This window comes from Anopheles merus, chromosome X (assembly GCF_017562075.2).
Source record: "Anopheles merus strain MAF chromosome X, AmerM5.1, whole genome shotgun sequence".
Classification (NCBI taxonomy): Eukaryota; Metazoa; Arthropoda; class Insecta; order Diptera; family Culicidae; genus Anopheles; species Anopheles merus.
Window position 1 is genome coordinate 3413609 of NC_054081.1, and position 71480 is coordinate 3485088.

Below are 71480 nucleotides of genomic sequence, written 5' to 3' on the forward strand. Positions count from 1 at the left end.
TAATTGCTCGAGCACAGTTTGAAGGCGGTACCGGCCGAGCGGCAATAAACGGTAGATAAGATGCACTTATTAATTAATAACACATTTATCAGGTCCCAGGCACCGAATGCGTGGTGCTGTGTGGTGCAAATAAAATAGAAGAGACGAGCCGAAACGAAGTCAAAAGGATTGAGGCGAACCAATAAGCCTTGAAATTGGGCAGCAGGAGCAGGATGGTTAGGACGTGTCCGGTTTGTTTGGCATGGCGCTGGATGGCTGGCCTTAAAGTTGGCGAATATTGCGCAGCAGCATTATCAGGCAGACGGTGCTGTGGATCGATGTCAAGAGCTGCGGAAAAATGGTAGCTTATCATTTTCAAAAATGGCGTCGCAAAGCTGCCCGATTAGTTGCAGGTTAATCGTCGGGAATGGAACAATCAGTGTTGTTTATTTTTCTACACAAGCCCATTGATAGTGGAACTAAATCACGTCATTGCAAGGACATCGTCACATCATCAAATATATTTTTAATTATTCTGTATTTTTTATATACCAAAACCTTCTGTAGTACCAAAGAAAAATAAAAATAAAGAAATCAATAAACAATAATTTAACAAATTGCTAAGGAAAGCCAACAATAAAAAAGAAATGAAAGATGTAAATACAGTGGAAGAAAAGAAAAAATAGGAATTCAAGAAAAACATTAAACAATAATAAGAAAAGAACGAAACAAGAATAGCAATAGAAAAACAACACCAATAAAAATAAATAAAAACAAAAAAAAACTATAAAAATAAAAATAAGTAATCAGTAAGCTAACAAAGTCAATTTCTTAATAAATGGAAGATGCCTCATGTTATGTAGAACAAAAACAAAAAACAAAATATTTCAAAAACCGCTTACTGATAACAAGAAAAAAAAGAAACAAAAATGAATAAGAGTATGACACTTGGTATCTGAAATGTCAACACTTTACCCTCACAATGTAAAACTTGAAATACTGGGAATCAAAAACATGTTTGCGTTACGTAATTGATGGATGCCCCCCTCTTAAAATATTTATTTAGGATCGTAAAATATTGTTCCTTTTCATCGGCTAATTCCTTTTCACATTTGCCAGTGCTTGCTGCTCACAAAGCTGCTACTTTATTGAATTTAACCACAACCAGTAGTATGTGTAGCAGAGTTAAGTCTTATGCATAATAGTGTTGGGTAATTTAGATTCAGATTCATGAATCTAAATGAATCTTTGGAATGATTCAATGAGTCTGAATCCCGATTCGAAAGATTCATAAATCTCAAAGATGCATGAATCTCGAAAGATTAATTAATCTCAAAAGACTCATGATTCCCAAAAGTTTCTACTATCTAGAAAGATTAACGAATCTCGAGGAATCATGAAACTCTAAGGATTTTCAGATTCAAAAATCTCTAAAATTTATAAAGCTTGAGCTTTTTGTTATTCTTCTTTTTGGCGCAACAATCTACGTGGTCATGCCAGCATATACAGGCTTTTGAGACATCTTCGAAAGTACAACGCAGTTGAACCGACACAGGGCAAGTTGTAGGTGGGATTGGGCAAATTCGATATTTTGGAGATTATACACCTCTAAAGATTTATGAATCCCAAGAGATATATGAATTTTAATGGATTTATGATTATTATAGATTCATGAATCGCTTAAGAAGAATATTTAGAGAATCATGAATCTTTGAAGATACGACTCGAGATTCAAATCTCTCATCACTGAAGATTCATATGAATGAATCTCAACGAAAGATTCATGACATCCAACACTAATGCATAAAAATTCAAGCGATGAAAAGAGTCCGGAATGTAATCTTGCTCATGGCCACTATTGCGAAGAGCTTCCGTCTCCCACTCCTTAAGTTACATTTGCACTTTGTCTGTCGAAACAGTGTTCATGTTCTTAGAAAGATTAAGTAGGATTACCTTATTAGGCATCAAACAATCGGTGAAACTAATAAAACATTGAGCAATAAACACCTTTTCTCGGCGACAAACTGCAAACAAAGTAACGAAACATTGTTTGATAAGCATCGTTCAAGCACGCATTGCTTGAGCTGCGTTAGAGGTCAACATCAATACGCGCTCGATGCTCAATCGATCGCTCCTTTCGATGCACCTGAATGCCGCACAATCAAGGGCGGAAGGGTTAACCCGGCGACCACTCCAATCCGCTCGGTTTCGGTGCGCTGCTCCGCCGGTCCCGAAACGGTTTTCACAGCTCTGGATTAACTTTGTTTATCGCACCGATTTTAGCACATTGCCGAGTGCGCCCCGTTCCATTCCCGTGCGGTAAGCGGCGCATTAAGCGGCTGCTTAAAATGGGCTCGAAAGCCCCTGTTAATTCCTTCCCCCCCCCCCCCCCCCGGGTCCACGCAAGGCGTATGTCGCAAGTGGCTTAATTTGTGCATGTACAAACACGCGCTCTAATCCCGGGTAATGTTTTCCGTATGTCTGTGTGTGTGTGTTTTTTTTTCATTCGTTCGTCCAATCCCGGCTGGAATGTTGGTTAAGCGCTGCGTTCTGCGCGATCCGGCAAGGCGGACGGTATTAAGTTGCTGCGCGCGCGCGCGCGGCTGCCGTGAATCTATATCTAATTAGCAGCGAACAAGCAGCGCAACCGTCGGTGGTAGATTTAGTGCACGGTATGCTGGCTGTCGCCCCTCAATCCCCACTGCTTTTCCTTTCCATTTCGTTTGCGTCTGCGCACCGGACGGGGGCCCTACCTGATCGATTCTTCACCTCACCGGAGGTTAAGACGTTCCGCTAGAGCTGCCACCGCTCGGTAATGGAATGCATTTCATTCCCAGTTGGGTCAGAGGGTACTTGGTGGTGCAAAAAAAAAATAAACACACGAAAAACCTCAAAGTGCGAGCTTCGAGTGCGAGCACGATAAGCATCGTTCCGTGTCTGGTTGTTTTTTTCCCAATGCAAAGGGAAGAAGGAAAACAGCAACAGCCCAAGCCGATCCCGAAATTCGCTCAACCGATAAGTGTTGAAGGTGCGAGCGGGCCCAAATGGCTAGAGCACTCTGATGGCACGAAACCCTGCCCAAAGTCAAGCTTTGCTGCGCGATCTCGAGTGCTTGGTTGGCTTTTTTTTCGTTTGCTACCCAGTTTTCCCATAATTTTCCCTATCGGTGGCGGCATTTAACACACACGCACGCACACTCTAGAACATCTTTACATCTTCCGGCGCAGCATTATCTTGCAGATTGCGATCGGAACCCCGAAAGCCTCCTTTAGCCCTTAGCTTTGACGCTGTTCAACAACTGGCTTACAGGGCGGCGTAGTCTAGAACGGACCGGAATTGAGTGGGAATTGTGCGTTCGCTTTTTTTTTGTATTTGTTCTAGGTTTTTGCACTCTTCTTTTCACCACGTATAGTACGAAGTATAGCTTTATTGCAATGCAAAGACCTCCCTCTCTCTCTCTGTGTTTGGCGAGGTGTTGGAATCGCTTAAAAACGAGCCGCCAGATTAATGAGGGGTTAAGCGAGAGTTCAAAAGAAGCAGCAGGCGAGTGCAGAGGAAAATGGGAAAAACAGAGCTTTTTTTTTTTTTTTGCAAACTAGCGACTGCGACTTTGAAGCGTAATGCTGTGCAAATCAGCTCGATTGGTCTCGCGGTGGGGAGCATCTCGGATGAAGTGACGGTGTCGTCACGCGAGTAGTGGTGGGAGCTCCGAATCGGACCTACCCGATTCCGATTCCGTGTTCTGAATCAATTCCAGAGCCGATTCCGAAGCTGGAATCGATTCCGATTCCGGAGTCGAATCCAGAGTCGAATCCGGAGCCGATTCCGATTCCGGAGCCGATTCCGATTCCGATTCCGGAGCCGATTCCGATTCCGGAGCCGATTCCGATGCTGGAATCGATTCCGGAGCTGATTCCGAATTTGGTCACGGAGCCGATTCCGTAGTTGAATCCGGAGCCGATTTCGGAGCCGACACCGGAATCGATTCCAGAGTTGGCTCCGGAATCGATTCCAGGATAGGAATCGGCTCCGGAGTTGACTCTGGAATCGATTCCAAGATCGGAATCGGCTCCGGAATCAGAACTTGACTCCAGAAATGGAATGGTTTGAATTGAAATAAGAAGTGTGGGAAGCGAAATAAGTCTGCGAAGCTCCATGTGAATAGATCATTTATGAAGTAAATTTTGATTCTTTGTCGCTATCAACACATAGCATCATTGAACCCAAACGCCTATTCCTATGAAGATGCCCAGACCGACTCCGTTTCGAAGCCGGTTCTGATTTCCGAGTCAATTCCGATGTCGGAACCGATTTTGATTCCGGGGCCAATTCCGGAACCGATTCCGATTCCGGAGCTGATTCTGATTCCGGAGCCAATTACGATTCCGGAGCCGATTCCGGATCCAAATTCTGGAGCCGATTCCGGAACCAACTTCGGAGCCGATTCCGGAGCCAATTCCGGAGCCGATTCCGGAACCAATTCCGGATCCGATTACGGAACCAATTCCGGAGCCGATTCCGGAACCAATTCCGGATTCAATTCTGAATCCGGAGCCGATTCCGGAACTAATTCCGGAGCCGATTCCGGAACCAACTGTGGAGCCGATTCCGGAACCAATTCCGGAGCCGATTCCGGAGTTGTTTCCGGAGCCGATTCCAAAATTGGCTCCGGAATCGGTACTGGAAACTGATTCCGGACCTACTATCCGGAGTCGATTCCAGAAAATTTCGGAATTAGCCGGAATCGATACTGGAAACTGATTCCGGACCTACTATCCGGAATCGTTTCCGACGAAATCTTCATTTTCCCCATCACTACACGCAAGGGTGCTGCGCCCTGTTATCGTGTAGTCGGCCGAAGCCGTTATTATCTCGGTATATTGTTAAAGGGATTAAAGTCTTAGGCGGTACCGGTTGCGGACCGTTGTTTCGCTAGTTGCGATAGGTCAGTTTTTGCTTTCAATTCTTTCCTCTGTTTTTTTTTGCCTGCTTTGCAGCATAATGCACGAGGGCTCCTCGTTCGTGGGGAAGTGAACTGGGGCCCGCCAGTGTGCCCTAAACTTTCGCTGCCGGGCTTGTTAGAGCGAGTTGTCCCACTGATTGAGACCATTGTAGTGTTGTGAGCTTGTGAGTGGAGCGCGCAACGGAGCACCCACTAGGGATGTCCCAGGTCTGACTGCAAACCATCGCTTTGCAGGCCCGATTTGATCTATTGAATTAGCTTTATCCTGTTTTTGTTTCTTTACGACCCCAATTTCATTGCGTAACGCTTACCCTGATTTGTGCCGCAATAAACTGTCACCTATTACCCACACTGTGCGTGCGTGTGTGTGTGTTTTTATGAGCTTTGAAATGCGTAACAAGACAAGATCCTCCATTCCCCCAAGGGACCAAGAATGTTTCTCCAACAAGAACCCAACAACAAAAAAAAAAGGTCAGCAAGGGCACCCGGCTACACGCACTCTCCAAAAGCCTGTCCCTGTCCCCCTGCTTCCTCTTCCACATTCCTTCCCCGCGCTCGTGGTGGTGCACTTTGGGCTACACCCGGGAACAACCTGCCCGCGCCGCGGGAATGTCGACTCTGGAATGTAGATGTTTTGTCATAATTGAGTTTGAAATTCGATATTTTAATGGCTGCTGCCGATCTTGCTTGCGTCCCCGCCGCGCCAGCTGCCCCTGTCCACCGTCACCATCCACCATGCCATGCCATGCCAGCGGATATTGTTGTGTGCTGTGTCCTGTGTCGCTTCCATTCGGGATCTTGACACCGAGACAACCTGTCTCAGGGCAATCGACGTGAACGTGCGAACGGGCGGGAAAAGGGAGCAAACCAAAACCGATACACGGACCGCACAGCATAGGAAAGAGCGATACACACACACACACAAACAAAAAAAAAAGATAAAAAAGGAAGAAAGGGGCCAAATCCCCGAAAGAGGGGAAGCAGTGCCGCAGCCACGCTAATCAGTTTAATTCATCAAGAAGCTACCCAAACCGGTGATTATCACACTTTATCTAGCCGGACGCTGGGCGGATTCGATCCGAGGGCTCCGATTTCAAGGTTCCCGGGGAATGCGGCGTTGAGTCACCCGGCTTTAGGGCCCGGTACGGTCGATCGACTGCTCGGCGACGCTACCTGTGTCATTCAGGAGACGAAATGCGCGGTACGGTGCTCATCGACATTCGGTGCTGGGATGCTGAGATTGGGCGGGATCGTTCAGGAATCCCTTCGGCACAGAAAGGCAAAAAAAAAAAACCGCAAACCAAAACCGGCCTTGTCCTGCGGCTGCGATTGGGAGGAATGCTGCATGTTTACCATAAACTTTTACTGGCTACAGACACTTATTGCACCGGCGTTCCAGCTTGCCGGACAGTGACCGTTTATGACGTAAATCTGGATCGTGGATCAACGCAAGCCCGATGCAGAAAGCTAAGACAGTCGGAAAAACAGTCCCACTGAACGACTCAAACCCGAGCGAGAAAGGAAGGGGGAGGGAGTGGGCAAAAGGAAAAAAAAGCAAAGGGTGTAGGCAAAGGAGGTGCCTTACTTAATAACATAATTACCAATTTTATGCTGCGCTGCACCGTTTAGCCGAGCCGTACGCTGAGCCGGGAGGAAATTGGTTTTGCGGTGCCGAAGCCAACACCTCAACCTGAGGTAGAGGGACAGGGAGGGGGTAAGAGCATATGGGGGGTGGTGAAGGTGTAACATTCGCTCGTGCGCAGTAAAATAATCGTAAATTGTTTTATGGCCGTCCGTTTGGCCGGCCGCGAACGCATTACGGACGGCCGTGGCCGAGCAACGTTTTTTTTTTTATGGCCGGCCGGTACGAGTTGACGAGTCGACGAGATGCGGCCTGCTCTTTGGCTTTGGCACGCGGGGTTACGGATGCTTCGGTTCGGGACAGCGTCCATGGATCATCCATGGCAATATTTTTATTACACCGGTTGCGCCGTGCCCTCTCTCTCTCGCTCTTTCTCTCTGCTGTTGCTGCAGGTGCAGCGAGAGTGTCCTTCATCGAATCCGACTACCGGAAGGGGGTCTGACGGGCCGGTCGTAAACGCTGTTGTCGCCGACTTGTCCACCCTGACACACGCAATTGCGTGTATTAGGCGAGGTGCGCGCGCGCGCGCACGAGCTTAAGATGTCGCGGGAATGTGGTGTAATCAAATGATGAAAGTCCGTCACCGAGCACCTTAATTGGTTTCGTCTGTGCCTTGGAGGGGGCGGGTGGAAAAGGGTGTCGCCAACTGGTTGGCAAAACTAGCGCCCGCGCACACTCTAATCCCGCTCTGCAGGCGTTCTGCGCGTGGGCCGCCTCAACGATACACACTTTTCAAATTTCCATATTTCACTCCAGCCCAGCCACTCGTGCGGGCGCATGCTCCTGATGCCCGCCAGGCCGCTCCATGTACCGGGCGGCAATTAGTCGACTTGTAATGAGCTTCTGGATTGACCCAATCGGTATCGTCCGGTTTTTTGGATCGTCTGGTTTTGCATGCGAGGCTGTTTTTAATTACGCACCTTGTCAGTCGGCTGAGCCGACACTTTACGACTTTCCACCGTGCGGGGTGAGAAAAAGGGCGACCAGATTGGAGCTTAAAACGAAAAATGGATCTACGGTGCGTAGAGAAACAGGTGCATTTGCAGGACGGTAGTAAAACTTTAAACTGATCTCGCTGGGCGCTCGAACCCGACTAACCGTTAAGTCGCCGTCACCGTGGCGTGGAGGATGCAATGGGCAATTAAAAACAGTAATTAAACATCAGCGCTGAGAGTGTGCGGGTCTGGTCGCGGTAAACTGCCGATCGCTGTCAGCAGGTGCCACGGTTATGGCCCGGCCGCCCGCCCGTGTTGACCGCCGCCAACGAGGATAAACAAAGGCAGAGGTGATAGTGAGCCGGGTAGTTTAAGGAACTTTAATAGCGGCGGCCTAGCCGTTGGATCTAGTGTTGCTTGTTAAGTCCGCCAATGAGCATAAAATTATTGATTGGAATCTCTTATCACGCAGCAGTCCGTATTCGAAGGCTTTGCACAGATTTGGATTTAAATGCGACCGTTTACTGCAATCCCACGGCACAGCTGGCGAAGGATCTGACCGAGACACTAAATGCACAGCTGGAATTAGTCTGGCGTCAGATTAGCGATCGGTAGTTAAGGATAATTCAAGACAAGACGATTAAAATTGTTCAGCTAGCTTTTGTGCCCAAGGTCCATGAATTTTATGAGCCCAGACTTTCCCTCGTTGGCAAAACGTCAACTAAATGTTCAGCACTAAGTTCGAGCAACGATTTGTATATGTTGACGTTTCTTCGGGAAGTTTGGCAAGAGGAGCATTGGGATGCCAAATTTTCACAAAAAATGTTGGAGTTGGTCCTAAAATGCACAAACACTTTCAAGAAACTGTAGAATGAAGTTCGCGCGAAAGGTTCTGCACCGGTGTTTGGGGTCTAATTTGCGGTCCTAGAGCGTTGCTGCGACAGCTTACCATCATCACGACCTTTTGGAGAACCCAAATAAAACATCTACAACTTCCACCATGACGTTGAAGTATCTCAATTTCAAGAATTTGCCCAACTGTCTCAAAGCCATTTAAATTGATAAAGACATGTTATCTGATTAGGGATATTTAGGGATATTACACCTGATTAGTTGAGATCTCACATATTCAGGTCAAGCGATCACTGTGGTGAACAAGAGATTATTGTTCTTCTTATATGATATATTAACCCTAGCTGATTTAGAGCTGTTTTGACAACGCATTCGGTTTGCTTGCAGTGACCTGTTAGTTAGGTAACTATGTCCTTGAACCTATGACGGGCATATCATTAAGTCGTGCAAGAACAAAAACATACATCGTATAATATCCCTTTGATTGTAGCTACTATCGATAAGTCCCAAATCATAAGGCTCTACCTGCAGGATATCTGTATCCAAAGACTACCTAAGAGGACTAGCTTTTCTTGGTAGTCAGTCTTAATCACTCATGAGGTACCACTCATGCTATCAGTGACCTGTTGATTTCCCATATCAGGTCAATCAATCCTCCACAGGAGAAATGTAGTTTCTATCAATATGTCCTCATCCATAAGACTCTAGAGGTCTGTATCGAAAGCCTATCTTCGATGAATATCTAGCTCTTCTTGCGGTTTTCAGTAGTTCACGCTGATATTGGAGAGGCTCTAGAGCTCCATTTCAGACAACTTTGCGCTGTTAGAGCTCTCCGATGCTTGCGCTGAAGCTACCGTACTATGAACTACTCCACCCAGTTTGCTGAAGAAACGATACAGCGAAGGCATCATCACACATGAAGCCCCCCCCCCCCAAACACAGAGCCATAGCATCTCGGGGAGTCTTACCGTCGTCATCAATCTTCTCATCACCGAGGGTTGCTGTCACGGGGTGCAATATCGTGCTAGGGGTAGCGGTGTTTTTTGTCTTCTTTTATTGTCGCTACGGGAAGCGGAAGCCAAGGATTGGCCCGTCACGTGGCGTGCAATCATCGGCCTATCGGCCTAATTCGATCAGTGGCCCGGGGCCCATTCCGGACGATTCCCGACAGCTTCGGGCCGTTTCCGCCGGTGCAAGCATAGCTGTCAAAGTTTTGTCAGATCCGAATTTCGTTGATCGAAATTCCCAACTCCCGCGCACTTTCAGTCCGCACTTGCGCGTTGCGTGGCGTACCTTCCCGGCCGGAGGACTCGGAGGAACTTAATAAACCAGTGTGTATGTGCGCACCAGATTGCGCAGAAGGAGTGGGGTGGGGAGGTGGCTTTGTTACGATCTTTGTGTCGCTTTGCAGCTTAAGCTTGTTTATTGATTTTTGTTTCACTTTTGTTCTCCGTCTGTGTTTGATTATGCTTTTTTTTGTATGCTTCGACCCACAGTGTTGTGTAAAACGGTAAGATCTCGTACCTTTAAGGCTTAGCGTGTTTGTTTCAGTGTTGTTTTTTGTTGTTTTTGTTTTCAGATGTTGCTGTCCCTTTCTCTCCCGGGTCGGGCTGGTGCGCATCGGTCGGGAGCACACTAAACACACACACACACACGGCCATCCGAAACAATGCCAGCCATTTTCCAGCGAGAGCTCGGTCGCCCCGGACGATCTCAATTTCTGACAGCCTGCTGAACTGTCAAGGAATGTGTCTTAGCGCTGTAGATTGCGTTTCCTTCTTTTGTCGCTTCTTCCTCCTCCTCCCTCTCCTTCTGCTGCTTCTGCTTCCTTCACCAACATTCCCTAATGCGCTCACGGATTTAGTGGGGTCGGTGTTTTACTCGATCGAACTTCCCGCCCGTTTCACACCGCGCCGAGACGCGGGTTTCCGGTCAGGTTGCCGAAACAATGTTGCACCACCGCTTCCCCCCTCTCATAGCTGCAGCCACGGGCCGCCACGCATCCGTTCCTTCCGTTCCGTGTGCTTTCTTGCTTTTAAAAAAGTTTGCTCTACCGTGTCCGTTCCCGATTATTTCCCTGTCCATCATTTCTTGTCTTCTTGCACCAGCGGTCACGAATGCAGGGCGAGCGGCGAAAAAAAAAAAACAAACCCTTCGAAGTACGGCCCGCTAAGCTACTCCTACTAGCATCGTCGTTGCAGGGTGTTTATAATTTGATTTTATTATTGATCTAAATAAAAGATTTCCTAAATTCCTTGTCAGCTTTTACGCCCCCCTTTCGCCCTCGGCTGCCAAGACAAGCTGTATGTACGTGTGTGTGTGTGTGAGTGTGTGCTGACTGAGTCTTTCCTTCCAGATTTAAGGGTCGCGCGAGGTTTTTATGTGTTTCTTCCCTTTGGACTTTTGCTCCAGTTCGACGTTTTCATCGACACTGGATTAAGTCGTTTTGACTATTTCCTGGCATTCTCGCTCTCTCCCTTTCTCTCTCTCTCTCTTTTTCTCTCTACTTTTCTCTCTCTCTCTCTCTCTATACTTTTGTGCGCCTCGCCACTGCCATCGAACGAGGTTGGCAAGTTGTATTATGTTTTATTTTTATGTTACCGTTTGCTTTCCCCGCCCCGGGTCTGATGGGACCGAAAGTCCCCGTTTGTGTTTTTTTTTTTTTTGGGGGGCGGTGGCGTGAAGTAAGACTGTGGTGGGAAGAAAACACACACACACACACTGTCCGAGCCACAGAGTGTCATAAAAAGGGAAGTAACAGATACAAACAAACCGTGGGGCAGAAACGAGCCGGGCCGAGAGCTCCGGGAGAATGTTGCGCCATCGCCCATTCCCATAGGTCGCTGGTCGGTTTCTGCTGCTGTTGCTGTTGTTCCTGGGGTGCGCTGTGGGAAAGCATCACCGAAAAATCGATGTCCCGGTTAATAGCATTGACAACGGGCAGAAGCAGACCCACCCGACCAAACAAGGAAAAAGAAAAGGTGAGAAGTGTGTAATAAATTGTCCGGCAGCGGTTCCTCCTCCTAATCGAGTCCCACCAAGCCCGGTCGGGTGGTGAATCATGCTGGAGAAATGTTCGATCGACAGGGCTGTCCCTGGCCCTTCGATCGAGGTGCAGGTGAGGGCACAGGATCGAACTGCGCTTCCATTCGTGCACGCTTAGGAAGGTCGTCCCCGGGGCACGGCCTGTTTGCAAATTTGCGGCGTGAAAGTGATGCCCGCCGGGAGACAGAAAAGCGCCCACTGGCACTGCCCGCGCCACCAGCACCGGCAAGGATCGGTTTCCCGGCTGGCTACCTGCCGACGCTGAAAGCGCGGACCGTGGACAGCGCAGGCACCTCCTACAGGGGACGCCTCTCCGAGAGAAAAAAAAGGCAGGGGATTAGCCGAGCCTGTGCCGGTTAATAATGATTACCGGGGCCCAGCGGTTGCCCATTCTTGCCACCGTTGCGTACCCTTCGCACGGGAGCTGCTCTAAAGGGGTGTGGGTGTGTGTGTGTGTACGGTGCCCTTTTGTCGGTAGGAGATCATCATTATTACACGCAGTTTAGTGCGCGGTTAGGGTTTTTGCGGTTGAGGGGCTGGAAGGGTGTTTTTGCTGCAAACGGGACCAGCGCTGTCCACGGCACGGCACGGTGAACGGACCGGCGGGGTAGACGTCATGGCGTGAGCCCCTGCCGTTGTCACTTGGGCCCATTCCCTGCCGGTGGACAGGGCAGCTTTGTCCCGTTGGGGCCCCGAGCGTTCATTGAAAAACTGTGCTGGACAACCTGAATATCGAACACATCGGCCGGGGTACAAATTTTCAAAGATTTGCCCGGAATTCGTAGAACACGGGAGCGTTTTTCTGCAATTTTATTGTTTTGCGCACTGCTCCCAAAAATAAAAACATTGTAAATCAAAGGTTCGCGATCGTTAAAAAAACCCCTGACAGCTCATTATGACTGCTATTTGGAAGCGTGATATTTACACCACCGAACTGTGAGAAGCCATTAAAACTCCTTCCACCGGCATTCTTCGGCGATCTTCAGAAGATTTGCAAAAGCCACTGGGCGGAAAACGAGCCCGCCTTACGCATCGAGCCGAAGAGTCGGAGGGGTTCGTCGCTTGCCGGGCTTTTTGAACGCCTCGAAGCGCTTTTTAAGCTGCAAGCGCACCCACCACAATGTCAGGCAGGCATTTGGGAGGAACTTGATGTCCCGTTGAAACCTGATCACTGTTAGACAAATGTTGTTTCTTGGGATGTGTGTGTGTGTGTAATGTGTGATCTAGAGCCACTTGGCTTGGCGTGACACACCTTCCAACACACCCGACAATCACAGGTAGGGCAAACAGACGACACTAGACGACCCGGTTCCTCGGCAGGGCTCGGTGGTGGCGAAACAAAAACAACCCAACAAAAAAAGGGATTCTAATGCCGCTCGAGAGCAGATCTCATCAGCAGAGATCACCTCTCGTGCAGGAATTCGCCTGGACTCGGGAGGACCAAAACAAGCGAAAAAGCAAACTGCACGATCGGTACACACACACAGAAATGATGCGAAATGAACTGACAGAATGAGTTGGTGTGCGGATTATCCGAGCAGCAGTCCGAGAGCGGTACTCCGGGGCGGAGACCCGAGCCGCATAATCTTCTGGTGGCCAAGGGGGCCCTTGCAAAGCCCGACTCGCGCATCCTGCGCACTGTGTTGTGCTGCCAAATTGGCCATTCATCAGGGTTATCATAATCTGTTGACATAACACCCCGCTGCGCTTTACGGTACGGTCGGGGAAGGGTAGTCCGCACGGCCTCCCTGATCCGCTCGTACTTGAACTCGGTGCCCAGCCCGGCAGTGCCCAAGAAAAAGGGCCTTGTTTGTTGGGTCTGAAGATTCGGTGTGCCCGGTAGCCCGGTAATGCCCGTGCGCCTGTCCGCAAGGCACAACTGACCGCCGGCACCGAAGGGACAGGTCTGGAAAACATGGGGCTAAGGTGTCAGAATGTGTTCTCGAGAGAGAGAGAGAGATCCACGAGGCCCTATTGTGTGATGTCACTAGCCGGGGCGCTACCTGGCGATGTGCTTGGAACCAACCCCAAACCTGTTCGCATTCCCCGGGGAAGCGCAATTCTCTGTCGAAATGTGTTTGTGGCCCTTCCTTTTTTTTGATTGAGTTGCTACATCCGAGCGAGTGGAGGGGGCGCGCGGGAGCGTCAGGTTGAGAAATTAAAGGTGCCGACAGGCCTCGTCAGCCTCCATCCTTGATCGCGCGATTACCGACTGTAACGTTCGATGACAGCCCGGGCCCGTGGCAGGCCTTGACAGCCCGTCAAAGGGGGCCCCCGCGAATGTCCGCGTGCGTGTGCGCGCACTCCCTCCTCCACCCCAATCCCCCCCCCCCCCGCCTCGCCTTTCCCCTTTTATGACGTTGATGGGTTCGTCGTCTGATGTGCAGGCCCGGCAGCCCGAAAACGGGAGGCGGGGGTGGTTTCCGATAACATTACCAACCTGCCTAGTTGCCGAAATAGTTGACAGCTTTGGCGTGTCGGCTTCCCTTCGACCCCTGGCCTCCCTTGCGTTAAAGGAGAGGGGGGGGGGGGCGCTCCAAAAATTTGACACTATCACAGGGCATTACGGGCAGGGAGTGGGGCCTTAGTGTAACCCGAGCGGCAGGGACTGGCGGCTCGATTCCATTAGCGTTGGACGTTGAACCTAAGGACAAGGCGAGCGGGCCACACTCCAATAGGAAGCCCTTTTCCAATTGGTAACTGCGTGTTTCTATCGCCCCCGTCCATCCCCAGCGAAAGGGCTTCTCAGGGTTTGTTTTCTGTTTGGCCACGCCATCGCATAACACCGGACATCGCGCGGAAAGGTGCGTGGGCGGGCGGACGGACACACGGGATCGATAAGCTTGCGAACGGCTGGCAGGCGGGCGGGCTTGCAGCCACTTTTATCGTAAGGTGAAAGACCAGAAGGTTGAACTCTCCTCCGCTTCCCCTGGGCCGCCCTATCGATCCGTCACCGTGAGGCTTGCGTGTTAATTGAGGTTAGGTTGTGGCTGTGGTACCAACAGGCTCCCGAAAAGGCTCCACACAATGTCCCAAGTTTCTTTGGGAGGAAAACTTTTCGCGACGACTAACGAAAAACTGCGGCGGCGTGCGGGGTGCTTTGGATAGCGGGGAGGGGGTGATTTGGAGGTTCACGAATCCCCCGGACACCTCCGTCTGTCTGCCGGCCGACGGTCTAATTTGGCGGCGGGCGTTAGTTAATGAGTTTCGGATTAGGCACCCGCGTGTGGAACCGGGCAGCCTCCGTGCAGCTGCTTAAATCTCGTTTTACGACGTTCTCGCGCCGCAACAGCCAACCCGGGGTGGCCTTTCGAGCGCGTCTTCATCGTGCCGCGTTCGGGTTGATCGTTCTTGGTTAGTGTGGACGATCGCTGGTGCTTCAGTGGCCCGCCGGGTTTCCGAATGTCTAATGCGAAGCTCACGACGAATGTCCACGCGGGGCCCCAGATCTAAGCAAACGCCCAGCGCGGGGACGGGTGTAGCTTTAATCCTTCCCCGTCCCCGCCAGCCCCGGGAGACGCAACTATGGCCTTTGTTCCCTGCCCGCCTTCCCCCGTCCTACAATCCCTCCCCGCACACTGTTTGGCCCGGGACGGTCCGGGAACGACGCCCGAAGCTTGCGGAGGCATGTTTGGAGGCAATCAAGAGTTTAATTTTAATTTATTCCAAACTGCTACTGTGTTTCACTTTTTCTCCTCACCCACTCTCTCTCTCTCTCTTCCCCTCCCCATTACGAAGGTGGATGGTATTCCATTCCCCCTCCTGCGCCCCTCCCACAAGCGGCAAGGAGTCATCATCATCGGCAAACGGAAAGTTGCTACTGGTATTCGAGGCTTTAAACCATTTCGAAGATGGAAGCTTGTGTTCTCCCGTGCTCTCTCTCTCTCTCTCTCTCTCTTCCTCTGCTCCCGCTAGGCTCCAATCAGCCGGCGCGGCTGTGGCAGGAATGGCCGGATGGGGGAGGAAGCAGGCGAAGAAGCGTTACAGCATCGCCCGCCTCATTTCGATCTCGTGGACAATTCCCGCCGGTGGCTGTAAAATCCTTTCCGGCAGTACCATTCATCCCGGCACCGAAACTGCAGGCTAGTGAGGGGGGGGGGCGGTAGGGGGAGACCGAAGAAAACGAACCGAGCGCAGTAAAGGAGTCTCAAATCTGACAAGCGAAACGATGGTGCCAAGGGAGCGCTCGAAGAAATCATAAAGTAAAATAAAATATTTATAATGCTTTTATTGCACCCGCGCCTCGTGCAGAAAAGGAGGAGAAAGGGGAAGGGGGGAAGGGTACAAAACACTGCACACAAAACACATGTATTCAGGCTGGCATAGCATAGCGCGGGCAAAAGGGGTTTTGTCCACCCTGTCCCCCCCCATCAAACCAAAGACACACAAGTTGAGGGGCGAGTGCGCAAAAGGGGGAAAAAGAGGAAAAAAAGCTAACACACACACACACACACACACACACACACACACACACACACACACACACACACACACACACACACGGATTGAGACTCCTTCCAAGCAGCAAAACACAAGAACACGCGTTGAAACCCTGGTGGTGCGCGATGTTGAGAAACAACAAGCGGATTGAAATTAATTTTTAGTGCGTTTTGCGGAGCTTTTCGGATCGGAACACGATCGGCCATTCCAGCGGGAGATGGGTGCACCGGGTGGGAGAGGACTCGCAGATCATTACCATAGCGGTGGTGCGACGTAGAGCGCGACTCGTCGCGCCTTTTGCCACCATAGACTACGAACCTCCGCCCGAATGGGGGCATTAAAATCGGAATTTTCGAAGTCCAATTTTATTCCTCCACTGTCGAGCGCTGCGGCGCTGTGTCCGGGGCCTGTTGATTATGCGATGTCTGCTACTGGATACGCCTGCAAACGGAGGGCCAGTAGCCGCGAAACTGTTGCAAATAATAATAAGTTCATAATTTAAGAATTAATAATTGTGCAGCCTTAAACGCGTCCGCGCGTTTGGGGAGCTTCTGTGGAGTTGGGCACGTTTCCAAAAACAAAAAAAGACTATCCCATTCGTTAATTACCTACGCTTTCTTCTCATCTTCCGCTTGGTCTTCTGCTTTTACTTCTTGTCTGGCGATAAACCGAACCAATCGTAATGACCCTGCCCATAAAGGTGCTGTTCTGATGGGTCCGCGCGCAATGAAGAAAGCGCAATCAGTGGAGCGTTTCGATTTGTTTCCTTCCTCCGCTTGATGCCGTTGACCTTACATTATGGCTGGGGGAGTGGTGGATGCGCGTGAACATTACTTCTAGCGCCCACAAAACCTGGTGCTGGTGTGTGTGTGTGCATGGGCAAGAGCAGGGCATTAGTCTGTGCAAACAAGGCGCGAAAAGCGGAGCATCTGATTGAATAAAAGGGAAGCTGATGAGGCGCTGCCGCCCAGGACCAAAGCTACCACAATACCGAGCCTACAAAAGGACGGAATAGTTTTTTTTTTTTTAAATTACAGCACTGCGAGAATGATTGCACTCGCTGCGCTGCACTTTCACGACCGTAGACGCAGATCGTAGACGCAGGCGACGAACCGTGCCAAGGGCGCGCATGGCCTGAGCTCCTCCGTCCTGAGAGCGATTAGGAAGTGCGCGTGCGCCCGACAACGGCGACGGGACTTCGACCCGGGCGACCTGCAGTATGTGCAATAAACGTTGTGTAAAAGTGCAAGTCGTTGGCATGCAATGCTTGCTTGTTTTTTCTGATTAAACCGTGTACAACAGAGGAGAGGTAGGTCGATGAGAAGGTTTGTAAAGGTGTCCCAGACACGATTAGGAAGCGTCTGGGCGCAGTGTGACTGTGATTTCAATCGTATCTGATAACACGATTGTGATGATAAGTTTTGTGTGCACCTTCGTTTGATTCTAATCACTTACTAGTGCTACTTTAATGTACTTCTTATCATTTCTTCTCCTTTGCAATTCTTCATTTTATCTATTTGCGTTGTTTATTTCCATCTTCTTGTTTCTTTCTTTTCTGTAATACAGCACGATTGTGATCCTTTTTTGATAATCTTATATTTCAATCCGTACATCATTACTTGTTTTGATTCTGCTCTGTTTTTATTACTTCTGTTTCGCTTTTCTTCTTTTCAATTCGAATTTCTGTCTTCTATGTTTATTTTGAATTTTCAAGCCATTTTCTGCATTTTGAAACGGTTCAGACTGACCTTAAATCCTAGACGACCATGTTGTTAGGTCGTAAGATATTACCGATAACATTTAAGAGAAGAAGTATTACTTTAGATAACACTACGAATGGACTATCAGTGAAGAATCTTAAAGAAAGCTACGCTGAACTCATTCTAGATACCGAATGCTTGCAGAGACATACATCCTAGCGGAACGAAATCAATCAGTTATTATCAAGCATCCAAGGCATCAAGTGTTGCCGAACCTGCCGAATAACATATATTGGCGAACTGCCATCCAACAATTCAGCTTGGAGTATCTAAGCAGCCAACATAGCAGCATATGCAGCTCAGAGAAATAGTCTCCAAGAAGAGACGAATCTTGAAGAAACCACATGTGTACAAAAAATAGGACAGGACGAGTCATCTTCAAGATCACCATTAAAAATGTACCTTGAAGAGACTACATCGTAGAAAGACACTGTAACTCCACGATGGATTTGTTACAATGCAAATCCGTTATTGAGTATTCATCGTAGACATTGTGCAGTGCCAGAAGTAGGAAAAACGGTGATAACATCTTTGTAATAGTAGTAGCCATGGCAGTAGTGGCAGTATGTAAGTAAACCCCTAATTGATATCCGATGAGATAACAATCGAACTACAATCACAGGCATACGTTTTATTATTGCAATAGAAAATTAGCGCACCATCATTAGCATGGATGGTTATTGGCCACTGGAAATTCCAGGCGCTCCTAGAGACTCTATAATTCTACGGCCTCTACATCTGTGAGCCAGTGTATGTAACATCTTTTCGTTTATCTAGTTCTGGAGCTAAGTTGAAGTATTGCTTCTTGTTTTTTCAGTCCGAATCAGTTACAAAAACACAGTTGTACATTTCGGCTCAATGAATACGTACGTTTGATAGGATGCGTCTCTTACAAGTTCCTCATAAGATACCGTACTAGCTTCGGAAGACGTGTCAAGAGGCGTACAAATGCGCAGCCAGAGCAGACCATCCAGTTTCCCCAACGCTCATTTATATTATCCTCCCACATCCCACAGCTTATGCATGGCGGTCAGTGCCGCCATTGCGTTTGTTGAGACGCCACGGCCACAGCATCACAAAGATCTCCCCAATTTAACCTAAATTACATTATACCCCCTTTTCTTCACGTTTGCTTTCCGGAGCCCGAACGAACTACACACAAGCGAACGGCAAAATCGGCTCACACACAGGCGCGCGGCCGTGGATCAAGCTTTGATTGAGAAAGCGATTTTCGTGACTGCGTATGCGCATGACAGCGTGTGTGTGTGTGTGTGCGTCCGTCCTTTTCCAAATCCCGCCCTTTTATCCTACTGCGCGCACGGATCGGGCCAAATCGAAAATCTGTCACTAAAGCTGTCAATGCTTCGGACACGACGTTTGACGTGCACGTTAAAACGTTCTCAGGCTGTCAGGCGCGTCTCAGTTGCGGGCTGCAGGCTGAAGCAACTGCTTTTGTGGGCACTCTCCTCCCCCTCCCACCCTACCCTCTCCCCCATCCCACTTAACACCCCGTTCAGGGTAAAGTCCGGTCCGGTGGACACTGCCGAGCCGTACTTTAGCGGTGACGTGGTGCCGTTCAAAAGGTTATTTCGTGGGAGATTTTTTGGGCTGGCGCGAAAAAAGAGGCTCTAAAGAGCCTACGAATTTCCGATCCGGCCGCGCTGTTTGTTTATCTAGATGCTTGGGAAGAGAGGGAAGGGAGGAAGTGATTGTGTTGGAGAGGAACGTTGAAGCCACCCAGGCCTGGGAATCGGGTTTTCGGGAGGTTATGATGGACAAGATCGAAGATGTCCAAGGGGTCCCACACGCAAACAGTAAGCCAAGAATTGTTGACTAATCAGTCCAAGGTTTGGTTGGCTTTGCGAGGGAAGATAGGCAAAGAGAGGATGGGTGGTAGGCCGATTTACAGTGGCCAAAGTCTTTAGCACCGCTAAGCCAAAGCTCCCAACAATCAGGTCAGTATTACAGCGAATTCTTACTGCAGTTGTACCTAGCGATCCTTGGCTCAGAGATGACCGCCCCCGCGCCCCATCGCACCCAAACTCTGGAACGAACTGCTACTCACCCAGCACCGAAATGCGCGACCCAAACCGAGTGCGTACGAGTGTGCTGTTCTGCTCGTCTTCTCTCTAAATCGAAGCCACGACACTTGGTCACGATCCTTGAAGGCGCAAGGCGGCGTTCTGTGTTGTTGTTTCTTCACTAAGACCCTCTCACACACACTCTCTCTCTCTCTTTCCTGCGAATTGTACCCCAACTCCAGCATCACTCATCAGTCGTTGCGGGCCTCCACCTCCAACCGTCCCATTGCATCCCCTTTTGGCAGGATCTTGAAGTTTGCTGGAAGCTTTTTGGGAAAGGAGAAGCCGAGACGAAACCAGCAAAAAAAAAAAAAAGGAATGAAAAGCAAAAGACAACATTTGCCGGTCACAAAGAAAGGGGGAGACCGAAGATACATCCCCCATGTACCGCCTATCCCCCCGTCCCGGACCCGTATCAGAATGTAGTTCTGTTTCAGCATCCCCCCCCCCCTCTCCCTGGTAAACAACCCCGAAGCTCGCGGCGTGGCCCGATGGCGGTGGCAAAATTTTAAGACTTTTATTTTCGACTGCCGGCGGATGATAAATTATGACTTTATGATTAATATTGTTAATCAGCTCACGAAGTGTATGTGTATAGCAATAAATTTATTAACATAAAGGCGTCTTTCGGCTGGTTTCGGTTGCTGCTGCTCCGGGTACTGCTGCTGCTGCTGCTACGGCCGCTGATGGTGCGGGTCCGTTCATTTAGGCGCTCATTCGTTAGATTCGTTTGTCGGTGTGTTTTGGATCCCCTTGCGGCCGGGTGCCACTGCCTCCTTACTTCTTGTTTCTTTTTTTTTTTGGCTATTATTTTTCACCAACCTTCTCTTAGCTTTAGCTCCAACGTACTTCCCCCCTCCCTCCCCCCCCACACACACACACACACGCACACCCCGTGGCGACAGATCGGATCGATCATTTCGGTAGGTCGACGATTGTGTCAGATTTGTCGCTTGGTGCTCGCGAACATAGCTTCCGTGTGCCGACGCGTCCAATCTCCGATCGCTGCCGTGGTTGTGGTTTTTCTTGTCGCTTTGTTTTCTTTTTGTTAACGTGCGAGAGGTGTTTGGGGGGGGGGCAGGAGAGCCTGTTTGCCGCTTCTAACATTTTGTGCCGCCACGTTGCGCAGACTGTGCGCGCGCTATTGGACGCTTTCGGACGCACGGCAAAGGGGGGGGGGATTTTTCTTTCAATTCAATGTAGCAGATTTACGAACTAATCGACATTCATGCTTTCTGGGGCCAGCTCTGAAGCGCCCGTCGAACAAACCGTGGTGTTGCGTTATTCGTGCGTTAGCGAAAAAAACAGACGTGAAAAAAGGGGGGGATGGGGGGGGGGATGGCCATGGAGGTAATTTGTTTTGCTGTCGCTCAACGCGGCTCGCGAGCTGTCCCGTGCCGTCCTGTTTTCTGCTTTCCTGTGATGCAGAAGGGGGAGGAAAACGCTCACATACGTGCATGGACCGGGGAAAGAATGAACCAAACAAAACAACAACAAAAAAAGCCCATCCGTAAGCGAAATTAACCGAAAAATATCAAAAGTTAAGCACGGCCACGGCTGCTTTAATAATGAAAAATAGGAACATCAGCGGGGATCAATTGCGGATCGTTTATTGAATGTAGGCAGCAGCAGCAGCAGCAGCAGCAAATGTAGAAAGCTAGAAAGAAAGAAAAGAGCACTAAAAAACAAACAGACGAGATGAAAATGGACTTCTGGTGAGAGGGAGAGAGGAAGCGCAGAGAAGAAGAAGAGGAAAAACACACTCCCAGCGAGCTATTCCAGGAGCAAGAAGAAGCAGCGGAAAACCGAAACGCGTTCGCGTTCAATAACCGTCCCAATACCGGTAGCAAACTAGTTTCATAATTTCACGGTGCATTGTTCGGTGCTCCGGATTTGTTTTTCAACGTTGGTACCTTTTTTTATTCTTCTTCCCTTCTATCTCTCTCTCTCTCCTTTATCGCTCCTGAAAATGATACGAACGACGCAGTTTACGAAGCGATGGGAAGCGCTCAGACAGCCCGAAAAAACGTTACCTGGGGATTTTTTATTTTATTTTATTGATTTTATTAACTAACCAGACCCCGGCCCGAGCTGTGGAAATGCTTTAAATTATACTTAACATTAGGATGCCTGGCGCGGCCAAGTTTTTTCGGCCATAGGTCACTCGTTTGGGCGGATGAGAATCGTCAGCGTTCGGGTTTTTTTTGGGAGATTTTTCTCTGTGTTTTAATGCTTTTAATTCTGCACTATGTTGCGCTGCTCGTACGGCAATTAGGGTATGGAACGTCTTGATTGTCAATGTTGCCTCCTGGTTGGTCCATCGCTTCTAAACCTACGCTGCAAGGGAATGAATTACAGCAGGATTACAAGCAACGAGCAGACAATCCAAAGTTTACGGACTTTTATGCGGTACTGGCAGCGCGGCACGGATAAGCGCTGTACAGTAATGGTCCTTCGAACCGGATTTTGTTTATTTTTGTTCTAGTTGCATCAATATGCGGAAGTGCCGAAACACGATTCGCTCAAAAAAGAGAACATTTTGGACACAGAACTTATTGGATTGATGTTTTGATCTTATGCTGTTCCGATAAGGACGATAATTCAATAATTTGCTAACAGTTTACTGTTACAATGGTCGAAGTGATTAAGAAAAGATGAAGATGATGATGAAGATACCGATTGTAATATTGTGTATTGTTTGTTTGTAAAAATATATTTGCTGCCATTAAAGATTTAAAGCACTATAACTGTTAATTGTTAACCATTTTTGGAATTAGTTATTGACGTCCTGTGTACCACGTTGAAAGGATGCAGATATCTAATGTCACAAAAAGGTTAGTGTTTATTTCAAAAAAAAATTGTGGATTCAACTTATTGTGAAACGTTTTCGCGTTACAAAAGTTAATAAGACACATAAAAAAACAATAAAAACCCACAGTTGGGTCTTGAAATTATAATTCCATTTTTGATGAAACTGCACCGAACGACAGCTCTTCTATGGTAACATCCATCGATTTAGTGAAAGCAGAAGACTGAAATTGATGTTAAAATAATTTCGTATGAAAACATTTCCCCAAAACTAGATTGGTTTGAATTAGCTGCTATTTAGCATCATCATCAAAATACATTTTTGAAATTCTATTTATAAAATTCTCGATAAAACAAGCCGCACCATTGCCGTGATGAGAATGTATGCTTCACATTACATGCTTTGTGATTTAATCATATTTGCGTTGAAACAATGAAACACTAAAGCTGTTTAATAATGCGTTGCTTTTCCAATGATACACAGTCCGTGTCCGAGGTACGTCGTTTTCAGTTTATTCGGAGAAACTATTTAACTTTCCGATGCGACGGGAGTTCAGGGATGCGAATTATTGCAAATTGTACTTTCCTATTGTAAAAGAGAAAATTATTGGCATTTTAAAAGCATTGAAAAATGCCACTACCATGCCAATTGAACAAAATCCCGGGAAATATTATTAATCTAGCAGTGAAAGCTACAGGTCGTAATATTTTTTCCCCTTTATTGTGGTGGTATTTTAATGGAAAGAAGCAACATTAGACCTCCGCAGATGATTAGGCTGTATCGATGTTTTTGTTTATTTTTTTTAACTTGATGCACTCAACATAGAAACAAAACGTTCCTGTATGTTTTTGTCCACTTTGACTATTTGAATTCTTCTCTATATGTTTTACATGAAATCACAAGAAGCAGTAGGTTGCTGCAAGTTGAGGCAAAGCTAGCTTTTGTTGAAATATATACCATTTCGTCATACGGAGTAAAAGTCTTATTTTATCTTCAATTTTATTATTTTTAAATTTATCTACTCTACGTTAATGTTTAACGATCTTCAAGGCTTGCAAAAATATTGGTGAATTTGTTATAGTTGAATTAATGTCACAGCAAACCTAAATCTTCCTTTGCCGTTTCTGTTCGTTTCTGCTCATTTAATATTTTAAAGGCTTTGTTTCTGAATGATGAAACTTTGCAGTGACAGAGCATCAATTTTGGAATGCTGAAACTCGCCGACACCGTTGGTCGTTTGCGCTGAAAGTTAATCAAACTCCATCGTGCAGTTGCATGCAAGAAAAAAACAACAACAAAAAACAAATAATCACAAAACAATCAAATTAATGAACGAAAGGTGCAAAAATCAATCGCCTGCCTGCCGTCGCGCGGACGTTGCCAGCCACACCGAATGCCCCCGGGGGCGTGTGCTGATGTGATTGGCAGGAGCGTGTTCGTGTTCGTTAATTAATCGCCGGGGCTCCTCGGTCGCGCTTCGCAATTACATTACTGTGGCCTGTGGCTGCCCTGCGGGTCCCTAGCGACCCTGGTAGCTGTGCGCCGTGTGCTTGGCGAGAAAATTTGACGGAAAGCCGCCGTCCCTCACTTTAACTGCACATCAAAACTCGGGTGTGTGTGGGTGTGTGTTTTTTTAAATGCATTTTTAAATAAAACTGCTTCCAAAAATGAAAGCAAAAAAACACGTAAAGTTACACTTCCCGCAGCTCAAAAACCGTTCAACTTCAGAACCCAGCCGGGTAGTGGAAGTGCGAGTTTCGTGAGGCACGTTCGCTTACCTTCTGCCACACAACTGGTGCGTGGTGCAAAGGGGAGTGGGGTGGGTGGGTGGAATCGAAAGTTAACTCGTCAGCCCATCCCCGAAATTTGGGACGCTGGCCAAAACGTTCATTAAAAGCTGTCCCTCGGTCCTTGCACCCTGCCCGGGTAGCTGGAACGGAGCAGTTCGTTCACCAAAACGAGGCAACTTTCTGCTCAATGGTCCCGGGGAACGGTCGGTAGCTCGGTCCGCAAACGGGGGTAGCGCAACGGGCAAGCATCTACGGGGAAAAGGGTTCACCGGGCAAACGGGGTAGTGGCAGACAGGCCAGCGCGAGGACATGGCGAGCGCGCTGTACCCCGCGGAACTGTGCATCCAAAATGGCCCCGAACAAACCCTCGCACAGGGGCTGCGGGTACAGCGACGCACTCGGGTTGCAAGGAATCGTCAGGAACAGGAAAGGACCTGCCCGGCAGCTAATGGGAGGCGGGGACGCACAGCACTGCCTACTGCCCGAGACAGGCAGCGGGGTAATAAAGCTGGCCACGCACGGATTTGGGAAGGCGGTCAAAGTAATTTAAAAGTCAATCGATTGGTGTGGATTGGCTTTACAACCGAATGCCCAAAAGAAAATGGGGGAGGTAGCGCGAGCCCAAGATTTCATTAAAGTAGCTTGCCTTTAAGAGTGTTGAATAGCCGTAGCAGCAATTGTCCAAACAGTGGGCCTGCAGATGATGCGCAAGCTCGCCCAGTACTGCTCTGCCCCCTCGTGGTTCTTCATTCTTGGTTTTTTTTTATTGGGCAAGGCACACTTCAGCGCCTCCGGGCCGTGATCGTGATGATCCTGTTTACGATCCTGTTTGCGGCTGCCGAGAATGAGGCATAGTTGGCTTGGGCCAGGGGCCAGGATAATCATCAGTAGCATGTTTACCCTGTACTTGTGCATGGCTCTACTTGACGTGTGATGTGTGCTGAAGCGCATTACAAAAAAAAAAAATCTGGAGCAATCTTGTTGCGCGAAAAACCCACGCAGCTTGACGAGGCAAAGACAAGGCAACAAGTACGCGCATGCTACACACCCTTGTTTCTGGTAATTAGTTACGCCTCAAAGACCCCCGTTAAACACACAGACACACGGACCGACCAACCGACCAAAAACAAAACAACAAAGAATAATAAATTTCAAGGAGGCCCCAAACCTTAACGCCCTCCGCCCGCGCTCGCGCCTCTAAACGGTGCTGATTATTGATTTAATGTTTTGCCCTATTGACGGGGGTCGTGGCGCACCGACTTTAAAATCAGTGCCCGCGCGCTTGGGGCCGAAAAATTTTTCGGCGTCAGGCGGCGTACGTCCCCCAGGGGGGGGGGGGGGGGTGGCGGTGGGGTGCTAGCGTAATCCCTAATCGCATTACCTTTCCACGGCGGCCACGGGGAGCGGACCACGCGCGCAAGTACGCAAAAGGGACAAAGGGACCGATGGGGGCAAATCCCCGCATTCGCAGACTGGCCAGCTGATTGCATACTTCCTCGTTAGAGTGCACGCACACGCCGGGGAAGAGCGGGAACGAAGAAGTAGCTAAAAGGCACGGAGTGCAATCTTCCCCAAAGTTATTTGGAGCACTTTTCGGAAGGTTCTTTGAACTCCTGTGTTTCATGTGTTACACCGTTAATAAGCAACCTAATAAGGATCCTAATAAGCAAGCAAGCTGCGCTGGAGACGGTATGAGGTGGACGGTGTAGGGGAAGAGGGTAGCATTGTTCCAGATATAGTTTTGGAGCACACAAAATGGTCTGTCGGTCCCCAAAATGGCGGCCCTCTTGGAAACTCGCTGGTCGTAGACGAGTCTTGTTGTGGTACGAAGGCGCGCGCGCGCGCGCTCACACACATTCAACATTGGAAACATTGGCCGTTGTTGTTGGTTGATAGCATCCCCAAAGAATTACACCCAAACACACACACACGCAAGTACAAAGAAGTGGATAGCATTTTCGCAAGAATTATCGATCGATTCAAGAGCGAGTACAGTGCGCAAAGGAGCCGAATCTCAACCAATTCAAGTTTTCCGTTTTGCCGACAGCGAATCATTCGCAAACAACAAGTAAAATAAAAAAAACAAGAAGTAATTGCAAAATAAAATTCTAGCCCCAGTTGTTCGCGTATTCTGATGAAAAATTCTGCTTGTGAACTTGTTCACCCTGCCCAATAAGACTTTGCCCCGTTTTCGGGCTCGGGGCAAAGGATGCGCACCAAGTGCTGGAATGCTTTTCTTTGTTTTTGTCCCCGCTATCGATCGATGCCCCTGTTCCATTGGGGTGAGGAGAGAGGGGGGGGGGGGGGGTAGTAGAGGACTTTGGTTTGATGTACGTACATCGGTGGGGTGGTTTTCTTTGTGCAGCTGCGTAACAGTGCGGCCCTTGAAAACGCTGCATGCGCAGAAGAGCGAACCCCTCAGTAGCGCAGTAGGTGCCCCTTCAAAACCAAAAAAAAACAGAGGCGCTGGAGCTGTAGCTCCATCAGCTAGCGAGAGCTGTAGCTCCCTCGGAGCTGAAGGAAAGACCGAAAAGAGACGCTCACCTCCAAAACCAGAGCGAGAGAGAGGGAGAGTGAGAAAGCGAGTAAAATGAAGTGAACCGTGTTTCCATACGTGCGTAGCGGGAAAGTAAAAATGAAAGCACTGGTCCCGGGGAGCGAGCGAGAACGCCGGTCCTGGGCCGCACCCGTGCGTGCGAAAGAGCAGGAAGGAGGAGTGGCAAAGGTACGCACACGGGTCCGTTACGTTTTGCTGGCCGAAGCGGGACGGAGCTAGCGCACGCGGCCCGGCCGTTCCCGTGCGAGTGAAACGACCGACCCGACGCGCTGCACAGCACGGCGGGCAGCAAAAGGTGTCCGCCCTGAACGAGCTGCCAACACGGGCTACGATTCGCGGCACAGCCGGTGCGCTAGTGTGCGTGCCGGACGGACACCGCTTGCCTGCGTTGGTGTGAGTGAGTGCGCGCGCGCTCCCGATGTGGCATACCAGTCGGTCCCGGTCGCAGCAGCAGCAGCCGCCGCAGCAGCAGCAAGCTCATGAGGGATGGTTTGTTTTTCTACTTAGTTCGACGCGACCATTCAGCAGGAGTACATGTGCCGAGCGGATTAACATTAATTATCATTTTTATTGTTGTTTGTTTAATTAAAGCAACACACCATACCGTGCGGGGCATTTTTCTTCGCGCAAAACGCTAACCCGAGTGTGTGCCCCCCCCTCAGCAAACAGTGTCAGTGGCCACAGTTCGTTCGTTTGTTGTTGTTGTGTTTCGAGCGGGGTTGTCTGCTGTCCCAGAAAGGCAAAGAAGAAGGCAGTAAAAGGGGCCACTTTTGCACGACGGTTCCGTGCCGTGGGTCCGTGCGAACGCGCTGCTCAGTTTCGCCGTCTGCGCGCCCAGTGAAAAAGGCTGCCAGCGTGTGCTCCCGTGCGTGAACGTTTCGTGAACGTTGTAGCGTGGTGTGTCTGTTGAAGCTCCTCCAGCCAACCTTCGGGACCCTTAGTGCGTGCGTGCTCTGAAGCGGTGTGAGAGAAAAAAAAAATTGCCCAAAAAAAAAGGCCCCACAGTGAGCAGTTGAACCATTGCTGTTGAAGTCGTCGAAGACGACGAACGCACCCTTGAATGATCCTCTTCACCGTGTGCGTGCGTGCGTGCGTGTGTGTGTGTGCTCCGTTAGTGTCCCCACCGTGAGTGAGTGAGTGTACGTGTGCTTGTACCCGTGTGCCCGTCTGTGTGTGTGTGTTTATGTGCACGTGTAAGTGTGGTGAGTGTGGCACGGTTTTGGTGCCTCACCGAGTCGAGAGGAATTGCTGGACGGCGACGACAGCGTGCGTTCGGTCGTGCAGGAAACCAGACGTCCGAGCGTGACTAGCGCGACCCAACACAGCAACACACATATATCCGTGCGAGCAGGGTGGCAGACACATCCTCACCTAGCCCTGCCAAGCAGATAAAACACGCGTTCCACAATCAATTCAACCAACCTTGGGCAGCAGGCGAGCAACCTCGAAGTCCTGAAACCTAAAACGGTGCCTCGGAAAGGTGCCACAAAAACGGCATTCAGTTAAAGCAACACAGTCAACGCGGACACCGTGCTTCATCCTCGTGTGCGTACAGTGCTTTATCGATGTTGCAGTGAACTTAACGTGCGCCGGTGTTTGTTCCATCTTGCCTCCAATGCTGGATCGGCTAACTTTTCCGCGAGTGCTTACGCTGGTGCCTATGATAACAATCGGTGCTTAAGTGTGTGCGTGTGTCTTCGTGTGAGTGTGTGTGTGTGTGTGTTCCTGTGGGTCAGCAAGAGCGGTGTCCGCAAGACACCCGCTGCCTGCCACCCGGACACAGGTGTTGAGGGGGTTTTGGAGTGCTTCCGAACGCAACCCGCCCGCTTACGATCCAATCAACATACGCTACTATCAAAGTGCCATCACAGCGACGCTGCCTAAAGGTGAGTACACCGTGACAGAAGCCAGAATCCAACAAATATACACACACACACGCATTCGCTGGGGAAGGGCGGTAGGGAGGTCTGGGCTATCCGACGGGAGTGTGTGTGTGTGTGGAGTCATAGGGACACTATTTCGCCGCGAATACAAAAATCGGTCTTCAGCGAGCAATGCGTGCAATCGGTGTGTGAGCAACAATCAACAATCAATGTTTGGCAATGTTTCGCGCGAAATGATCCTGCCGCCCCGTTTTCCGTGCGTTGGTGAAGCGCAACAACAATCAATTTTTCGGACCACACAGTGTGCATTGGAGGAGCAGTGGCTGGAGTGAAGATTTACGCAGCACCTAGGAACAGAGTGAGGACCAGTTCGGTGGTCCGTGGAGATCGAGACATCGATTACCGTGCGAAGGGTTGTCACTGAAAGGGTTGCCTGAGGTCCGACGGCATACTTCAGGCATGCCGAGAAATTGGGCATCTTGAACAAGGTCTTTGTAAGCCTGAGCGAATCTTTCCCGGGGGTATCGAGGGGTGTTGAAGTTACTGGAGGAGGTCGGGTCCACGATTGACGTACAAAATGACGCCGCCGGACTGTTTGTTTTACGTCCAGCGCAAGTCTTGGGGCATTTGGAGCATTTCGAGAATTGGGGAAATTCCAGAAATCTGCACGTTGTTCCGCAACACTTGCAGGATGTAAATATAATTGAATGAGGTCAACTCCTTGTCCTCGGCGTAAGCAACTTGAGTAGTCTTGAGCTTGAGGAATTTCAAGACTTCATTATGTCTTGAGGATACTGAAGGAGGTCGGAGTCATCAATTGACGCATGAAGCAAGCCTCAGCACTGGTTGGTTAACGTCCTGCGGTAGTCTTGGGCTTTAGGAATTGGAAAATTATGGTTTACATCTATTACTGAGACACTTTCTTGATTTCGTGTAGAATGTCAAGTGATCCTTTCATGTGTAAAATAAGTCTCAACATTGACCAGTTAATGTCCGACGGTATTCTTGTGCTTGGAATATTGGAGTACCAAGATTTTGTTTCATTTATCGACTGGTAGAATTGCCGTCGTGCTTAAGGTCCGACATTGACACCAGAATATTTGAGCGATCTGCACTCTGGGATTTCCTTCGTAAAAGCCTGTTTGTTTTAGAAATCGTTCAATAGAACACCATTTTTTGTAGCGACGCTCAAAACATCAATTTTTCGGATTAGTTCCCACAAACCGAAAGTAGCCTAGAAGCTTCTTTCTCAGCAGCAACAACGAAAAGGGCGAAATATATCTGCCCGAACCTGTTCGGGTGCAAGTTGCTCGATTATTACATCATCATTACACCCTGCTGCAAGGGATGCAGCAGCGCGCTACTTTCCCACCGACATCGGACCTAAAACCCGGGCCCCGGCACATTCCGTACAATGGACCCAAAGGTCCGGTGCATCCGCTGCATCCGTTTCTTTGTGTCCGTGTCGTTTACGTCGCTAGCCAGCCGGAGTGCGGGGACGCACGAACTCTGTACGCCGTTTTCGGTTTCCCCCGTGCTTTCCGAAAGAGGAATTTTTAGCGATTGCCGGTGCCCGGGCTACCTGTTCGCCCGAACCGTGAGGGGCCAGGGGCACCGTTGCGGGTGAGTTATGTGGTCCGTTCCGATTGAAAAACGATGAATGGACGCGTCCAAAAGCTCCGGGACCCTGTTCGTGGTTCGTTTTCGTCATCTCGTGACGTGTGTATGATTGTGCGGCGGCGAGAAGGTGACGCTCCGGTTCTAAGACCCCCAGGCTGAACCTTTGCCAGCGAGCAGCAGCAGCACACACGAAAGCTGGAAGCGAAGAGGCAAAAGATCAGATAGCGGGAGAACGAACAGGGAAAGAGGGAAGCAAACCGGAGCAGCCAAACGAACGGAAAACTATTCAATTCATCGCGGGCTGGCTGTGGCTGGCTCGGGCTCCCGGTGGGTCGAGATTTTTAATCAATGAAATATCAATCAATTCTCACCCTTCGGGCCCTCCCGCGCCCGTCCAGTCCAGGGCGCAAGGTATGAATGGAGACACCCCGCGAACATTCGGAAGCGTCCGCGTGCGTCCAAATAACGCGCGCTCTCGGGCTCAAACTGGAGCTCGGCTGACAGGGCGTCAAACGCGTCATGTGTCATACCACGCCGCGCGCGCCCCCGTCACCGCGCTGCGTGCCTCCGGAACGGCTGGCGAGATTAGAGCCGTGGCTTTTGATTTCCCCGGGGCTCGGGTTTGCCTCTCCCCTTGCTGGCCGTGTCTGTGGCAGGCGTGTGGGTGCGCTCCGGGCGACGACTTGCGCGAGTTTCAATTTCCGAACGAAACGAGCCGCACGGCCAAATTAACGAATCGAGAAATACTGGAATCGACGTCTCGGGCTGTGAGTATTGACCTCTTTGATGACTTCAAACTCCCAAAATCGGAGCTGTGTGGCAAAAAAAAAATAATAAACGGAAAGAAAGAAACCACCTCAACTGGTCTGCCGTGTAGGCTACGCTGTTCTTGTGGTGTTGTGCCGGGGTTTTTTTTTTGGGATCCCTACGAGGCACATGATCACCACAGAAAGAAAGACACCGACGAAGAACAAATCTTTATGAATGCTTAAGTGCTCTTTATCAACCCGGGGCAGAAGACTTGGAGCACAAGAACAAGCACGAACGCAAAGATCCACACGGAGCTGCGACGAGAGAGAGAGAGAGAGCGAAGAAGACTCGCCGGATCTTTGGAGTCTCCGGCAGCCGCCGTGCGGTCGCCGTCACTGGCGTCACTGACGAATCGGGCGTCTAGCCAGCACAGTGACAGTTTGGGGGACAGTTGCTGGTGCCATCGCCGGGCAATTCGGCGCAAATTCAGTGCGATTGTTATTACTCTCTTTTTTTTGTTTTTTTTTTTAAGCTGTAGTTCGCAATCTTCTCCAGCTTCCGTGCCCCATTCCATTCCCGGTCGCACGGGATGCACTGCTTATCGGCGGCGGCTGCATAATTATGTCATTCCCATGTAGTTGCTCTGCTGCACAAACCGGGCTGGGCTTCTGAAAACCGTTTTCCGAGCAGAGGAGCGTAAAATCATCTCCAAAAAGTCATCCGCCGCGACAGAAACCCCGTGCGGCGAGCGGCAACACTTGGGCTCCTTCCCCGAAATGGATGAATTACATTTAGATGTGTCGAAGCTTTTAGCGTGTGCCTGCGTCATTATGGCAGACGCAGAAAGCGTTTGAAATATCGCACCGCGTTCGCTATTTTATTGATGGCTAATGCCGGTGCTGGGATGCGCGGGGCCCGGGATGTTGCCGGTTCGATAAGGCCCCCCGTAATGGTGCGTTGGGCGGAGACGAGGGTGGCACCGTTCGCTAGCGGAGAAGGAGCAGCCCGCTCCAGCCGCAGGTCCCGTAGGAAAGTTTATAAATGTGTTCGAGATTATTGCCCCCCTTTCGTGTCGTGGTTATTTGTAAAACATTAGCAACACCGAAACACCCCGCGCTTGCCGTGCTGCGCCCTGTCGTGGGACAGCACTTCGGGGGACCCACTTCACCTGAGTCACCACTCCAGCCCCGTTTGACCGACGCTGGTGACGTTGAGTGGCCGCTATAAAACAAATCCCCGCACCGCTATCGGGCCCGCCCGCAAACGAACCGTACCGAGGCCGTGATCGATCCTTGAGGCAGAAGGAGTGGCAGAAGACAAGGAAGCAAGCGAAAGGCAAGAAGAGGAGGAGGAGGGGTGAAAAAAAAACATACACACCAAACTGTGCGCGACACGATCTATTAACATCGTGTAAATGAGTCGTTTACAAATCGAAACACTGCGCGATGTGCAGCGTGTTTTTTTCTTTTTCTTTCTTTCTTCTGAAAGCCAACCCCGCCCGGGCGAGACTCCCCCTGTTCTAGTCGTTCTTTCTGCCCGAAATTCCTTTTTGTGGTGCACGTTCGATCCACGGCGGTGGTGGTGGAAAATATGTTTGATTTCAACTGTCGACTCGACGCACTTTGCTGATTGCCCCGTCAAGCGTAGGGGCGAATGAGGGTGTGAATGCCTCGGGGGCGGCGGCAGCAGCAGCAGCACCGGCATTAAGAGAAACCCGAAAAGCATCAGATAATCTAGAGTGACTTAGAATTTCCAGTCCCGAACGTCGGCGACGACGACGACGGTTTCGGCTGCGCCTTGACAGGGTTGACATTTTTGACACTTCCGTTGTACGAGTTTTGTTGGCGTGTTGTTTTGGCGTTGGCTTCCTTCTGCTAGCACGCCTCCCTGCTCATCCCCTCCTTCCTTGCTCCGTGATCGTTTGATTCGTGTTCGATGCTGCTTTTATTTTGTTTCCTGCACTGTTCCTCCCCCCCCCCCCCCCTGATCCGCTTACTGTAGCCGCAGGCGAAGATGATCGAAGGCTCACCTTACCCCGAAGGTGTGCACCTTTGCGCGTGATGATTCATACAGCAAAAAAAAAGAAGAAGCTTGCGTGGCTATCGTTCAATCTTTTGGCTGCACATTGGGAAATTTCGTTCAATTTAATAAAAGGAGGTTCGTCGCTTGCTGTCGTTCGTTTTGCCCGTAGCAGCAGGTTTCCGTTGTTTTGCTGTCAAATGTCAAATGGGTGGTGGAGCACATGCTCAAGCAAAAGGAGCGTAAGCTAATATCTGTACTATGCAATCGGCTTCCTTTTTGAGCTGCATTTAAGCCCGGAAAACAATCGTTAAAACTGTGCACGCGTACTGCCGAGCGTTGCTCTTGCTCTTTATTTACGTGCACAGTTTACATTCATGTACGATGGGAAAATGCTGCATGGAAAGAAGTGTTGAAATGCCGGAAAACCGCACAGAACCAGTCGATCGTTGTTGGGTGAGGTTAAGCTGTAATTGGCAATTGACGTATTTATTGCTTCCCTTATTGCACATATGCACCAAATTGCCTTGTTGCCCGCCGTTGTAGTACAAGCAGTTTAGGCACACCCTGCACACGTACGTACACCCTCGCAGCAAACCGTAACAACCTGCTGCTGCTGGCCTCGTCGCGCGGGTCGTAAAAGTGCGCTCTGCGTTCTTCGCACTGCCCGTTTGGCTTTTACATGATTGTACGGGCCGTCGGGGGAGCGATTGAGCAGCGCGTCTGCGAGATGGTGTTCGGGATATTTATGAGCGTTTTATGATGGCTGATAAAACCGAGACGAGAGCGAGCTGCTCGTCCGCAGCAGTGCTTTATGCCTGCCACATTGTGGCGTCCGTGTGTTCGAAAAGTTCTCCAAATCCGAAACCGACGGCGAATGCTGAGTTTAAAACCAAACTGATGTGACTTTGTGACAACAGTGTGCACCGGTGGCTGTGTGTTTGTGAGTTTGTTTCTTTGTGAAAGTGTGCAATCGCAATAAAATAGGGCACAAACCAAAGTGTGTAGACCGTCGCCTAGACCTTTTTTTGGATGCCACAGTTCTACCAAAGAAGCCACCACTGCTTTGCCCTCCTCCGAAGCAAATCTATTTCAAAAGGGAGCCCCAACACTGCCCCGTATCGGCGCAGGTGGACTATCTTATTCGGCGGATCTGCAAAGCGCTACAAATCGTGCGGCAGCAGCCACGGCGGCGGCGGCAGCTTGATTTCGGTGAACTTTTATTTATTTGTGTTTCAATCACGAGCCGTTTCGCCGTTCCTGTGCCGTTCTGCGGCTGCCACCCAGCAGCACGGGCAGCGATGAGCTCCATTTGCGGATCCGCCGGCCCGTGCTATCAGTTTCTGTTCGCTCGGTGGCTTTTTGGAGGGTTCGTCGCTTCCCCGTGCGGGCAAGTCTTTCCTGTCTTTTTTATGAATTTGTGTCATTTTTGGAGCCCGAAACCGCGGTATGGAGCAATGTTTGGAATGTCGGTGTGGAGGAGGAGGTAGGTGGACGAAAACATTAGCAGATTGCGCATCGCCGCTCCCTACCCTCCCACGCCTTACCCTCTCTTTCCGGGGTTCGAAAGCCATTTCGATTATTTTAGCGTGTTCTTTCGTTGTTGTGTTTTTTTTTTGTTCTCTGTTTTCGCGATTGCTAACTCCGGAGCTCGTGCGCGCCTTATCGGCTGCTGCTGCTGCTGCTGATTTGTTAGAACTTCTCCACTTTGCGCACTTTGCTGTGTGTGTGTTTCCATGCCTCTTCTGGTGCGGCTTGCCAAAGGTCCAAAGTTCCCCGAAATTGGTTGTCAACTGGTAAACATTACTAAACTTTTGCCGGCGGCGGCAAACGCGGCTTGTTTTACATTTGTCACCGTTTGCCTCTTGCCGTGTTTTGTTTCGTTTCGCTCCTATGCGTGTTTGCACGCGCGCTGTGATCGGAAAGTGATGCTTCAAAGGACCGCCACGTTGGGTGGAAAGCAGGCAAATGGGCAAATTCTTTCCTCCTTCTATTTTGCTGCTTTTTTCCGGGTTTCTTTTGCATGCTCACTTCACACCCGAACCGCTTGCCCTCTCGGTCTCTCGTTACTTGTTTGTGCAAAAAAAATCTCTCGATCGATATGCAACACCGATAAGGCAGCACCGACCCGGCCCGGGTACCGGACAAATCTGACACCGTCCGGGTGTGCCCCGTCTCGGGTGAGGCCGCTTTCCCGTAATCGATCGGGTGTTTGCTGATCTCTAGCCCGCCAGCTCAAATTTCCTTTTTTTGCGCGCCTCGGGCAGCGAGCGAGAAATAAAACGCAAGCGAGCGTACGTGAAGCACGAAAGGAGCAGCGCGTTGGGCGCGTGTCCGCTGCCTTACACGGGTGCGAAATGAGGCGCACGCAACATCCATCCCGACGGGGCCGGGTTCGCTGCTGCTTCTTCGCCTTGCGCTCGCTCGTGCTCGTTTGTCAGTTTGGCGCACCGTTGTGAAGTGCCCACTTCCGGCGGGAAATTTTTTTGGCACGCCGCTAATTTGTTCGCCCCAATCTTGCTTCCGCCCGCGTGGGGGCAATTTAGCGATTTTATTTAACCCTTTTTTTTTGTTTGGCGCTGCTGAACTTTCCCGCCGCTGCTTTGGCGAAGCTTTCATCGCTTGCAGCAAAGGGATTGTTTGATGAGCCCTTTGAGCTGACCGGAAGCGAAGCCTGTGCGTGTGGGAACTGTTGAACGAGCGTTACGAGCTTTATTGCTACGCTAACGCTTTATTGCGAGCGGTCAGGCCGTGTTGAATGATTTTACCGAACAAAATTCTTGCAATCAAACAGGCCTTTCACACTCATTTGTACCGTACAGCAGCGTTGTTGCATCAGCTCGGTTACAGTTTGCTTCACATTTGTTCTCCTCCTTGGGGCACATTTCGCCGCAAAACAAATTACTTTCTCATCTCGTTCTTTCGGGAGCAGACAGAAAGGGTTTTTTTATGGATTTTGGAATGTTCGACACACACACACACACGCATATCGCCGGGGCAACCTGCTCGCATTTGATTGTGAGCTAAAGCTAAAAATGTAACGCTCCCGGCGAATAAAAGGCTCCCGGGGCGGATCGAAGCAAACCCGCGCGCCAAGGTGAAAGGGAATACAGAACCCTTTTTTTTTTCTTCTTTCACTTTTTTGTTGCTGTTGGTTGCTTTGGATATGGCTTTTTCTTCCTCCCAGTTAACACAAACCGTTCGGGGTGGGGGTGGTGGTGGCGAAAGAAAGCGGATGCATCGCCCGCAGCAGCGAAGAAAATATGCCCGAATCTGAATCATAAAGGCAGAACTACATAATTAATTATAATCCTCAGTAGCCGGACCGCGGGATCATAAATATTTATTTATACCGCCGTTGCCGTATATTATGTATTCACATAGGCGCGCACACATACACACAGCAGCAGCAGCAGCAACGCACAAAAGCAGCAAAAATGTGGCTCCACTCCGTGGCAATGGGCGAGTTTGGGTTTTTGGTTGGTGAACTCTCGATCACAACACACACTCACCCGAGGAAGGGGGTGAAGTGGAAGCGCGGGAGGACCTTTTTTCCAGAACTGTGTATGTGTGTGTATGTGTGTGTGTGTGTGTGTGTGTGAATAAAACTGAAATTAAAGTGCCCCGTTGGTAGTGGCAAGCAGAGCGAAAGAGAGAGAGAGAAAGAGACACACATTCCCACGGGCATTCCGTTGATCAATTGCATTTAAATTAATCTTAATTATTAGATATTTTACTCCCGAAGTAAAAAAAATGAACGCTGGAAAAATGAATACATGCAGCATCAGCGGGAGGGGGAGGGGGGGTGGGTTGAGGGAAAAGGGAGGTTATTTTTTTGCGCTCGTCGATTTATTTTATCCCTGTCAAAAAAAAAAAAAAAAAACCGATGGCGGGAAGCGACAAACGGGGTGGGATCAGATTTGCTCCCGTTTGCCGCAACGGCGCGGTTTTCCCCCGGGCGGCGGTGCCGGCGGCAAACCCGCCTTTCTCGCTTGTCATTCAATTTAATCATAAGGATTTCGGTACACTTTGCTTACGGTGGCTGGCCCTTTGATGTGCAGTGCGGGTGGAAGAACGGAAGAGTGGAAGAGCGTGGGGAAGGAAATCTTTGGTGAGAAAACAAGCGTTTTGAAGGGGTGTGAAGGGGAGGGGAGGGGGGACAAAAAAACTAAAAAAACTCATCTTTTAAATGTGTTTTTCAAAGGAAAAATAAAAGATTAAACTTTCTTGCATACAGTGCAGGACATAAATGTATAATTTTTTTTATTTAAAAAATAAATTAAAAATAAGTTAAAATCTTACAACAAACATACTATCGTCAAGTTCACTTAATTTTTAAGTTAACTTGATTCAAGGAGCTTAGATTACAAGACACCAAGGGGCTGTATTTGCTGTTTTAGTTTGTGCAATTTTATTCAAACCACTTTTTGCTGTTACGCGGCAAAATCAAAAGCTTGTACATTGTTTTTTCACGCTTAAATCTAGTAACAATTTGGTTGGTTCATCGAGGGATATTTGATGTTCAAGCCACTTTGAGTCCACGGACTGTGAGAATGGGATAGATTGAGCGCAAAAATAAAATAAAAATAAAAACATCCAACAACCGTAAAAACCAAGGCGAAGAGCAGAACATTTCAAACGATTAAGCACGAAAATGATCAAAATCATCATTTCTCTCTCGCAACCTGTACATCCCCTATCCCCCCCCCCCCCCCTCTGCCTCGTGTCCCATCTGCTGGCCGTCCGTGCCCGGTAACGACACTTCAAAAACCAACTTCTGGTCTTGCTGGGTCCGCCTCACGGAGGGAAAAGAAAGACAAATGGGTGAATGGAAAATGGCCAAATGTGTTCCCAAGCGGACTCGACGTGTACGTGTGGCTGTGTGTGTGTGTGTGTGTCTCGCTCTCTCTGTAGGCAAAATAATCGAATTTTTCGGGGCCCCACCGTGCTTGACATTTGTGACCCGCGCTCACCCGCGCGGCCAGTCCTCCCCCCCCCCTTGGGCTTGCACAATCTCCCAGAATTCAGAGCGCGCGCATCGAAGCGCTTCGGCGGCGGGGCGAACAGTAATCAAGGAATCCGGGCGGCGTCGGCGGATATCAAAGGGAAGTTTTGGCCTGTGCTCCCTGTGCCCCCCTTCCCGCACAATCGCGCCCCCGGTGGATGACACTCGATCATATCGTGTTGATTTTCGATCGCACCTCACCGTCCGCCTTCCCCCATAGCTGTCGCATGGAAAATGTTCGGCCATCCTTTCCCGGGACGATCCGTCCCCCGTGCCGTTGCCCGCCTGTTTGCCGCGTACTTTATTTTATTATCACGCCCCGGGGACGGTCTAAACTGGTTTCGGCTGTTGTGCCAGGATGCTTAAGAAGTGTGGGGGGGATGGTTGGTGGTTGAGTTGGGTCAGCCAGGTTTGGCAGCTACCTGGTCGCTTGATCACTACGCGCACCACTCCCCACAGCGGGAGCCCCATCGGGATGAAGATTTTTCTTTGACGCGGCTGCGAGGCGACGACAAAAAAAAAATGCGTAGAACGAGCAGCGAAAGGAAGATTTTTGTTCTCTCTCTCCCTCTCTCTCTCTGCTCGAAAAAGCACACACAAACGCACAGGCTGCTCGGGCAATTCCAGCATCCCTCCACCTACTACGGTCCGTGGTCGACGGTAGGCAGGCCAAACCGTATACATAAATAATAATAAAAACGAGATATAAATTATGAAAAATATGACGATATTATACGCTACCGTATTCATATTTTCCTTCATCATCTCTTCGGCTGGGGCCGCTGCGCATTCGTCTCTAGATAGATGGGTGAAACGAGGCCCAGGCGCGAGGGTAAGAGCAAACGGAAAGGCCCAAGTCCTGTCCCGAACGGCGGATCGAATCGAGCTTGGTAGAACGAAGCTTCGCCAGCGGCTGATGCCTGCCCCTGTGTTCGTCACCACGGGGCAACGGGCGGGAGGAATAAAAATATGAATAACTTTCTGGGAATACAAAAAAAAAAAAAACACACCGACCCCAGAAGGTTGCCCCGCACTGATAGTGGGGACGGCTTGCAGCGAGAACACAGAAGCAAATATTTTTATTGCGCCCGATCGGTTACGGACGGTTTCGGAAGCGGGGTTCGGCCGCCGCCCAGCTCTCGGCTCACACTGTCTGCGGACTGTCAACGGCCGTGTGAGATGCTGCGCGCCCGGCCATGTGGGGCCCTCCCGCCGGCTACGCAAGGTGCGAATGTCTAATGAGATCACAATCTGCCCTGCGGCTGAATTTTTGTTTTTTCCTGCTGCCGCACCAATTGTGTTTGCGCCGAAGCGCGGGTGGTTTACCGGCGGCGGAAAGGAATAGAATTCTTACTGCAGGGAACTAACAGCAAGCGGCTCGAAGACAGCTAGCGGGGCGCGCGCGCAGCCGTGCGGCAGCGGTTTCCATAATTGGATATTTTTATCATTAAATATTATTTGGGACGAGCGCGACGACGAACGACGGGCGCTGTTTTTGTATGAAAATCTTCTCGTGTTTTTTCTCGTCTTTTTCTTACGAAAACACCCCCACACACGTGCCGTGCAGGGCGGGCGGGTCGGGCGCAAAGGCAATGTCAGAAAAATATTTTTTCGATTATAAAACGGCAAGGAATGTGCTGCTGAAGGCAGCCACAATCACACACGAGCAGCGCACCACCATCGGGCACCGAAGCTCCCAAAACCTCTCGGCCCACAGACAGAAAGGAAGGATCGAAGAAGAAGAAGAAAAACACACACACACACGCACATCAGGAAAGCAGCGAAAGAACCGGGAGGCACCGAAACGAAGACGTTTGGATGTATAAAAATAATCGTAAAAATAATCAACGGCCAATATCAAGATTAGAAGATACAAATTTTTTATCGCCTCGCCTGCCCACGATGCGCATGCCGGCGGGAACAGGGTAGGGTAGGTGGGGAAGAATCGAATCACAGGCTGCGGGAAATAAGGTAGCACTCGGGGTAACGGGTTGCTTTTTGGGGGGACTGCGCGGTCTCTGTGTGTGTGCGTCTCTATTTCCGAATCGCTCCGGCGGCAAAGTTAGTAGCAGCCTTTTTTGCATATTTCGCCCGTTTTCTCACAACATGGGGTGTCGGTGAGCCGCGGTGGACGCCTTTTGTTTGCTGGCGGATAGCCCGCCGGGAGCCTGGGACGAGCAATCTTGCTCGTTTCGGGAATGGAGCTTTTTCTTTTCTTATTCTTTTCAGTACATTTTCGGTCCGCCCGTCGGCAGTAGCGCGTCGCGGCGGCTCGTTTATGTTCTCACACGCTGGCCGCAGGGCTGAATCGGTAGCCAAATCGTTCAGCGGCCGGTTTGTTTTCTGTGCCACGCGGCAAGACGGGACCCGGGAGCTGGGAAGCTCTTTGGGGGGGGGGAGCAAAATCTAGTAGCCAAACGTTTCGAGACGATCGGGATTAAACCGTATTTATTTGAGGCGATTTTCGATCGCGAGCCAACATTAAGCAAGGGGTAAACATTCATAATTAGCGCCTCAAAACCAAAGCTGGGATGAAAAGTGTGCTTTCTGCAATTTTTTCCCATTTTTTCGCAGCTTTTTTACGCATTTTTTGTGAATTTTATGCCCAGTGACTTAAACGACACGGCAGGCGACGAACCGGCGCTCTCCGTTACCATCCTTGAGCGCACATTTGTTGTTGCTGTCCAGCGGCCTGCACGGGTGATAAATGATTACATCTTCCTGATCGATGATTCCGCCACCCCTTCGCACGTACCGTACCCTCCCTTGTGGGTGATGTGGGCCAGCTGGATCTAGGTCGGCGGCGGTCGTCTCACCTGTTCGATGGAATGTTTTGAATCTGGTTCGGTTTGTTTTCTTCTGTTTGTGAAATCCAAATTCCGCCAATGTGTGCTTGTGTGTGTGTGCCTTGGCTCGCACCGATAGGATCGCACCAATTAGGGGTTGCACACGGCCCACGGTACAAGTTGTGTGTGTGTGTGTGTGTGTGTGTGTGTTTGTTTTACATTTTTACGCCTTCCCCCGTTCAGTTTGAAGCGTTTTGATTGATGTTGTCACCTTCGTCTAGTTCGATCGGTTTGGAATGGTCTTTGTCAACTGAAAAAGAAAAAGAAACCACACACACACAATTACAGAAACTAGTCTCGAAACGGAAACCAAACAGACGGGAGCCAGTTGAAAGGCAGCACAGCATGGCGAGCGACTGGGCTATCTCGGATCTGTGTAAGGTAGGAGGAAAGCGGTTGTTAGGGGGAAGGAGCGAAGCGGGCGGAGGAGGTTCAGCTACTCAATCATGCTGCTCGTTTATGCCCGCTTATGTAAGCAAACTTAATTAATGCAATTAGTTGCATCGAGCTGGCGGGCTTCGGTCCCTGCTTTGCCGCCCGAGCTCGTTGACGTTGACGACGCCACACCGACGCCAGCGCCACCAACAACCAACCCGTCCCCCCTCCCCCTTTCCGAAGAGGAGAGGGAGGAGAAAAATGAACGAAGAAAGCTGTACTTGTTTTGATTGATTTCATTTGAATAATCGAAACAACACGAAACGGCACTTTTTCTCCCCGCCGTGGCCTCGTGGTGTACACCGTGAAGGTAGACATACACATCCAGACACACACGCGCGAGGGCACGGATGCTGTTGGCCTTCGTGGGCCTGGTGGCGGTGTGGAGCGGCAGCAGCACCGCCACCACCGCAATACACAACATTTCAATAAATTCTTATCCTTTCCAAAACCACCAGCGGCTGGGCCACCGTCCGCCCCACGTATCGGGAGGGTCACCAGGTAGAGGCGCGCGCTTGTGTGTGTGTGTTGTGTGTGTGTGTGTGTGTGTGTGTGTGTGTGTGTGTGTGTGTGTGTGTGTTTAGTTTTGTTGTCAATAGTGCATCCAATGGGTATGAGCGCGGTGCAGCCTAGGCGCAATTTCCAACGCGGCGCGAGAAAGCGCAAGACAAGATGGGTTATAAATCATCGATCGAATAAGGGCCACTGGAGGAGTCAGCGCCCGGGTGGTGTGTCCCTGGTGCAGAGAGATATAGAGAGAGAGAGCGAGGGGCAAGAAAAAGGCAACAAACGCGAGGCCTTGTCTAGGCAGGCAGGTTGCGGCAGACGGACGCGCAGCATATAAACCTGTCCGGAATGTAATGGTGTCACTTCGGATCCGTTGCCTGATTACGCGCCCGTCTGGTCGTTTTGATAATTTTGGAATTTCAAGCGACACTCAAGCAAAACGACGCACGGCGGCCAAGCCGCCCCAGAGCCCAGAAAGCGTGGTGGGATGGAGGCGGCGGCGGCGGCGGCCTGTCGGTTGAATATTTTATATTGATTCGTTTCGGTGTTTCGGGCCGGCCTTTCGAACGGTTTTTAACATAACCTGACCGCAGCCGAGGCGCAGACCGGGCCGGGCTCTGCTCTGACTCAACCGATAAGCAATCCGCCCCCGCTGCTGCCTCCCCCACCCCCCCTCTTGGAATGGAGCGAGCGCGTACCGTTTCCGACGCTGGTTCGAACTGCTAGCCGGTGCTCCGGCACGGTTGCGCAAAAAGATCCTAAGAATGGATCGCTTTTTCACGGCACAACAGTACACAGAACACACAGCGCGCACGGCACGCTCCGGGATGGGTCCAGAATCACATTCACACCCGCATTACATTACGCGATTGGTGTTGAATGCCAGAGACGGCTCTCTACCGGGAGTTTACCAATTTATGAGCTCGTTGTGAACAAAGAAAAAAAAACCTCCCCAATAACCCCCAATAAAGAAGAGACCACAAAAACAGATTAAGATGTGCGTGCGCGTTCCCGGGCGTTCGTCGCTTTCAGGGCGCGATGAGTCATAAATAGTTTCTCGTTGTTTTATTTTCCGCCCTAAACGATTGTGGCTTTTGATCGGTTTTGTTGTTTTGTTTTACCACCCCTTAATTGAACTCGTGTTCTGCTTTCCCCGTCTTCTCTTTCCCCCCTCCCCCCACCTCATCCTCTATTCCATTTTGAGGAGTACATTTTGTTGTACTTTCCTGCGTCTGCACGAACCAAATCCTGCGTAGGCAGCAGCGTCGTTTGTCCTTGATATGCAAAGTGGAACGCATTAGAAAGGCGGGGGAGCATGCGATAACCCTTTTTCCTTCCCCCCCCCACTCCCTCTCTCTCTCTCTCTCTCTCTCTCTCTCTCTCTCTCACTGGATGCTTTAGAAAACAAAAACAGGCGGCGCCTTAAATTATGCAACCATTCCGATCAGCGAAAAACAAAACAACAATTTCGGCTGCTACGCTACGGATTTCGATCGGACTACAGGATACACAAACAAACACGGGAGAAAGGTAGCACCGTAACAGGCAAGCAGAGGAAGAAAAATAATCATCCCAGCTCGCGTGTGCTTTCCGTGGCAACACTTTGTTTTGTAAATAAATTAAAACAAAAACGCTCCCGGGGGAGGAACGAAGCGAAACAACAACACAAAAGGCCAAACGAAACAGAACAGGACAACAACAACAAAAAAAAAGCCCCAACAACACAAACTCACCCCTAAATACCCATGTTTGATCTGCGGGCTGATCAGATTAGGCGAAATTAATTTGATCTCTTAATTTTATTAATGACCGCGAGTGAGCATTCTCGTTCGTCTTCGCCGTGTGTGTGTCTGTGTGTGCGAGCGCTTCAAGGCGCCTTTAAGAGCACCGATCGTATCGATTACGGTGCGGCGCGGATCGGTTGCAGACACACACACACACACACACCCCAAGTTGGTGCCGCCCAGTAGCGCGCCCTGGGCGTGCTTTTTTTTGTCTTTTCTTCGGCACCACTTCCACTCGGCCGGGAGGAGATCTCTCCCGCGCGATCGTTTATCTTATCCGCCCGGTCCCGGCCGACGGATCGTCGGTCCGCTATCTGATTCATATTACATCGATTTAAATCACCTCCTCCCAGACGCCCTCCCCCGCTTGGAGGCAGCCGCACCGGGGAGCGATCAAGGCGGCTTGAGATTGATTAAGTGATTATCTTGCGGGTTTGCGTCGAAGGTTCGTCGCCTGTACCGCCGCGCAGCTCGTTCGTTTTGTTTGCTGCGGAGGCTTTCACTCCCTGGTGCGCGAGACCGTGGCATTCCCCGCGCGGAGAAAAGGTCAAAAGGGATGCCTTGTGTGTGTGTGTGTGTGTGTGTGTGTGTGTGTGTGTGTGTGTGTGTGTGTGTGTGTGTGTGTGTGTGTGGTGTGTGTGTGTGTGTGTGAGTGTGTTTTTCTTCTCTCCTCAAGTGGATGCGTGACTGTTGTTGTTTTTGTTTGTTCTTTTCTTTGCCGTTGTCGGTCGGAGTTCGGATCATCGGTGACTTTGTTTTTGGAAATACGCGGAGCGGTGGCGGGTGGGAGGGGGGTGGCGCGTGGTGATTTAACGCGATCGGTCAGCAATTATGATAGCGGGCGGTAGGCGCCGTTGCCCGTGAAGACGATTTATGACACAGCCATTCCCTCCGAGGGGCGGAATGTGTTTGAGCAATGGAAGTTGAGCGAGCGGATGGTTGCGGGGGGTTGCGGGGATTGGTTGAAAATTCCGCAACGCCCTTTTGTCCCGAAAAAGGGGACCACACACACACACACACACTGGTAACTGGCCCGGGGCGGGCGGCCGAACCCGCTCACGGGCATCTTGAAGCGCAGCTCGAGCTGTCAGTTTCTAACGAGATGACACTCACCGCAACACCAAAAGGGTCCTGGGCTGGTCTCGTTGACCGTACCGAACGACGCACCGGACGGACGGACGGGGCCGCGTGTTGTCAGCGACGGTCGCCTCCTCGCACGCCGTCTCCGCAAAGCGAGGCACAAATAATGTTGATTCATGCTCTGTTCGCACACGATTCCGAGCTCGCGCGGCTAATTGAATGAAATTTATTTACTCACCACCACAGCGGACAGCGAACCCTGGCGAGGGACAGAGTGAGAGAGCGAGGGAGCGAGAAAGAGCGACAGCAAATAACCATAATATTTACGCTTTCAATCAATGCACTGCACTGTCGGCTTACTGTGGGGAGCTGTTTCCTCTCTCTCTCTCTCTCTCTATCTCTCTCTCTCTCTTTTTCTCTCTCTCTCTCTCACTCACTCTCTCTCTCTGCCCCTCATCCGACCATGAGACACATACCTGGGCCTGGGTCGATGTGCGGGTTCGTCGCTTGCTATTGCGCTGCACCACCCGCACAGGGCGAACCGAACGGAGTTGACAAAATTGAAACGCACGGAACGTGCCGGAAAACAAACGACCCCGGCGGGTGTGCCGGGCGCAAAGGGACATGGTCGCATGAATGTGGCGCGTCCCATTGTCACAGTCACGGGCACCGGCGCAGGCACGTTCCGATGCCACACCGCACCGTGTCGCTTGGTGTGGTCGCTTTCGGAAGTTGTGCGTCATCTGGAATTTCTGTCCGAAATTCTGAACGAGAATATGTGTCGTCAAGAAACTCGGCAAATCATTAGCGGCAGGGAACAGAAGTGACTTTTTTTTTCCACTGGGATACTTTTCACGCCCGGTCACCCTCAATTACTGCCAGAGTGAAAGTCGGATTGAAGCGTTGAAGCTTACGCCGATCGATTGCAAACCCAAATGGCTGATGCGTACCCCCGCGAGGCGAGAATGGAATGCGGCTTAGCCAGTGCGTTATCTCTTCTAAGAGGTGGAGATTCTGCGGGCGATTCAATGTAGATTGTCGTTGAACCTCGCTGTCTCACGCACAAACACTCTCTCTCTCTCTCTCTTCATCAACTTCTAGGCTTCAAAACCTGACCAAAAATATTCCGAACGACAGCCCGAAACATCGTTTGCCGGCATTCGATACCTTTTTAATGGATTATTTATGTTTTCTCTGGTCCCGGGCGCTTGGTTCGCTTCGTTTTGTTCAATTTATGTTTGGCTTTGGCGTACCGCCCGAAGGTTGTCCCCGTACCTGTCGGGCTTCTGTTCTACCACACACACACACACACCCACACACACACACTCAAGCACAGAAAACAAACAAAACCTCAACCACCGCTCGGCAGGATTTACTTTGCCGAAACCAGCAGTTCAGCAGCCACGATGCCGAACCACTGGACCGGGAGAAGATTATCCCGGGGCCGGATCCCTTGGCCCCGGGATCTCTTGCCTGATTAGTGATTAGTGCATCTACACGGGGGCAAAAGGATCGTCGGGACGGATTATCCACCATCCCGGCGATGGGTCAAGGTCGGTCGGGACTCCGATTGGCCAAGCAGCTTTGCCGACGGTGCCGACGCACAAAGCAAAAACAAGAGAAAGCTCTTTCTAGAGCCTCACGCTTATTGGGTGCGATTTCCAAATTCCTGTGAAATTGCTCTATTGTGTGTTTCTGCAGTGTGCTTATTGTTTCACCACTGTGTTTGATTTTTTATTTTTTTGCGATCCACAACTAACCATTCCACTTTTTTCTCTCCTTCCCTCGCCCACTCTGTTTGCAGGCTTAGACGCAGCGCAGCGACCGGAGAGCGAACAGCCGTCATCCCCGCCCGTTACCGCGAACGCCGGCACCGTGAGCAGCTACGCGCACCAGTACGCGTCAGTTGGGGGTCGCTACTGTCAACAACACCCATCCACCGTGGCGCTCCACTCGACCGAGGCCCTGATGGCCGGCTTCCTCAAGTCGTCCGATCTCGGGCCGCACCCGCACGGGTACGGGTCCGCCCACCATCCGCACCATGCGCATCCGCATGGACCTTTACCGCCCGGAATGCCTATGACATCGTTAGCCCCGTTCGGTCTTCCCCACGGGCTAGATGCTGTAGGATTTCCGCAAGGTATGTGGGGTAAATATTCGCTTTTTTTTCTACTTCTACTACTGTTAACTAACACTTACACACACAAACGCCCCGTAGAACGCCAACACACGCTAACCGTAGTAGCTTTGCTTGCTCCCGTACACTGCCTGATCCGGAGGGCCCAGGGCAGATCGGAACGAAGCTACCGAGGCTTGCCCCGCGTAATTCTCCAGCCGCGCGCAAAACGCGGTAGCTTCGTTAGGGGGCGTTTACAGCTTCCGTCTGATCGGCGGCTCGCCCAAGGCACTGCTCATCCCCTTTCTCCCCATCGGCCACTGACAGCGTCTCATCAGCGCTGCCGGGATGATTGATTCCGCGGCCCAAGTGTCGGGGTCTTTTTGCCTTTTTGGGTAGAGAAGGGGATAGAGCAGTGTCTGCAACTCAGCGAGCCCCTCCCCGGGTCCCTCTTCCCTTACCCTTCCCACCGCCTTCCTTTGTGCTCCAATGTAGATTTTCCAGCACAAAAGAAAAAACAGCACAGCAGTGTAGCTGGCCGTAGTTGGCTACGTACGTACGCTCTCTTTCGCACCAATATCTGAAACGAAAAAAAAAGAGAGAAGACGACTCTCCACAGTTGAAGCCAGAGGAGGAATCTAGCAACGGAAGAAGAAAATGAAGAAAAAAAAACTCCAGAAGGCAGAAAGACCCCCTCCCTCCACCATGAGGAACAACCGCTCTGGAAAAGAACGCTGGGAACGCTGGGACGGAATTGGGTGTGCGCGCTTCCAAAATTACGCTCGAGTGATCACCGTGACAATAATTCATCCGTCAACTGCCCGTTTCTGTTTCGGTTTTTTTGTCTGTCTGTGTGTGTGTGTGTGTGTCTTTCTTCTCTACATTCTGTTTGTCGGTGCGTCCGGAGGCTCTTCTTCTTCTTCTTCTGCTCTTGGAATGGGACGAGACTTAGCACAAAGGCTTTTGCCGCCCATTTGCTTCCATTTCGGTTGGTCGCGCCGTTGAATGCAGAGAAGGGGGGGCGCGGGAGGAGTGGCTGGCAGACGCTCATCAAAAGCGAATTCCCGACCGGCCGCGGGCAAAATGTGCAATGCTGCAGCGCGCAAATGAAACAGTGTGACGGCAAATGGCGCGCGGCAGCACGGCGACGGCAACAAGCGACGAACCTTTAAGATGGCAGAACAACGGCCGGCGCACCTCACCATTGCCTGTTGTCGTTGTTGTTTTTTTTCTTCTTCTTCTTCTGGGGGCTCAGCTCTCTGGTTGCGCTTGAGTGACAAATTAAATTTTAATGAAACGAGCAGCCCGGCCATTACGAAAAGTTTTCGCGTCGCGGTCGGCTGCCCCGCTGGACGAGCGCTGCTGTTGGACGTTTCATTTGGTAGATTTTGTTTTTTTTTGCTTTTGTTTGGATGCTCATTAGGTTCTGACCCCCTCTCTCTCTCTCTCTCTCTCTCTCTTCCCTTTTCTGTGCTCTAATGGATCGGCGGGAACATGCCCAGTGGCGACTTAATGGAGCTGGCTGTAGGATTGTGTTTCAAAAAACTCGGGGATGCAATCTTCCTCAGCGCTGTCCAAAGGGCCCAAGAGATTCGCTTGCACCTGGTGGTAGTAGCGCACAAAAAAAAAGTGTCCCACTGACAGCTTCCTAAAACACACACACACACACACACACACTCGCACTGCGAACCTTCATTAGCGGATTGGCCGCTGGGAAGTCGCAGTGGCCGGTGCAGCTGTCCCGGGATGCTAGGAAGATGTGGCGAGCGAGATAAACCGCTTACCACGGGAATGGCACGCCGCGCGTTCCGAGACTCTAGAACGTTTCGGAACGGCTCGTAATGATTACGATATTGCTGTTGTGTGTAGCTGTCCACACCGTGCACCCGTCGGTTGGATAATTCCTGGAAGCCTTCGCCTGCACCGCCCCACGGCGAATGAACCCGGCGTGACCTTTGGCTTTGGGCTCGAAAGGAAACTAGTGCGCGACCGCGATGGTCTCCGCTGTGGGGCTTCCCCGCTGTGTCGTACGGCTTCCCCTGTACGCTCCCTCCCCCCCATCCCTTTGGTTTTGCGGGGGAAAAGGTTTTTCCTTACCCATCGTCTAATCGATCCCGGAGTGCAAATCCATCCATCGGGGCGCATTGTTGCGTTGAGAAATTCTAGCGCGGCTCAGCTAATTAATACCGAAACGACCACCGTCCCCCCGTCCGCCCCCAAAGCCCTACGACAAAGCCCAGACGGAAAAGGTAACACCGCTCCTCTGCCCCGCGTGGCTTCGGCTGGGTGCAATACGAGAGCCGTGGTGTTCGGAAAAAAAAGGTTTCCCTTGCGTGCGCGCTGTAATCGAGCCGCTGGCCCGGCCTAAAGCTGGAGGGGAGCTGACGGAAAAGTCAAAAGTCCCCGGCCGCTGCCGAATGCCGTGCAGGTTCACTTCCTAGCGCGCTCTGCTCGGTGCGCTGGCACGAGTGTTTACATATCAATTACCGAATGCGGGCGGCGAGGGAAGCCCCCTGAGCTGGGAAGACACATTACAGGGACACGGAGCCTTTTCTTGTTTTTTTTTTTTTTAGTAGGTGTGGATGGATGGAGGAAACCTCGCAGCGGACACACGTGACTAGAGTATTTTTGGGACACTCAGGCACACACACGCTCAGGCAAGTGATGACTTTTTCGAATGGAAAGGCAAATATTGACACGACACGCACTGTCCGCGTGGCCTGCCGACTTTCTCACTTTACTGATTGTCTGTGTGTGTGTGAGCGTGGTTTGTTGTTGTTGTTTTTGCTTCTGCATGCTCAACGTTCTTCCAGCCACACCGCAGCCCCACATATCCTGCAGCACCGACGTACGCTGGCAAGATTTGATAATGCTGTACGCACGGTGTTGGTGCAAAGATGGCGCTGCTGCCGCTGGCGCCACACCAAACACGCCTGGCGAATGGCGCACAGGGCAGGCGCAAACAAAGACGAGCGGCGAACGAAACGGAGAACAAAAAAAGCGGCGAAATTGCGGTGCCAGAAACAGAAGCGAGAGACAGACGGCGCGGATTCGGGACGGACACCATTTTGTAAATTTTGTACGTGACGCGGGCCGCCGAACACGGGCGGGCAGCATCCGCCGAGACGCGCGCCCCTTGCGCTGGAGGGCTGGATTGGCTGGCTGCAGCGTTTGTTTTCTGCCCTCCTGGGCCAGCGTTTCGCCCTGCCATTGCCGCTGTAAAGGTGTCTCTTGTACACACACACACACACACAGGCACATAACGCTGCACAAGGGGGCGCCGCTCTACGTGCCAGAGCAATAAATCAGGGGTCTTGTTTCCTGGGGCGCCCCTCGGTATGCGTTTTTGTGTGCTCTTGCTGCGGCTCCTGTGCACTGCCGTTTGCCCCTGAGATAAGCTGCCTCACACACACACACACACACATACACAGCGAGACACTGCGCGCGTGATTTGGAATAAATTTGTCAAAACTGTTTTTGCGCACACATCTGCGGCTGCGGAACCGCTCGTGCCCGAGCAAATATAAAACAAGCCGACCTCGAACGCGTTTGTCGATGCGCATAATTTTTCTTCTATTTATATATATGTGTGTGTGTTTTTATGTGTGATTGTGCCTGTTTCTGTGCCATTGGTTCTTCCCTCTTGCGTGTGTGCGTGTGCTGTTGCTGTTGTTTTTTGCCCTCAACTATTTTCCGCTTTGCGCGATCCGGCTCGAAGGACCAAAGTGCTGTGCGCGCAGTGCGCGCGTTGCGCGACGATTTAAATGGCTGCCCCTGGTTCACCCCGTTGACACACCGGCAGCTGTACCAATCGGCAACACTTGCAGTAGAAACTGGGGGAAATTTCACGGGGACCTTTTATTGCTGCCTCCTCTTCGATTTTCCGTTATGATGCATTTGATTTAATATTCCACTGCTAGCTGCTCAGTGCCACCGTTCGGCCGTACCGAAGTACGTTAAACCCTGCCTTGTGCAGCTGTAGCTAAACAGGAGTGGCAGATAGACGACCAGGTTGCAAGGTAATGTGAGTGAGACTGGCCATACGTCCGTATGTGTATTGGATATCTGCTTGTTTGTTTGTTTTTTTTCTCTCTCTCTTCTTGCTCTCCAATTTACAGCCAACTAACTTTGCTTCCGTGTGTGTTCTTGCAGGACGTTCAAACCGCCTGGGAGGATGGGATGGCGTACGTGGACGCGTGTGTACCGCGCTCTTGCGACGACACTCACTGGGGGTTCCAATCACGCTCGTGGAGTAGTAGTGGTGTTGAAGTTTTTTTTTTGTTTGTTATTTTTTTTTTGTGGAGCTACGCAAAAGATATTTTTTAATACCGCTTTATCCGTCACAAGTCTTTGGTTGCTCATACGAACTGTCAACACTGAGCTTTGTCAAAATTATAAGTTTTTTTTTGTACGATCACCTCAGTCTCTCTCTCTTTATCTATGTCTTCTTTTTTTACTGATTGTCACTTTAAAAATAAAAAAAAGATAGAATTCTAGAACAAACAAAATTATTCAAATACTTCCTTAAGGTTCGTCTTCTGTTTTGCTCGGTTTTCTCGGTATTCAGTTCTCTCCTTTTTTTGCGTTTCAGATACAGTATTCGATACGATTAGTTTTGAGCAGCTAGTGTAAGCTTAGCCTCCCCCTTCCCTACCCCTCCTTTCCTCACAGTTTAGATCCAGCTTCCTAAAAAAAACACAACCCCCGTTCCTCGTCTAACAAAACCCAAATCGAGCGTTTCAGTTCAGTTTCTAACGTTTTTTTCTTTTTTTCTTTTTCTTTTTCCTGCCTTTTTTCCCCGGTAACCCCCCCATTTAGGTGTGAACCCGCGAAAACAACGCCGCGAACGGACCACCTTCACCCGGGCCCAGCTGGACGTGCTGGAGGCCCTGTTCGGCAAGACACGCTATCCGGACATTTTCATGCGCGAGGAGGTGGCACTCAAGATCAATCTTCCTGAATCACGAGTACAGGTGAGTGTTGGGGCGGTGGAAAATCCTACCATCGAGGCGAGAAGAAAGGCGAATAACAAAAACAAGTCGGCGACAACTCTATCGGAACCGTAAGCGGAACGGTGGAACCCCTTTTTTTTGGCACCCCGTGCAGTTATCGGGCACAGTATATCGGGTGGGAATTTCCCGGCGGCAAAACATGTGCACGCGATGCGAACACAGCACAACACTGCAGGCCGGCACTCTGCGGCGGTTGCGGAAAAGGTGGCACTTTCGGTGTCAAGTGACACCGTTTTCCCCGCCGGCCTTTCTGGCACCCGCCCCCGCCGGTTGCGCTCGGCGCTGTTTGCTTGCGCTGTTTGTGGCGAATTAAACATTTATGCGCCCGTTCGGTGTGCGAGCCGGAGTTTGTTGATTTAATTTTAATTTTAAATCAATTGCCCCCGGGAACGAGTGCGAGGCGCGTGCGATTTCTTCCCGCAGGGCCGAGGGTGTGCGTGTGCGCGTTTGTGAAATAGGATGCTGCTTCTTCGCATACCCGTGGCGCAAAGGCGAGCCCGCCTCCCCCCCCCCCCTGCCCCCTAAATAATGGAGCGATAATCAAGGATTTGGTATTCATTCGCCGTCGCGGTTTTCGGTTTGCTACTTTCGGTTGAGTGACGCTCGAGATTGGGCGCTAACACAAAGGGGCAAACCCACCCTCCGCCAGCGCAAGAAAGCCGGAAAAAACGGCCCGAAAACCAAGGGGGAAAGGAAATCTGTTTTGTTTTGACTGTCGCCGCACCGTGAAAATCCATTTCGGTCGTTTGTTATTGTTCGGCAGGCGGGAAAAGAAAATGCGCCGCGTACGGTGCGGAAAATTGAATCTAGTTTCCGATGCTGGGCGCCCCCGCTATCTGTTCGGGCGCATCAGTTTGTGCTGTAATAATTTTATTCATACACGAGCTGCACACCCCGTGGGCTTGGGCCGTTGCGTTGTGCTAAGGTTAATGTGTTTAAACAGATCATTTTCGGTGGCATAAAAACTTGCTTATGATAAGTGGTATTTCAATTGGCACGTTTGCGAAGCGTTTGAATGCAAATGAGAGCGACATCGAGGAACTTCAGAATCGAAGATCCTGTCTTTTGAAGCACATGGAACCAATTTTACACATTTTTGGGTTAGATACACCCCGAGGAGCTTCAGAAATAATGAAATATATCCTTTGAAGCGCTCCCAACATCTAATGGATACTTAGGCAGCAAAGATCCTGTCTTTTGAAATGCACTATAACCACAGTTTTGAAATGTTTAGTTTGCGCTATTACTTGGACTTGATAACTCGCATTACTATGTTAGTAGGAAGCAAGAAGATATTCATCCAGCAACTTTGAACGCAAAGATCCTACCTTTTGAAACGTCCCGGAGCCTCTGGTGCGAAATCACTGTTTACCTTACAACCGGGAGTCAGCAGGCTCCTGTGTAAAAGCGCATCCAAATAACGCCGGACAATGCGGCCGGGGTCGGATGTTGTCGTGTTGTTGGCACGATGACTCAATCCCAACCACACTTATCCGTTTCTCCCAGTAGCATCGCCCAAGAACAAAACCCTAAAGATTTACTTCCGCTGCAAGCACGTCATGTTCGCATTACCATTTGCAACATCATTTACAGCTGCGAACACACATTCTCGCATGTCCGCATTCAGCCGTCGCATTGTCCCGGCAGCAATGAACACACAGCCCAAACAAACCAAACAACTGTGTTTGGTCTGGTCGTCCAAAAGATGTACACCGAGTTATCGATTTAGCTCCCTGTGGCCCCTTGTTTTTCTTGCCTACTTTATTTCCGCACCGAACAATTTCGGACAGTCAGAGCAAACAAACCGCATTGTTTACGGGGTTGGGCCCTGTTTTTGCATGTTTGCGCTTGCGCCCGGGCGCTCGTAACATACGCAACCAAGCATCCGTTGCTTGTGCAAGCCCTCCGCGTACAAAGACGGCCCGAACAGGATCGCTCCCATACACCGGGGTCCCTGGAAAGCCCTAACCAAACAAACTGCGGCTGCGTGACAGCTTCATTTCGGGGCGCTCGGTTGCACGGGCTCTTTCTTCTGCCCGGGCCGGGCTGTCATCGATCAATGGGTTGCGTTGCAAGAAGAAGCTAAAGCAAAGCCAGCAGGGAAGGACACCGGAACCAGCACCTTCTTCCCGCTGTGCACGTTTGCCAATAAACTTTTTGTGTCTGTTGTTGTTATCATGGGCCGAGGTCCTAGAGTGTTCTATCGAGTCTGGATGAACCGGGCTCGGGTGACCGGGGCGCTTTGTGGTGCGCTTTTTTGTGTCCCAAGCGAATCGTTCCTTCCGCTCGGACCATTTGTTGTCTTCCTAGAAATGGCAGCTGTCGGGTGGGAAACACATTTTCCGCTCGACTGACAACGCGGACGTCTCGCAGCATCGAAGAGCGGAGCCTGCTGGTCCATTTTTTCCTCCCCCCATGGGAGTTTCCACGGGCTTAGCGCGCATGTAATTCCAAACCACCTCCCCGCCGAAAGCGGATGGGGCGGTGCAGAGTGCAGGGAAATTGATTTCCACCCCTTCCCTTGCAGTTGAAGCGTGTGCGTGCTTCCCTGGGGTACGGCACAGGCGGGAGCGCGATTTGTTGCGATTCACTTCACTTTATTACTTTGCCATTGTGCGAGGGAGTTGGCCGTGGGCACGGTGAACAGTGATTACAGAGTCATTATCTGTTTGAAGTGCGCACCAGGCCGCACACAGCGGGAGCTCACCGCAGGACCGTCCCTATTTAATATCCGGAGCAGGCAGCGAGTCGCACCACTGGGCGGGCACTCGTTTTTTCCCCCTCGATCGATTAACAAGTGGCAGTACTAATGGATGTTTGCTTTGTTTTTTCTCTCTCTCTCTCTCTCTCTCTCTTGCTTTGCTTCCTTCCTCCCAGGTATGGTTCAAGAATCGACGTGCCAAGTGCCGGCAGCAGCTCCAGCACCAGTCCTCATCGAATCTGAACAGCAGCAAATCGTCCGGCGGCGGTTCGGCCGGCTCGGCGCGCTCGGGCCAGTCCGGCGGCAACAGCGGACCGTCCGGCAGCCAGTCCGGCTCGTCCGGCGGCACCGGCAGCAACAATGGCAGCCACGGCGGCACCAAAAGCTCGATAGTGAACGCCAACAACAAGCCGACGATCAAGCACACGCCGATGAACAACAGCCACAACGGTAGCGGGCCCGGCACGGGCAGCAATGGCGGCGGTGCGGGCAGCCAGTCGAACCCGGCCGGCCCCAGCCATAACGGGCCGCTCGGGCTGAGCCACAGCAACGCGTCCCCGATACTGCCGATCACACCGTCGACCTCCGTCAGCCCGCCGATCAACGTGATCTGCAAGAAGGAGCAACCCTCGTCCTACCATCACGGGCCGGCCGGTGGCGGCGGCGGCGGCGGCGGCAACGAACCATCCGGCATGAAGCCGACCGGGTACGACCTGCTGAAGGACTCGGAGCTCAACCTAGCGCACCATTCGTCCTCCGCCTACGTCAACATCAACACGCGGCTAGGGCAGTCGCTCAGCTCGGTCGGCGGCGGCGGCGGTGTCGGCGGTGGCGTCGGCAGCGGCGGCGTGGGCAGCGGCGTGGGCGGCAACGGCAACGGGGGGCTCGGTGGCGTCGTCGTCGGGGTGGGTGGCGGGCTCGGCAACGGCCCGTCCGCCGGCAACCTCACGCCGCTCGGGTCGAACTCCTCCATCATGACGACGCCGTCGCCCCCGATCACGCCCCAGACGTCCCACAATCCGCTGTCGTACGTGCCGAACCACGAGACGTACAACTTCTGGCACAACCAGTACCAGCAGTACCCGAACAACTACAACACGCCGTCCTACTACAGCCAGATGGACTACTTCCAGAACCAGAACCAGGGCAACTACAACATGGGCCACACCGGCTACACCACCTCCGCCAACTTCGGGCTCGCGTCCACGTCCGCGCTCGCCGGCCCGATGGGCTCGCAAACGTTCAGCCCGAACGGGCTCGACTACATGAACCCGCAGGACAAGTACGTCAACATGGTGTAAGCGGGCTGGCAGACAAGCAACGACGAGCGACGCTCAGCATCCCATATCACACAATCCCTCACAGAAAGGACGTCACTGAGGAGCACACACCTGTACCGGCGGCTCCACTAGCTTCAACACACTCCACACCCACACACACTCTTGAAGAGTGGAATACACGCAGCAGCAGCATCTGCCACTGCCGGTGAGCTAACACGAGCAGATCATATCAAAACCGACAAACACGCGCTGAGAGAGCGAGCAGAGGGTCGAACAGCGCTGCTGCTACTACTACTCAAACGCCATTACACAAGTACTCACTACTACACACACACACAACCATAGCTAGTGTTGCGGTGCTGTGTTGCGGTGCTGCGAAGCGGAGAACGATGCATTGTTCCCCGTCGGATGAACCTTTGCAGCGTGTCAGTGTGACCTCGTCACAGCTCTGAGCCAGGCCATGGTGGAGCACGGTTTAGGTTTAGGATACCGCACTACCACTACTACTACTACTACTACTACTACTACTACTACAAAACAGCAGAAGCGATCGGGGAACGCGATGCGAGAAGCAAACCCGCGGCGCAAGAGTAGACAAATGTTATATCAAATAGTTCATATCAGTATTTTCTTAGCTGCCCGTGCGTGTGGGCGGGTGGGTTAGGCGGGTTGGGGGAAGAGGAGGAGGAGGAGGTCGTTCTTCTTTTTTGTTTCTGTGCTGTTTCTGTTGATTGCATGCGATGTATTGCCATCTCACCCATGATGGTATGGTGGTGCGTTCTTCGCGGAAAAGAATACGAAGAATAAGAATAAGAGGAAGCAGAAGATGAAGTAGAAAGCTAAAACCCGATGCGTAACACCCCCACTACCCCCTCCCCAACCACACACCCCAGCGCAATCGATTTCAGTGCGTGTGTGAGGCCGCCGCTGCCGACCCAATTCTCCGGGAGTAGCGAGAAAGTCCCGGATACTCAATCCATCCCCCCATCCCATCCCTACCTTTTGCGGAAAATGCATTCGACCCCCCCCCCTTTTACCTCCTAGGTGTGTAAGGCAAGCAAAAAAAAGAAACCATTACGAATTAAATGTGTATAGGATGATTTTTAAATTAACAAAACCACGAGCGTGAGCTTGAGCGCAGAACTGAGAGCGTCACGGCGGCGAGCGAAAGGATGGGCAGGGTTCGCCTGCCGCTGTTGGGTGTGAGAGTTTGGATTATTTTTCATTCGTTTTTTTTTTGTTTTTGTTCGGAATGCAAGCGGCAAGCGAAGCTGTGCAATGTTGGTTCCCGATTCGCTCCGCCAATTGGGAAGGGCAAAACGCCCGGCTAGTAGCCGCAGCCCATCCTTTCGTGATCTTTTACCACTATACAAAATCTTGGGGGGGGGGGAGGTCAAGCGTCTCGTTGGTTTTTTGTTCTCCCCCCCCCCCCCCCCCAGCAGCTGCAGGGTCTCGACGTGCAAAGGCAACAGGGCAAAAGCGGACCAGAAGGACCTGCTTTTACGCAGGGGCTTTTGGATTGTAGGCGTAGCGGTAAGAAGCAGAGAAGAAAGATATAAAAAAAACGAAGCAAAACAAAAAAAACAACACTCAATACGGCTCTAGGTAGTACATAAAGATAAAAAACACACACACACACACACACATATACATAGTTTTTAATTGCAAATTAAAATATTTTAACTGTATATCGTATCACTATTTAAGTTCGGGTAGCATGTAAGGTTGTATGTGTCCGCGGCAGTCCGGACGGGGAAAGAGTGCATTTCGGGTGCCGTTCAGGGCACGACACGAAGAGGAGGGAGGGGAGGGAGGGGAGAAGTGGACGCTACTGTCGAAGCGATGGGCATGAGCGCAACGAGCGCAATGCAAAAACAAACAAAAAAATCACGCTAAAACGAAAACAAACCTGCAAATGCAAGCAAACATGACGACAGTATGCAAAAATCACTCTCACACACACTCTCTCACTCTCTCTCTCTCTCTCTCTCTCTTTATCTCACTAGGGCTAGGTACAATATTCCCCCTATATCTCCTTCCCCTCATCCTCATCATCCCCCACTTTTCCATTGTACGCGTGAACGTTGTGTGTAAGCGATAGGTGTGAATGTGTGACTGGCAGGCCTGGGCAGGAGATGGCATGGCTTAGTACTGTAGTAAACCGTGCGATGCGAGCAGCCGGTGCGTGTGTTTGAGCAAGACGGAGCGAATGTTAATGCGAAAAGTAAAGAAATAAAAGTAATAATGCAAAAAAAAATCCACCACAAACGAACCCATGTTAAATTAAGAATCCCGAAATCACGTGGACAAGCGCGTACGGCGCTACTATGAACCGTACACACCAACACAGAACACTCACACACACACATCAACACAGAACACACACACACACACACAAAGAGAGATGGGGGGAGGGGTAAAAGAGTCTGCTTGTAAATCTGGGAAAATGGAATAAATTGAGAATGTATTTAAAAAGCACACATACACAAACACAGAAATCTTAATGGTACCATTTCTTCATCCCCTCCCCCCTTCCCACTGGTCCCTTCCTTTTCCTGCTTAAAGCGCATCAACACAGCTCCCACGCAAACGGTAAAAAAATACCATACATTCATAACTAACACGACACCAGCGCGGAAAGGAAGGAAGCGAATTAAAATAAAGCCAATGAAAGGAAAGGGCCGAACGAACGCGAGCGCCTGTGAAAGTGTGGGGCCCCGGGGAAACGGGGTAAACAAAAAACGTGCAGTGGCAAAAGGCTAATTGCGTACGAGCTCACCGTGTAAAGAGAACAGAACGGAGGAAGTAACGAACAAAACGAACAAAAAACCATACATCCTGATGTGTGCCCAGGATGGCTGAAGCAGTGTCAGTTTGTGGCAAACTAGGCACACTGGGACTCTGGGTGGAAAAAGGAAAGAGAAGGAAGAAGCAAAATGGGGATGGGTATCGTAGTAGATGGGACGGCCGAAACGGTTGCGAGAAGCGGAAAATCTCATCTCAATTACTACAAGAATTATTCAAACACACACATTCACACACGTACATGAGAGAATAAAATAAGGCCTCCCATTTTTCTGCCCCTCACACTGCTGTGTTCGGCATCGCTGCGAAATCCATCCAGGCAAACCCTGCAATTCTGTCATATCCGCGAACTCACTGTCGTACTTTCTCTCTCTCTTCCGCATACGTTCTCAGAGTCCCACTGCTGTAGCGACACCGCTAGGGTCGCTCGTTGTACATAGTATTCTAAAAAAAACCATTATTGAAAAACTATATATTATCTAAGGGTAAAATGATATAAAAATATATTGAGCAAACAAAAAAAAAAATCAAACCAACCACACACGTAATCGAGTGCGTTTCGTCTTTCCCGCTCTCGAATGACTTGCCTGTAGGCATCCGAAAAAGAAATCGTTTACTTCGCCAACTCTCACGTACTGGGTTCGGCGCAGCCTGTCCGGAGGTCGCGCATCAGGCATCCACCGCCCGTTCCTTATATTTCTCCACTTGTGCTGTCTGGCCGTACTAAGTAGTGATGGGGAAAATGAAGATTTCGTCGGAATCGATTCCGGCTAGGTCCGAAATTTTCTTGAATCGATTCCGGATAGTAGGTCCGGAATCAGTTTCGAGAATCGATTCCGGAACCAATTTCAAAATCGGCTCCGGAACCAATTTCGGATTCGGCTCCGGAACCAACTCCGGAATTGGTTCCGGAATCGGATCCGAAGTTCGTTCCAGAATCGGCTCCAGAATTAGTTCCGGAATCGACTCCGGAATCGGAATTGGCTCCGGAATCAGAATCAGCTCCGGAATCGGAATCGGTTCCGGAATTGGTTCCGGAATCAAAATCGGTTCCGAGATCGGAATTGACTCCGAAATCAGAATTGGCTTCGAAACGGAGTCGGTTTGGGCATCTTCATAGGAATAGGCGTTTGGGTCCAATGATGCTATGTGTTGATAGCGACAAAAAAACCAAAATTTACTTGTAAAAGATCTATTCACATCGAGATTCGCGGACTTATTTCGCTTCCCACACTTCTTATTTCAATTCAAACCATTCCATTTCTGGAGTCAAGTTCTGATTCCGGAGCCGATTCCGATCCTGGAATCGATTCCGGAGTCAACTCTGGAATCGATTCCGGTGTCGGCTCCGGAATCGGCTCCGGATACAACTACGGAATCGGCTACAAAACCAACTTCGGAATTAGCTCCGGAATCGACTCCGGAATCGGAATCGATTCCAGCATCGGAATCGGCTTCGGAATTGATTCCGAATACGAAATCGGAATCGGGTAGGTCCCATTCCGAGCTCCCACCACTAGTGCTAAGAGAAAAAAAAAAGCACCTTTTCTAGTATCCACTTTTAGCGCAACCAAACCGCCCCAAGTGCCCCGCGGACCTGGACCTCGGCTCAGCTTTTGCGATGCTTATTCCCGCCCGATGTTCCGCGCTCCCCAAAATGGGCTGTTTTCGCCTGCTGCGTTATCTCTGACCGGGGCCTTTTCGGCATGCCGCCGCCACCCGGGCTAGCGTTTGTTTAGCGTTGTGCGTTTATGTCCCCCCCCCACCCCCCTTTTTTGTTGTTGCCTGCCTGCTGTTTAGTGTCGTGTCGCCGCTATCGCTAAAATTCAAAATTATTCAACGACAATTATGGAGCTCGTGCCGAAGACCGATAGGCACAGCGGCACAGAGCGAGAGAGAGATCGACATCCTTTTGGGCGGCATGGCGGCGCTCGTGCCCGTGCCAAATCAAATCACAAACAAAAAAAAACCCCGAAAAGAGATAAAAAAGCAGCAACAACTTGTGAAATGATGGAAGGAAGACAAAAAAAAAAAGCACAACACTAAATCCATGTGCACGGTTAATGTGAATTTATTTATTCTAGCCATACCTCCCCCCCCCCCACCCTCCCAGCTTCGTCGTGCACATTGAGATGTGAAGCCTAATGCATGGACGGAGACACACACACACACACACACTCGTGCACGACATAGTCACGGCGCCGGGCTGCAGAAATTCTGCACACCAAACAAACACAAAATGTGTCCAGGGCGCACCCGGCATATACCGAAATATCTTGGCGACACACACACACACAGTGCTGGGGCACTTTTCTACCCTTTTTTTCTCTTCTCTTTCCGCTTTATCTCAGGTGGCAGTTAGAGTGGTTTCTGAGTGGTTCCTTTCCCCGGGGGAGGGGGCGAGGGGCGACGGGCGGCAAAGATGCTGGATCGTCAAATCGGTGTGGAATGGGGGTGTTGAGGCAAGAATCAACCAACGGACGGACAGTTGCAAACGCGGGTGACAGAGAAAGAGAGAAAGGGGAAGAAAGAGGCAGAGAGAGACAGGGGGGGGGGGAGGCAGTCGTCGGCGACTCGTCAATTTTCGACCCCTTGGCTGAAGGCGCTGGAAGCGTTTTATCGACTTTTAAAATTTCCATAAAAAAAGCATTTGTTTATTTATTGTTATTGGGTGAGCGGTGGATACGATGATGGGCCGGCTGCCGGGACTGCTGCCGCTGGTGTGCCGGCGGTGGAGTGACCGGCGGCGGAATGCAGCTATCTGCGAGCGGGCGGCTTGAAACAACACAGCGCGCCCGGTCGCCGCCCGCCCTCCCCTGCAGGCTGGACGTGGAATTGTGCGCTGATAAGTGCGCCAGTGCGTCAGTGATGTCATGCGACGCTGTCGCCGCTTCGTCCACCGTGTCCCGCCTTGTCACAGTGGCTGCAGTGGAGCGTGCGTGCGCTCTACTGTGAGCTGCAGTGTCAATCTTCCCCAAACACGGGCCGAGGGTGTCCTCTGTTGCGGGAAGTCCTCGCTTGATGGAGAGCATTCGGAGCGTTTTGAAGTTGGCATTGTTGGGCGACCTGCGAGAATCGTTTCGACTGGAATAGTGCACGTTCTGAAGATCCACCGAATGCTCCAATGAACAAAAATTAACCCAATGGAACCGGAAACCTTCGTTGGGAAGTCTGTGATGGTCATTTGTCTCTTCCAATGGATCCAACCTCTTCCAACATTTCAGTACGGTCTGGTAAGCTACTTGCTAAACAGCACTTATCTTGCATTGACCCTGCAGGCAAAACTGAGAACGAATCCTGTTCAGATATTCATTATCCGTGTCATCGCATTACTGCGCGCTACTGTCAAGGTGCTATCTTATCGGAACTGGATGTTGTTGTAAAAGCCCAATGTATCGTTAGGATTGTTGAGATACTTGAGTCAGATACTCTCTCCCCAAGTGAGGTGTTTCAAGTCAGTCATAGAAAACTACTGGGTATAGAAAGTTCCATGGGCCTCAACTCCTTCTACTTCGGCCTTGTATGGTCTGTTCTCGAACAATGCTCTGTTATGTAGGAAGGACATCTTACACTATTATGAGAAACAGTAAGGTTATATCGGTGCAAAGGAACTTTACATCATAAATCCTCAGAGAAAAACTCGATAGAATTGTGTTTCTTCGCACATAAGGGACATCGACTACACCAGCCAAACACCAACGAACTAGAATGAGTAGCTCTCCAGGACGCTTTACTTATTTTATAATTGCAATCTCTACCGACATTATTCATCCCGCAAGTATGTGACTTTACGAGGTGATAGTATAACAATAATAACTTGTTGTGCAGTTTTAACCCATTCTATCGGACAACCATGTAGTTGTTCCCTATTCTCATTAGGATCTTGGATGTCTTGGATGTCTATAGACCGTCTGAAGATTGCCATTCGTTATTCCACGTATATTGGAGTACATTGAATTATGATTTTGGACTATTCGTTGTGAGTTCCCCTGTGGCAACCAAATCCTGATGATATACAGCTCCATCTCAGTCTAGATATAGATTTTCGTGTATACTTAAAGTACAGGTACTATTCCTTGTAATGAAATAAGTATTAAGGAAAAGGATCCGGATATTCTAACACTACAAGAACACGAAATTCTTCCCAATTACATGAGACCAGTAGTGAAGAGTAGGACTCCAGGAAGTTCAGGAACACTGCAAAGACAAAACATCATCTCTAGAATCATCCCTTTGATTTCCTCCTTAAGAGGCGAAAGAACTCCGTTGGAGCCAAAGCCTCTATAAACTATTCAAACAATTTGATTTCCTCCAATTGTACACAACTGCACGGTTATGCTATTGAATTCGATAGCATTTTAACACTTTAGCCCGCCCAAAAACCATTATCACTAGCTAGCTCGATGGCCAGCAGCACCAACATTCCAAAGTCGGTCCCCGGGGGGCGAAGGATTTGCGGAAAGGCGTAAAATTACGAATTGGACGCGCCGAGCACGACCGTCGCAAAAGCGTGACATCCGTGCGCGGTACGAGCGGTCCCACAGCCACACAGATGAAAGCCCAAGGGTTGGTCCGTGCCCGCTTTTTTTTTATTGTCAAACGTGGGAACCACGGCGTAGGTGCGGAAGGAAGTGGCCGTTCTGTCTATTTTTTCTCCTTTCTTTTAGCTTTTTGGGTCATAATCAAACACAGGAACACGCAAACGTCGCTCCCAAATTGCGGAAGAAAGCAGAGCAGACCCCGGGCGACGCATCGGTCACACGATCCAACAGCAGCAACAACAAAACCAACAACAACAACAACGGCGACAAAAATCCAACGGAGCTATTTAGAGCCTGCGCACCACTGTTTTATGACAGTTTTTCTTCCTCTGGTGTATGTGCTTCGTCTTCCGTTGTGCTCCCACTCGTTCTCTCTCTCTCTCTCGCTTTCGTCTGCTTTTTCTCCAGCTTACTCTGTACTCGACCTCTGCGGCCCGCCCGAGACCTCCAGGGGCCAGAAGGGATCGAATCAAATTGGCTGGCAGTTTGCCGTTTGCCACCGAGGGCCACTGAGCAGGCAACCGTGAACCGTCCCACCTTGTGTTGTGTCCTTTCTGTCACGGGCCGGGGAAAAAAGGGCTCTCTTCCTTTTTCCGCCCGGTCATAATCTAACATTTATTGCCTCAAGGTTCGGCGGCCGTACGGGCGGGGTGGCGGGGGAGCAGGAGGGATTTATTTCTTCCTCAGGTCCGCCTAATATCGCCGGCAACCTAGACGACGCTTGGCCGAGGGCAGAGGGCAGCGCGGTTGAATTGAGCCCGAAATGAAACATTTAAAAAAAAACCCTCCTCAGAAAACCCAAAAATTCCCCGACATCGTCTCAATGGTGACGAAAAATCGTTTGTCACTGTTTTGATAAAGCGAAACGATTAGTCGCTAGATGGTTCATTTTACGGGTCGTTTTTTAAGACATTTTCTACGCCATTCTTCGGCGATCCCGTCCGATGCTGCTCCGTTTTTTTGTTGTTGTTGTTGTTGGTAGCGCGTCTTGCGCTTTATTAATATTTACCCTGATCGGGCTCGGTCGGTTGTTTGGGGTGTAAAATATTCCTTCAATTTCCTGCAGCACCTTCGCCGCCTCCGCCGACCCAGCAGCGAGCGATGATACACACTGTGCCACCGCAATCGTGATGGACGCGGTTAAATAAGGGACGGGGAAGGAAGACAAAAAAGCACGACCACGAGCAATGGAATGACACATACCTATGACGCGAAGGGAACCCAGCGAGCCCGGCCATTTAGGAACTAATCATAACGAACGGGCGCAACAAAAGCGAACGCAAACGCGTCCCAAAACATCGACCGGAAAGAAAAAAAAAACCGTACGGGAAAAGATTTTGCAATAAATCAACAATCATGAGCGTTTAAGTTGAGGTTGGTTGTTTTTTTTTTTTGCTTCCCCGGGTGGCGGTACCGAGGTGACTAGTTCCGGCTTCGGCAGCCGTGGGACGCCGGGAAGGGTTTTTCGAGCTGGTGTGAGTGTGTCTTTTTTATTACTTCGAACTGTTGGTCCCTTTGACGCTACAGCAGCCGATTCGATAATATAGTTTGAACAAAAGGGACATAAAAAAGAAATCAGTATGACACACACAAACACACGCACGTCATCTGTAAAAAGGAAGCTGCACGGTGAGGAGGAAGCTAAACAAAGGTAAAAGCGTAGCAAAGCAAGCGACGAACCGAGCGCGTCAAAACCGCGGGCCAAAATCGGAAGTCTAGCTTAACGCGGAGGTGATAAATTAGAGGATTTACCGCCAACGGTAGCCGGCTCGGGAAGCTGGCTACTGGAAGTTTGCAGCTGTGGCATCGCGGGTGACCCACCGCCGTGATGGCCACCTTGGCGCAGATTATTGCATAATTGACCGAAAAGTGAGCTAAACAGTGGGAGCCGATGGTGCTGTTGGGATGGGTAGAAACGGGTAGCAAGGATATGTTATGATGGGTCTGAAAAGTACGTATCGGAAGAATCCGAAGAATTCGCGTTTTTTTTTTGGAGCAGTGATATCTTCAATCTTGATGTCGAAAAGTGAACGCGTTTGAAGAAATTAAACAGCCAGTTCTTGAGTGAGCACTCTCAGCAACTCCAGAAAATCTGAAATCCCCTCCGACTCAAACCAAAGCCAACTTCCCAAACAGTGCTGGCCAACACAATGCGGCCCTTCAAGTGCTTGCAGCACTCAGCGCCAATGCGCCACACCGTTGCCATACCGCGCTCTATTGCACCCAGCACCAGGAGGTACTTGAGATGACTTGCTCGAACGCCATCGAGACCTCTAGCCATATGGCCAATTTGGAGAAGGCGCAAAAAGAAGTACCAACAATAAAAAAAAGGCAAGCAAGTAACTTGAAACCACAAAGGCATCTCTTTCGGGATCGTCAACTTTGACAGTTCACAATGCGTGTGTGTGTGTGTGTGCCCTTTTTTGTTGCGTGCTGAAGAGGCCCTGCAACCCTGATCGTTCTCTATTTCCGAGGTCCTATTTCGGGCGTTTGTGCGTTGAGAAGTAGGTGTTAAGTGACGCTGTAAAGAAAGCGCCTTTTTGCCGGACGCGTTACGAGCTCATATTCGAGTCGCTAACGCGCTAAGAAGTCTGCAGTGCCGTTGAAGAGCACTGTACAATCCGCTTGTGCAGTGGGAGTAAACGGCTGGAGGGCTGCTGTTTGCTGGCTGATAAGCGGCGCAACCTCCAAATTTTTTTGGCAATAAGTTGCCACACTAATTGCGTTTCGCGTTAATGAAGACGTTTAACCAGCAACGAAAGAATGAAAAGACAACTCCCACCAACGTCTTTATTGCGCTTCTGAACCGGCGCATCAAGGGAAGGATAATTAACTCCCAATTCTCTGGGTTGGGAGTGAGCCGGGTTGGACCTAAAACCTCAAATACGCAACACAGCAAAAGGCGGTTCCGCACACGCCCCGCGTTTTACCAAGGGTTGGTGGCCGAATGATGTTCGGATGATTAAGTTTTATGAGCTGTTTGTTGTTGCCACTATCCTATGCCGGTGTGTGTGTGTGCATGGTCGGGGATGATATAGCTGAGGAGTCGACTCCCTGCCAAAAAGTCGAATGAAGTCGTTGGGAGTTAGTTATTTTTCGGCTTTTAATAGAGAAGATTGTTGGGATAAAAATTCCAACGGGAAGCCCGTTTGTGCACTTTTCATCTCTGTGTGTGTGTGTGTGTGTGTGTGGCTGGTGGTTTTATGCTTACTTGTATGGTAGCACTTGATTATTAGGCCCGGCAGCCGTTCGGGCGCGTGTCGAGGCTCATCATCATCATCATTCCCCTTGCGCTTTCCGGTCCTTTTTTGCGTGTTGCGGTGGATGCGCGCTGCGCTCCTTCTTAGCAGATAAGAAATACGATTATGATTAATTTTTGCCAACCCTCACGGCACACCCTCGGCCCAGCTCTAGACCCACAAAACGCGCCCGTGTGTGTCTGTGTCCTCACTATCTGACGGCAAAAATGCTAATCGTTTACTTTAAGGCCCGGCACGCGACCTGTCCTACCAGGGTACGGGGCTTCCGGTTACGCCTACCCCCGCCGGGGGAAGGCGTCGTCCCTGGTCAACCGCCAACAGTGCGACAACAAATTGAAAACGCATCCTGGCGTGCGTACCGGCAGCACCGCCTCTCCAATTTTTCGGAGCCGTCCCGCAGCCCATTAGCGCGCTCGTTTATGTTTGGCGTGCGTGCGAAGAGGGCAGCGAATGCGTTTCAGGTTGCGGCGGCGGCAGGCCGGCACGTGGCACAGTTTGCGCTGTTCTCTTTGCGACGCCGCTCAAGTGACAGCTCTATCACACAGCGAGAAGCAAACAGAGCAACAACGACAACAACACAGAAACGCACCGACACAATGAGCTTTGTTCTGCTTTTTTCCCCAAACGCCGCTCGTGCGCGCTCGTATTGATGTTTTCCATTTTTGATTTCCCTAATTGGAATATTAATTAATAGATGTCTCTCGGCGGGCGGGACGGGTTTCGTTGGGCTGCCGATTATCGTGCAGCTCGGGAAAGCTCGGGAAGCTCAAGGGAGCTCCGGCACGGTTGCGAACCAAAGGCTGATAAGGACGAGCTGGAGATAAATCTTGCCCGCGTTTTGCCCGAGCGATGCTTTGTTGTCCTCTGTTAGGGAATACAAATTTCCTTAATGAGCACAGCAGATGAAGAGCAGATAAGGTGACAACGGTAGCAGGCACCGGTAGTGCTTCCTATTCTTGCTTCCGGCGAGAAGACCTAACGAGTGATTTGAACATACATAATGGCCAGAATTACAGTAGATATATTACATCAGACGCAAATATCTCTGTAAAGGTAATGCAGTGGTAGACACTTCTTAAAGCACATTATCATTTATCAGCACATTGAAGAATCTGGAGTCTACACTTTCTTACGTTTTATGCGAAAACTCAGGATTTTCGATTCAAAGATAACGGTTGAGTATAGTTTTCATATTCCACATGAATTTAAGCTGGACGATGGCGTCCTATGGAGCAAACATCCTGTTTGTGACATTGAGGTACACAAAATCCTGTAGAAATAGCTCCCCAAATAATATGTAATACAACACATGACTTAAAATCTATCGTACTGAAACTCCATTCACTGTGTTCATATTCTTTTAAAAGCTGGAACACTTGCAAGGCAATGGACGTCCAATTCCTCCAAAAAAGGCTCATCAGCAACTTGATCGCCATACAGTAGTGTAGTGTTAGAATGTTTCTCACTTCCGAGATTATCCTACAGAGCAATTGGCATCTTGGTCCACTCATCTTTCATTATGAGCATTTTAAAGGTGAGGACGATGAATATTTCAATTGACAAATCTCGATTGGTGTTCACAGAAGACTCACTGGCGTACAGAATGAAAAACTGTTACAATCATCGATGTTCTTTACCTTGTTTAGTTCACTTTCCAATATTAAAATACACTTCAGCACAAAACTTTGATTCTGACGCATTCACGGCTGGATTAAGTATGAATTTCAATCTGTGTTGAGCCTTAAGGCAGTGAAAGCACGTTAAGATACTTCTACCTTGTGCCTCTACAAAAAACGTTTGAAAAAAAAATTTTCTGCTCCATTTTTTTAATATGCCTTACTAGCTAGTTCACGAACGTATTGAACGGCACTTGAGCTGACTTGTGTTCACCAGAGTTTTCTTGCAATTGAATGTTGTTTTGATATTCTTCACTCAACGATTGTTTTGTTCCATTTTACATTTGCGGGAGCATTTACATACAAGGGAAGCATATGATGTCGAAGTTATCGTAGCAAATCTTCTAACAGAGTTCATTGGAGATGCTTTTTTTCGTATGTGGGCAGTATTTCTGTACTCTTGTGTTGTGCTAAGCGTGTGGAACGTGCACAGTAGTGGTGTGCTTTCTGGAACGCATTCACGACTCGGATCCGGCTATGGCTATTGCTACTCCCATTTAGTAGTCTAGACTCGGTCGGAGTCGTCCGAAGTCGTCCAGAGTCCAAATGACTCAGACCCTGACCCTGATTCAGGACGACTCTGGACAACTCCAGATGAGTCTGGATGGCTCGCACTTCGGACAACTCGAGACGACTCAGATTCCAATCCAATTCCAGAGGACTCCGGTCGACTCCGGATAACTACGGATAACTTCGGATGGTTCCGGACGACTCCGGACGACTCCAGACGATTCCAATAAGTTCTGGATAATGCTAGGATAACCTACCTTCCAGAGTTGGTACCGAAATTTTCAAAGTTGGATTAGAGTTGACTCCGGATGTGTGCCAACCTTACCCATCTCTAGTACACAACCAACCTGATAGCCTCTTATAGATCTTATATGCCTCTCAGATTCGGTATTTCCAATACTCCATGTTCCAAGAAAAACAGGAAATGGACGTCCAGCTCCAATAGCGTTCCTGTTGGAATACATTCTCGTCTAAAGCCACATCGACTGAGCATTCCAAATCCCCAAACAAAAATGGCTCTTGATGTCTTACACACCCAGCGCCATCGCTCCTAGCACTACAGCTCGCCAGCTCAGCTCCACAGCCCAAAACCGAATCAACCATTTGCAATCGACCGAGTTCGCTCGCTTTAAAGCATGTCTCGTGGCAACGCCCGTACCGGGTGTAAAAAAAATATTAATCCAAGCTTGATTCAATTTACATCCCGATTATTGATCGAAATGCCATCAGATGGGCTTTCATGGTGCCTGCGTGCCCGTGACGGGAATGGCTTTATTTAATGCTGCTGTTGCAAACCTCACTACGACCATTTGCTCCAATGAGAGTGTGTTTGTGTGTGTGTGTGAAAGACAGAGCGAGAGAGCGATTGGAAAATATACATCAAATAGCTCAGCAAAGGGGCAGTAAAGTAATTCCAAAGTGTTTACGCATTTATTATTACCACTCCCGCGCCCGCGCGGTTAATATTCATGTGCCAATTTTATTGTCCACCTGGCTCACCCCGAAGCCGTGATAAAAAACAAACCCAAAACCAACAAAAAACGCAGGGTGCAACGGTGCGTGGGAGCAGCTGGGAGGGAGGAGGAAAAATAACCAAAAATCGGAACAGCCTTTATCGATTAGTTCCGCCGGGTAGCATCGTCAAACATCATCATTAGCACAAGGCGGTGACGCCTCGAGAAGGCAAACACACCCCTCTCGAAAAGTCAAAACCGCTGCATCCACTGCCGAGCACAAGCGCCCTCCTAAATTTGTTCTCCCACACACACACACACACACACACGCACGGACACGCTTTTCCAAGCAGGGGGAAAAGAAAAGCCGGCAAAGAAACTATCATCGACCATATCATCGTCTTTATTAGTCAAATATTTGTCAAATCAGGCCAACCTTATCGGGGTCCGGGGCCCAACAGCCGCACCGCACGCAGGGAATTCACATTACCGCCCTCCCCCGTTCCGCCCCTGGTCGACCGTCGGCACTGCGGCCGTACGATGGAAATGGGTTAAAAAAATAATGTTATTTGCTCGGGGTGGGCGAAACCCATCCGAGCTCACTTCATCATCCCAATTTGGTGCGGCAAACTACTACCACTACCGCCCGTGCCGGAAAACCTCCGGAAAATCCTATAAATATCAAAATCATTTCGCTCATGCCCACTCACACACACACACACACAGAGAGAGGTTTTTCCCCCTCTTGAGTTTGCTTTCAATTATCGAATCATCAGCCCGACGTTGGCGGGGTGCGCTGGAAGCGCGCCTGGAATGTTGAAAATGCTGGGCGCACAGCAAGAAATAACAACAAGCGCCGGGGCTGAAAACAGGATAACAGTGACACATCCTCCCATGTGTGTGTGTGTGCTTCTGTGTGACACATCGTGCGAAGGAAAAACGTCACGGCGTACGGGGCGCAAATAGTTTGCTTTAGGATTGGGACACGCTTCAACTCCGGCCGATGGGAAGCGAGCAATTGTTGCGGCCGTCGCCACTGCCACCGCCAGCGGCAGTTTATCGGAGGCGACTATCAATTTGTTTCGTCTTCGCAAAAAGCCCCGAGGGTTGCACCGGAAAACTCTGCGCCGGTGCGTGGTGGCAGACGCGGCAACAGTACACCAGCCACCAGGTTCCAGGTTTTGCCAATCAGTCCCGCAGCCAGCAGCCGGGAAGGACTGTAATGGAAAAGATGTGCTTGCTCTGTGTACATGTGTGTGTGTGTGTGTGTGTGTGTGTGTGTGTGTGTGTGCTACACAGAAAAGCCTGGTTGGGTAAAGTAAAGGATAAAAGGTTGTTGTTTTTTTTTGTTGCTTCCTTCTTCTGCCGTGCAGCGAAACCGTCCGATGCCGGTAACCGTTGGTTGCGTGCGCTCACCGATTTGATCCCTTTTTTGTTGTGTGTGCTGTTGGAAACTCATTTAATTTCGTCACCCGGGACCCACAGGCTGGCAGGCAACGATTCGGGCAGAGCGAAAGGAGAGTTGCGTAAACTATATTTTTTTTCTGCAGTTGTTGTTGTTGTTGTTGTTGTTGTTGTTGTTGTTGGTGTCTTCCTCCCGCCTTTCTCGTCCGCTGGGATGGGCCGATGGGTTTTTCGGAAATGAGCGTAACGAATTGAATTTTGCTGAAGAATTAGAATCCACCCGCTAGGGTGGATCACCTGTTTTGCATGGGAGGTGTAATCGAGCCGGCCCACTCGACGCGGCACGATTGCGACCAGGCCCTAGAGAGCGGGCAGGCCGAGCTCGGTTCGAGAAGCTTGAAAATTGCGTCGCTAATTAATGTGCAACATCTGCCGCAGTT

At 50.3% G+C, this 71480-nt stretch overlaps 1 protein-coding gene across 2 annotated transcripts; it reads left to right on the forward strand.

The window, feature by feature from the left end:
• The first annotated feature begins 28562 nt into the window (after positions 1-28562).
• Positions 28563-56688, forward strand: LOC121592794 (homeotic protein ocelliless-like). 2 transcript variants are annotated; one of them, XM_041914602.1, is made up of 4 exons: positions 28563-28739; positions 46587-46931; positions 51717-51871; positions 54788-56688. In XM_041914602.1, exons 2-4 carry the CDS (start codon positions 46751-46753, stop codon positions 55910-55912), a joined length of 1461 nt encoding a protein of 486 aa, XP_041770536.1. In that variant the 5' UTR covers positions 28563-28739; positions 46587-46750; the 3' UTR covers positions 55913-56688. The 2 variants fall into 2 exon arrangements, with proteins under 2 accessions (XP_041770536.1, XP_041770529.1); XM_041914595.1 differs by lacking the exon at positions 28563-28739 and having other exon boundaries at positions 46657-46922.
• The last annotated feature ends 14792 nt before the right edge of the window (positions 56689-71480 follow it).

What these genes read in the sequence shown, in the direction of transcription:
- LOC121592794 (XM_041914602.1), top strand. Translation starts at nt 46,751, where the DNA reads ATGGCCGGCTTCCTCAAGTCGTCCGATCTCGGGCCGCACCCGCACGGG. An exon ending in ATTTCCGCAAGGTATGTGGG is followed by an intron (nt 46,932 to 51,716) that starts GTAAATATTCGC and finishes CCCCCCATTTAG; the next exon opens with GTGTGAACCCGCGAAAACAA. An exon ending in TTCCTGAATCACGAGTACAG is followed by an intron (nt 51,872 to 54,787) that starts GTGAGTGTTGGG and finishes CCTTCCTCCCAG; the next exon opens with GTATGGTTCAAGAATCGACG.